We start from the raw sequence: 72,089 nt of genomic DNA, 5'->3' as shown, positions 1-72,089 counted from the left end.
TTGGAAATGTACCTTATAACTTGTGAGGGGTGAAGGGGTGAAGGAAAACTGTGAGAAAAATGAAGGAGGGGGTAACAAGTTTGAAATGTTTTTTATTCACTACCTTACAATTACTGTAACCTCACTGTACATCAATTTGATAATAAAATTGAAAAAATAAGCTGCGTAAAATGTAATTTTACTGTATTGGCACAGTAAATATTATTCTTTATGTAGCAATATTTTAAAAATCAATTCTATTTGACATCTAATTCAAATTGATTACCTCTTTTTTACCAGAGGGTCATCAACGTGATTGTTATCCAACTAGAAAATATTTTCATAATATACTTGCCGAATTTTTCAAAAAAGAATAAATTTATTACTTTCTTATTCTAAAACAGAAAAACAGTTTAATGCTACGGAAACCCATAACTTTTAAAATTAAATAATTTGTTAAGAGGACAGAGTATATATTTTCTTCAAAATTCATATGACAAATAACTACTCATAATTACTCATTTTTAAATTCTCAACATTCCATACGTTAGAGATTCAAAACAGTACTTTTTTGCATGTTATAAAATTCTGCAATAGATGCAGTTTCCAATGGAGTGTACAGATTGAGAAGTCAATAGAAAAATAGCCACATTCTGGTAGAGGATAAAACGATGAAGCATCTGTAATAATTCGTCAAGAGTAAGCATTTTTTTATCAGAGTAATCTGTTATTTCTATGACTATCAATCTCCAACATTTATGCCATGAAGTCATCCTAGCCCAACATTAAGGGGCACCCTAAAATTCCTTAATTCATATCATGAATAGCTTATCTCTATTGTGAAAAATACTACACCTCTGCTAATGTGAAGCCCTCCGTGTTCTGGAAAGAATATCACAATAACCTGAGATTCATAATTTTTCCTCCACTGGTATTCTTGAGATCAGATCACTTGCAAATATTATTTATATTTATACTTTTTTAATTATCATAGATATTCAGGAAGCTAAGATTGGAAAATTATGGTTCAAAGCCCACCCTGGCAGGAAGGTTTCTTAGAATCTTATCTCCAATATACTTCTCCACAAAAGCCAGACACAAGTGGCACTGAGGTTGAAGTGGTAGGGCATGAGCCTTGAGCATAAACAGACTCAGAGACACTGTCCAGGCCAAGAGTTCAAGCTCTAGGCAAACCAATAAAACAAAAACAATGTTGAGTACAAACCCAACCTAGCATTTTTCTCAATGTATACAGAGGCACGTAAATAAGGAAATGGCTTCCTGTGTTACTTAGAGGTTGAAAAAAGAAGATGTCACACAACTACTCTCTTCATATCATTTTAAACCAAACCCTCAAAAATTGTTTTTTCTTTTTTTTTTTTCAGGTAAGGGGTAGGTTTATTCAGTAGGCCTGCTGGGACCAGGCAAGGTTGGCACTCCACGTGGCTGGGAATTAGAAAGAGCTGGAAAAGAGAGGAAAGAGCTAGAGCAGAGAGAACTAGAAAAGAACAGAGAGAGAGAGGTAAGAACAGAGAGAGAGAGAGCTAGAATAGAATAGAGAGAGAGAGAGCTAGAAATGAACAGAGAGCAGAGAGCTAGAAACGAACAGAGAGAGCACCTGGGCCTGTGGTAGGCCTTATCTAGGGTATGGGTGGGGAAAGGTGTGGCCACATCAAATTCAGATGTGACCTCTGCTAGGTGTCCCAGTTGCCTAGGTAACGCAGGTACTGGGTGGAGACTTTGCTGCGAGGAGGGTGGAGTCTGCTAGCCATCCAGGAGTGGACCTTACATTCCAGCCTTTTAATAATCTTGAAATAGGGCAAGGATTCTCTCTGGCTACTTCCTGCTGACAAGGGACATCGACAATAGGGGCAAAAGGCTGGAATTTGGTCGCCTCCCAGAAGGCAGTGAGCAGTAGCTGTCCCTTGGTGGATTGAGTCCTTGGGTGAAGTCTGGAGAAGTCTCATGAGCATTGAGCGGCTGGAAAAAAAATACTAAACGGCAAATAAATGGCAAGAGGAAGGACTTGGGGCTGAAAATGTTGGTAGAAATGTCCCTAGCTACTTCTGACATCTGGCGACTAAGTAGAGAAGTCAGGTGACAAAAGGCAAGAATATAAATTCCTGTTCAGTTAATAGGTAGACAGGTATAACCATTGGCTGGGTAGGCTTCTTACTTCAACTGACCTCCCAGCTCTGCTTAATTTTGAAAGGGCAGGCACAAAGTAGCTGATGTGATATTATCTCCTCTTTGTCCTCTCCATGTTTCCTTGTTCCCCAGACTGGCTGAGTCTAGGTGCTTGTTGCTCGGATGGCTTCTCCCAGTTGGTATTAAAGATTTGAACTCCATGCCTGGGCAGAGTCCCTGAGCACTTCTGCTCAAGGCTAGTGCTCTACCACGTTGAGTTACAATAACACTTCCAGTGTTCAAGGAGGTTTGAACTCAAGGCCTGGGCACTGTCCCTGAGCACTTCTGCTCAAGGCTAGCAATGAACCACTTTGAGTTATAGTATCACTTGCAGAGTTTAGCTGGGAGATGGAGTCTTAGGGATTTTTCAGCCCGAGCTGGCTTTGAACTGAAATCTTTGCCACAAAAAACCTTTATTATTTCCAATTAAAGCAACAAGGAGATCAAGTAGAATAAGTAGAGCTTACCTGCTCCTATCAAGAACTGACCAACAAATATTCTGCAATGACAAAACTCATTAGACGTGATCAGAATTTTAGCCTAGATATGCCCAGTATTTTAGAACCATGTAGTCAGCAGTAGAATACACAACACAAAACAAAAAAGGCAAATCTCAAAACCTAAAATTTTGACAACATTTAGACATCTTTGCTAACAAAGCACATCAGATGGTTGGGGCTCAGTTACCAGGGCCAGAGTAGAGAAGTGGTGTGGACATGGATGTGAAGGCCAGCAATGGTATCGATGCGCTGTTTCCGCCGCAGACAGACTGGTTCGCAAAAGGCCGTCAGAACTGTGGGTATTCCTCAGAGCAAAAAAGGAAAAAGCAAACAAAAAAAGAAAAAAGAGGGAAAAAAAAACAGAAAGAAATCCCAGCTATCCTGACTTTAAGCTCTTTATCCGAGTCACGGCACCATTTATGTTAGGTTTTTTATAAAGAGGTAACCGAGGAAGGACAGCACCAGCATGCTCGTGGTATTCAGGTAAGGGGGTAGGTTTATTCAGTAGGCCTGCTGGGACCAGGCAAGGTTGGCTCTCCACGTGGTTGGGAATGAGAGAGAGCTTGAAAAGAGAGGAAAGAGCTAGAGCAGAGAGAGCTAGAAAAGGACAGAGAGAGAGAGAGGTAAGAACAGAGAGAGGGAGCTAGAATAGAACAGAGAGAGAGAGAGATAGAAATGAGAGAGCAGAGAGCTAGAAACAAACAGAGAGGAAATTGCTGTTTTTTTAAATTTATAAATTAATATCATCCATTTGTTAGCAACTCTGTCTAGATTATTCACATTAACATGGTATACATGAACTGTGGGAATTATCTATTAACTATGTTCTAATTATAACTCTCTTGAAAGAATATTCTAGGAAAATAGAATGCAAGAATCATTTGTGAATTTGTCCATTAATCCCTCTACTTAAAAAGAACTTTTTAGTATCCTATAGAATATAAAATTACAAACAAAACAAAAATACATATTTTAAATCTAAATTCTAATTTAACAAAGCCTACAAAGTACTACATTAGATGAACTTTGCTATTTCTCCAGGCTTAAGCTTTTGTAATCCTTCAACATTTCTTTGGAATCCAACAGAATGGTGCTTACTTAGATTTGCAAATTTTTGGATGGAAATAATGAGCCATTCTGCATCTAGAATGTTCTGTAATAAGAGAGCATTTAAAACACAAATGAGGATATGTATAAGTTGCATTTCAATAGGAAACTTGACTTCTCAAAACATAATGAGAAAATTAGCCCAAAATTCCAACTGTGTATTCCTTTTTTGTTATTTGGTTTGTTTTATTGAGACAAAGTTGTTCTACCTGGTCCATGGAAGGTATTGCAATGTAATTCCATTCTCTAATCTCCTGACGAAGTGCTAGAATTCCAGGCTTGTATCACATTGCCCTGCCATAGTTTGTTTATTTACTCTAGAAACATACTCGCAATTCTGAACTTCTCCTAAGATCTTATCCACTAAACTGACTGCTCAGACTCTTTATGTACTATTTTCAAAGATGTTCTAACAATTCACGCAAGATATGAACATTTTTATATGCACCTACAGGGTTCCCTGATTCATTCCTCCATGGATCCTATCCTGTTAATAATGTTGTTTGACTCCCTTACTGTCACTGATTCCTAGCTATGTAATATTCTCAACTCTTTGGGGGAAAGTTCACTGGAGGGCTTTCTAATATTAAAAATTATCACTTAATTCTAGTCTTACTCAGGACATATTTTGTATTGTTTTCTAACTTTTCTACATATTCTGAGAGTTGTTTCATTTGTGTATTTTTGTGTGCACATATAAGTCCCTTTGTGTGTATGTGTATGTTTGTATGTATGTATGCTAAAATCTCATGCTCTTATTCAGCAATCTTGCTCATGACTAGTATTCCAGCTTTTGGCTGTTTAATTTCAGTTAGTGTCTCAAAGCCTGTTCTGCCCAGGCTGGATGCAAATTGAACTTCTCAGACTGCTTTACCGTTTTAGGTTTTATTTTTCCAGGAGTATCAACTTTTAAACTACAAACACTTTTGTGAGTGTTAAGTATAACCTGTAGCCCAGATTTTTAACTCAAGAATTAATATAAAGATAGATGAACATATACATTACATATCTTGAGTATACAATGTTAGAAATGTGGTCCTAAGCTGGGTGTGGTGAGATCTGAGGATTGGGGTTTAAAGCCAGCCCAGGTAGGAAAGTCCTGGAGACTCTTTTCTCCAATAACTACCAGAAAACTGGGAGTGGCACTGTGGCTTAAGTGGAAGAGCAGTAGCCTTGAGCAGAAGGACAGTGCCCAATCCCAGATTTCAAGTACCACGACCAACAACTACAAAAAAGAACATAAGAAAAGGAAAAAAAAAAGAAATGTGATCTTAGCCACCAGATTCATTGCTAGTATAATTCCTATTTTTTCCAGTTAAGTCCATTCTCTCATACGTGACTTGCATTGGAAACAATAATTCTTCCATTCTCCTTTTTACAAAATTACGTGTTTATAAAGCATGATTTAGAAAGGATTTGGCTTCATCTTCCACATAGAAGTAATGCTTTCTCTATATCACTCCCATAAATCTACCTACTGGACTTGGCTTTATTGTTTCAATGTTGTCTTATTTGTAGAGTGTTCTATATTTTACTGAAGCCTTTTAAATAAACACAGAACTTCTCTTTCCTATTATTCCTATTGTTTCTCTTACTGTTCACTCGTGTACAATTGGGAAATTAATGCACACCACATACACTCACAAAAAATGATTTGAGAACTTTCTCCCATTTAAAATTCACCATAATTTACAGAGCACTTAAGAACTTTGAACAAAATGTACTCATGAAAAAAGTATTCATAAGCAATTTAAATTTCATATTTTCTCCTTACTAAATTGTCTCTGAAACACGTGTTACCTCATGTCCAAAAGTGTCCTTGTGCTATTTCAATGAAGCCAGAAAACATTCATTTTTTTTCTGGAGCAGCACCATAGATTGTTACTGGAAGTAAGCGGAAGTAACTGTTACTAGATGTGGAAATTGATCTCAGGAGATTAATTGAGCATAGAGGAATGACAAAGTTCAAGTTAACTTTTGCTTTCCTTTTTACTGTACAAGAAAAGAATTCAAGGCTTGAAGGAAACTTTCTTCCTGACAATTTTGAGTGTGTTCTTTATATAAAACTTGTCTGTAAACTTGTAGTTGAGAGTATTACTAAAGGAAACAATATGCCATTTGAAGGCCAGCATAACAAAAGGAAATAACTTTGTTTTAAATGTGTTCTACTGCAAATAAACAAAGATATGGAGGTTTTGAAGTGTCTTGTGGATGGATGTTTCACTCCTGAGATGATTCTCTTGTTGCAGGAGTCAGTTATCAATTCCTTTAGTCTGGTCCTGAGTTTTTCATAGCAATAAAGATTTCAAAAAACAGGATCCAGAGAGTATGATCAGCAAAACCAGCCTCTTATCGGACCACTACTCCTTTAAGGAGAGTCCCAAAGAAATACCCCGGAATTGTGTTGTTTGCTTGTTTGTTTACTTTGTGCTAGTTCTGGGGCTTGAACTTAGAGGCTGGAACCTGTCCCTGAACAGTTGTCTTTCTTTCCGACCTGCACCCAAAGCTAGTACACAACTGCTTGAGCCAAAACTCCATTTCTGGTTTTTTGGTGTTTAATTTCAGATAAGAGTTTGACAGACTCTCCTGCCTGGTTGGCTTTGAACTAAGACAGTAAGAAAGCTAAATGACAACAACTGTTTGGACTTCTCTTTTGAACCAAAAAATATTAGATGAAGTTACGATAAAGCTAATCTTTGACCATTTTTAAAGAAGAGAATATGTTCATCAAAGAAGCCATAACTTAAATAACTCAGCAAAAGTAGGTGCACTGAATCCTTTGGGAAGATTACTGTTGACTTAATCATTCCTTTGGGGGAAACTTAAAGCCATACTTGCACTTTTTTTTGATTGTGGGGATTGAACACTGATCCTGGGCACTGTCTCTCAACTCTTCAGCTCAACTTGAATGCTGTACCACTTTAGCTACAGCACCACTTCTGGGGTTCTGGTGGCTAATTGAAGATAAGAGTTTCATGGACTTTCCTGACCAGGCTGGATTTGAATCACAATCCTCTGGTTTTAGCTAGGATTACAGGCAAGAGCCACCAGCACCTGGCTCATATTTGCATTTATGTGCACTTAATGACACTATGTAGACAAAGAATGGAAATTTGAACCAAATGATGACATTGCAGGTTTTCAGAAAAATTGAGGTAGCAATAAATATCTCCTCCTTTTCCATTTTGTTACATTAATGACTCATGGGCTATGGGACCCTTACATTAGCATCCTGTGACATCTGTGTAGGTGTATTTAGTATTAGGAAATGTTCATAGAGAAATATAGAAAGACAGATTTTCAGAAAGCAAAGGATATCAGGTATGAAAGAACAGCATAGAAGGAGACACATTTATCTAGCCTAAGAGATTTAGAATGCTAAAACAATGAGGAATAAGCCTAGTTGATAAATAGTTCTTCAATAACCAAAAATGGTTCCCTAGAACTGTTTCTGCTATACCTTAGCTACTATCATTTTTTTAGTTCCATCTGGAGTTATTCCTTCTCTTCTGTCACGACTGTTAATTAGCCTCTGACTTTTTGGTGCTATGATTGGCCAAAATGATTTCCAAATCTCACTTAGACTACCCTTCTCATTGTGATTAGCAGTGACAACTCTCAAAATCCTGGAATATGTGAATTTCCAGAATTAATCTACACCTGACATCTAAGCACATTCCTGGCATTAATTGCCCTGACCTAATGAACAAAACTTTTTTCAACACAGTATCCTAATATAAGTAAAGTACATGAATTAGGGACTATTGTCAAGTATCAATATGGAAGGAACAATTATATATTCCAAGTTTGGGTTCTTTATTTTGCATTTACTAACTAAATGTTCATTTGTGGTTGTTGTTGCTCTTGTTGTTTGGGCAGTCCTGAGGCTGAAACTCAGCACTTGGGAATTATTCCTCAGGTTTTTTTTTTTTGTTTTTTGTTTTTTTTTTGCTCAATTCTAACCCTCTACCACTTGAGGCACAGGACCACTTCCAGTGTTTCTTTTTCTGTTTATGTGTTACTGAGGAATTAAACCCAGGGTTTCATGAATGCTAGGCAATCACTTTACCATGAAGCCACATTCCCAGAACACTAAATAACTCTCTTAAGATGGCATTAAATTTTCATTCCATAACTATGTATCATAATTTTAGCCAGAAATTTTTGCTAGAAAAGGGCATTGATCACAGTACTGAATCCAGTAAGGCTAGATAGACAATGAATAACTGTCACAGACTAGACAGGGCACAGAGGGACTTACCTCATGGAGCTGGTACAACAGACTGAGCGAGACAGCTCCTGACCCACAGCCCACCTCCAGAATGAGAGGGCCACCTTGGTTCCAACCACATTAGGGACGCTGGGCAAACTCCTCCAGCACCCATTCAATCAGTTCCTGAGAGAGAGAGAGAGAGAGAGAGAGAGAGAGAGAGAGAGAGAGAGAGAGAGAGAGAGAGAGAGAGAGAGAGAGAGAGAGAGAGAGAGAGAGAGAGAGAGAGAGAGAGAGAGAGAGAGAGAGAGAGAGAGAGAGAGAGAGAGAGAGAGAGAGAGAGAGAGAGAGAGAGAGAGAGAGAGAGAGAGAGAGAGAGAGAGAGAGAGAGAGAGAGACGAAAGAAGGTCAGAATTACACTTAAGCCAGGAACCTGTTGCTCAGGCCTGTAATCCTAAGTACAGTGGAGGCAGAGATCTGAGGATTGTGGTTTATAGCCAGCCCTGGCAGTAACACATGTGAGATTCTTATTTCCAAAGAACCACTAGAAAACTGGAAGTGGTCCTGTGACTCAAATGGTAGAGTGCTAGCTTTGAGTTGAGGAGCTCAGGGTGCTGCCCCAGGCCCAGAGTTCAAGCCCCACGACTGAAAAGAAGTGGACTTCCCACCACAAGAAGTAGACTGAATAACACCCATTATCCTAGGGAGCATGGCAGAGAAGTCAGGCCAAGCTTCCTGTCAGCTGGTAGTCATAAGTAGGTCACCCAGCTTCTCTGTGCCTCAGTTTCCCCAGCTTCAAAACTGAACAAAGTGAAGGATCCCATTCCTCATGGGGATTGGGTATTAAAGAAAGAGTATCCTGTTTTGTTTTATAATCCCATACCTGTAACAACATTAATAACACAAAACCATCTGAGATCTTTCCGGGTATTTTCTGTCATATACTCACAGAACTGCCAAGAACCGTATCTGACGGCCCCTCCCTATGTGTCTGGCCCTGCTCTAGAGATCACTATGTATTAATCCCTTGTTTTCTCAAAACTGTCCCATGAGGAGATTGAAGTCCAATGGTTGAGGCCCAACCCAGAGCTTCACCTGTGGTCAAAAATGGGCTGCTGTGGACTGAGTTTGTGACAATCCATCTAAACCAATGACTGAGCGTGGCACTACATGTCTACCTTCCAACTACAGAGGACCGACCCTGGTGGCTCATGCCTGTCACATACAAGAGGACTGTGATCCACCCCAGGCTGAGCATATATTAAGTCTCAATCTCAGAAATGCCCAAGACAGAAAACCTGGTAGATGACCTGACTGGCAAGCCTAAAGCCTTGAGGTCAAACCCTAATATACCAAAAAGAAACAGAGTCACAGTGCCAGAGGCTCATGCCAATAATCTTAGGTACTTAGGAGGTTGAGATCTGAAGATCACAGCTCAAGATTTAAAATAGGTCTCGCCTCGCCCATCAGAGGTCATGATGAGAAGACCCAGAGTCTGACATATGCTGTTGCGCTCCATACTAGCAGGACTCATATCTTTACTAAGTGTTGGACATGCTCTCTGTCCTCCAGGGAAGCCATCCCCTGCAGCTGCACTCCTAGGTCCTCTGAAGGTCCCACTCCCACCAACCAGGCCCAAGGTAGTACACAGTTCCAGGGCACACAGATCCCTTGTTCTTGTAATTCAACAGTGCTGAGTCCCGTTCAAGCATCTCACCCTTCCAGGCTCCCAGACCTCAGCTATGAAGCCCATACATGCCCGAAAGATAGCAGGTAGAAGTTACCAAAGCATTCAGTCTCCTTGTTACCACTCACTTCTACACACACACACACACACACACACACACACACACACACACACACACACACACACACACAGACTGGTGACAGAAGACTCATCCATGCAGCACCTGCAATTTGCCAACTGATCACTCACCTGAGCACAGTCAGGCTGTACAAGGAGAAAGATGATCTCTCTCTCTGTCTCTCTGTCTCTCTCTGTCTCTCTGTCTTCAGGTGAAAGGATGATCAAGCACAGAAGACAAGGGTTCACACAGAAAGGAGGGTCTATCTTCTGCATCCAAAGCCTCCCATCCCCAGAAAAAGGGAAAAGACCACAGAAGGCAGGTGTGGACATGCTGCTCCCCACCAGGTTCCCACCAGGGAAAGGAAGGGTGCAGATGTGCGGCTGTGTGTCTCCCACTGCTCCAGGTCAGGGGCTCTGTGGCGTCCACTCCTCACCCAACCCGGCATCTCCCCATTTCCTGGGACACTAGACACTAGATATGGGGATGGGATCCTCGGGTCAACACCCAACCCCACTCCTGGGGCACATTTATGTCAGGGCGTGGGCCAGACTGTGGGGCACAGAGGAGGCGCAGGTCCTGGTCAGGAAGGGGGGTGATATGGGGTCACAGGGAGCGGGCCTGTGTGGCCACCACTCACATGTGCTGCTGGCAAAATCTGTTGGCAGCTGCTCCAGGTGGGGCAGTGGTATGGTTGACATCAGGCCCAGAGCAGAGGACAAGGGTGCCAGGACCAGGTCAGGGCAACAAGCTGGCTAGAGGTGCACCATTACACCATTGTCTGAGGAATCCAAGAGGCAACATGGGTTTTAGCCAGCAGCACCAGGTTTGAAATGCTGTGCCACAGGGAAGGGGAGGAGGGGGCCGGAGCGCAGGCGGGCACATGTTGGGCCTGAGCAAGGCATCTCCTCCTAGCCTCGAGTCTCTTGCTCATCACTCAGCTACCTCTACCTCAACTGCTGGTAGTGGTGTCAACCAACAGACGGAATCCCAGCGCTACTGGGTAGTATGGAATGTGGGCATGGCCACCAATCTTGTATCCCATTGGTCAGAAAGAACCATGAAAGAATGAGGGTGTGGCTGGAATCCTGTGATGCAGGCAGAATGGGTGGAGTCAAGATGATGGCAGCCCCTTTCACAGGTTCAATCCACTTGGGGACAAGAAGTTTACTTGCTTTAGCCAGATGGCTGGACAAATTGTTGTGTTTGTCTGTTTGTTCCCAGTCCCAGACCTTGAACTCAGGATCTGGGCACAGTCTGTGAGCTGCTTTTGATCCAGGCTAGCCCTCTACCAATGGAGCTACATGGCTTTACTTCTGGTTTTGTTGGCACAATTTGGACAGGAGTCTCAAGGACTTTCCTGCCTAGGGTGACTTTGACCATGATCCTCCTATCACAGCCTTGTAAGTATCAAGGAGGACTGCTGAGAGCATTTTTATATCATTAACATTTGACAACTGAAACCTGTTAGGAACTTTAGCACTTTTGAAAAAAAAATGGCCTTTGTGTCATCACAGTTCATTTGCGTATGTCATTGTGATTTCATTCTCATATCCACACTATAAACTCATGGCAATTAAGATCTGACTTGCCACTGTGACATCACAAACCCTTTGTGACATCATCACCAATATGACATCAGACTGTGGTTATGACACCTTCAGCTCATGGTGATATCACCAAGCTACACTGACATCATGGCATTATGACATTGCATTGCCATTTTGCTGTCAGAGACACATGGAGAATGTATATCCTATGATTTCATTCTATTTTAAATGTGGCATATCCGTTGATATCAGAAACATATTGTGACCTCATAACCATTGTATCATTATAAACCCTGTGTGGCGTCATAACCAGTATGATATCACATTGTTGTTATGATATCTTTAGCTTATGGTGACATCACAAAATGACAATAACATTATAGCATTTGCCATTATGTCATTGTGACACCATAGTCACATTATGAATGCCTAATCTCTGATTTCATTGTATTTGAAATGTGGCATGTGGGTGGATATCAGAAACTCATTGTGATGTCATAACCTTTGTGACATTAATATCCCTTTGTGACAGCAATTTGGCAATGTGACATCACAATGGCAATGTGATGCTACAAAGGCACCATGATATCACAATGGTGATGAACTCACAATGGGTTTCTGATATCAACCAACATGCCACATTAGATATAGAATCAAATAACATAAAGGGCAAACACAACATGTCTGTGATATCAGAATGACAATATAATGTTACAGTGCTATGATGTCATTGTAGTTTTACATGTCAAAATGAGCTGATGTTGTCATAATGGCAACATGATGTCACAATTATGATGATGTCAGAAAGATTTTTTTTGTATTTTAATGGTATGTCTGATGTCAGTTGTCATTAGTTCCCCATGAGGATATGGATACAAAAAATGTTCTGTGATGTCATAGAGGCCATGTGTGTTTTCAAAGGTGGTAAGAGGTCATAATAGCTTTGGAAAGCACACTGTGATTCATAATATCACAATGGAAATGAGATGTCCCATTGGGTTTTTGATGAGGTCACAATGGTTTTGTGATGTCACAGTTTATAATATCAGAATGATATATCCAATTTCAATTACTCTTAATTCAATATGAGGATACCAGGTGATAGAAGAAGCTTCATAGTATGAGGTAATACTATGTGAAAACCCAATGGGACACTGATTTCCCCATGACAATGTGATATCTCAACATCATGTTATAATAATGTTTTGATGTCACAATTGGTGACACCATACTGATGAGGAGGTCTCAATAGATTTGAGATGTCCCAAGGAGTTGGTGATGTCACAATGGCATGTGGGACCTTAGTTGTCATACACCATGAGTACATGGGTTTGGGAAGGGATTCTGTTGTCCCCAAAGTATATGTAGTCAAAAAGGTGAAGAACTAACAGTTCTGAGATGTCATAAAGTGACACAATTTTTATGATGTCCAGTGGTGTAATATCATGATGTTACACTGGATTTTAGATATCTCATGTCATATCTGAAATATGAAGTTAAACACAGATTTTCAACTCACAAAGGGTCTAAAATATCACAATGACATGTCACAAATGTTGTGAGGACAGGAGAAGTATTTGATGTCACAGTGGGTTAGTGATATAACAAAGGTAATGTGGTATGACAAAGAGAATTTGATGTCACAAAGGTAATGAGTTCCCAATGGTTTCCTGATATCAACCCACATGGCACATTTGAAATAGATTGAAATCAAAGAATGGCATTCACAATGGGTCTATGACATCAAAGTGACAATGTGATGACAAGGCAGCAATGTTTGATAAGATATGTACTCATTACCTTACTCATGTAACTCTAATCCCTCTGTACAATATATTTAAAATAAAAAACATACAGAAGAAAAGAAAAGAAACAAATGGTATAGTGTCATTGGGGTTTGGTGTTATCACAATGAGATGATGGTGTCATGATGACAATGTGATTTCACAGCTGTAATTATTGCACAAAGTATTTGTGATGATACAATGCTATGTGTGATCAAAATTTTCAATATGAAAATATGGGTACACAAAGGGTCTGTGAGGCTACAGAGGTCATGTGTTTTTTTTAATGTGCTAAGACTTCACAATTGCTCTGTGATGTCACAATGTGATTGTGAAGGCACAACAATAATGTGATGTAACAATGAGTTCGTGATGTCACAGTGGTGATGATATCACAATGAGTTTTTGATGTCACTATGAGTTTGTATTATTACAAAGACATGTCCAATTTCAATTTCTACTAGTTCACAATGAGGATACAATTTCAAAGTAAGAATCCTAAGATCCAAAGACCATGAGTTTTTAGTCATAACGTGTGATATGCTGCCCTTAGGATATTTTAGGCCTTTAGTAAGCTTATATTCTGTTTTCAAACTCATAATAATTCAGGTATGATAAATGATATCAGAAATTGGCTCTGAAATTATGAATATTGTGACATCCCATTGATAGACATCCAGACCATGGTGTCACATTGTGAACTCACAAATCTGTTAGGATTTCATCACATTTGTGCCAACACATGACTTTGGTGACTACACAGTCCCTTTGTGAACTCATATCCTCATTGTGAATTAATGATATTTGAGAATCGACATGTCATTGTGACATTTCCAACCAATTGTGACAGAACAAACCTATTAGAGTAGAAACACATTGTGATCTATTAGCCATTGTGGTAGCACAATCTCTTTGTGACCGTACATTTCCATAGTAATTTCACTAATCCACTGTGAAATTCCAATTCTCTCATACTCAATCCAGGTATGAAATGTGATACCCGAATCCAGTGTGACATTTAGATCATGGTGACATCACACTGATAGATGATATGAGCATTTGTCACATTCTGATAACACTCACATTAGGACTTCATCACTTTAGAGACAACGCATGCCTTTGGAGACATCACAGTCCCTTTGTAATCACATATACTCATTATGAGTTGACAATTGAGATCACATATTTGTCATTTTGATGTCACCAACCCATTGGGACATCACCTCTTATAAACTCATTACTAGTGTGGCATCACCAATTGTGGTATCAAAACATTTTTAAGTAATCATATTGCAACATCACATTGCCATAGTGATATCACTGTTTCATTGTGTTTTCAATAAGCTAGTATGTCTTCATAGCATTTTAGAAAATTCAGGGCCTTTTATATTTGTCTTCTTCTGTGAACTCTTATCCTCATTGTGAAATAGTAGCAACTGAAATTGGGCATGTGATTGTGAGATGTGACTTCACAGAACATTGATTTCATCACCAGTGTGACATCACAAACCCATTGTGAGCTTTCATAGATATTTGACATCACTATCACATTGTAAAATCCCAAACTTATTAGGACCTCTTAGCACCTTTGAAAAACACATGGCCTTTTTGACATCACAGTCCCTTTGTGTAATTATACCCTCATTATGAACTGACAATTGATATCAGACATGCCATTTTAACATCATGAACACTTTGTGACAGCACCAGTGTGACATAACATTCTCATTATAACAGCATCAACTATTTTGACATCAGAAAACTATGACAAGGGGGCTGGGAAGGTGGCTCAGTGGTAGAGCGCTTGCCTTGCATGCTCAAGGCCCTGGGTTCGATTCCTCAGCACCACATAAGCAAAAAGAAAAAAGCCAGAAGTGGCGCTGTGGCTCAAGTGGTAGAGTGCTAGCCTTGAGCTGAAGAGCTGAGGGACAGCGCCCCGGCCCAGAGTTCAGGCCCCACGACTGGACCCAAAAAAAAAAAAAAAGAAAAAAGAAAACTATGACAAGGTAGTATTATGAGATCACATTGTCATTGTGATGTTATAAACAGATTGTGAATGCCTGTTTTTATTCTTTTTTGTTGTTGTAGTTGGTCATGGGACTTGAACTCTGGGCTTGGGTGCTGTCCCTACTCTACAGCTCTAGGCGAGCACACTATCACTCGAGGCACAGCACCACTTCTCATTTTCTAATGGTTTTTATTGAAGATAAGAGGCTCAGGGACTTTCCAGCATTAGGTGACTTTGAACTGCAATCCTCAGATCTCAGCCTCCTGAGTAGCTGGGATTACAGGCATGAGCCACCCGTGCCAGGCTTTGTCATTCTATTTAAAATTTGACATGTGTTTTGATATCAGAAACATAATGTGACCTCATAACCGTTGTAACATCATAAATCAGCAGATTGTCATTATGACACCATCAGCTCATTGTGACATCACCAAATGACAATGGCATCATAGCATGATAAATCACAGTGACATCGTTATGTCATAGACATAACAGTGTGATGGCTTATTCTGTGAATTCATTCTATTTCAGAAACCCATTTGACCATATAACCATTGTGATATCACAATACTTTGTGACATCACATTGCCATTGTGACATCATTAACTTGCTGTGCCATTAGAAACCAGTCCTGTCCTTATAATTTTTGTGACATTGTCATATGTTAGACCCTTTGTGAGCTCATAATCTGTTTTCAATCTCATATTTCTGATAGGACATGTGATATCAGAAATCCCCTGTGACTTCATACTGCCAGATATCATGGCTATTTTGTCACATTGTGACATCACAAACCTGTGAGAACGGCATCACATTTGTGACAGCACATGCCTTTGGAGACATTACAGTCCCTTTTTGAACTCATATATTCATTTCCAAATAATGACCATTGAGATCGGCCATCTGACATCATGAACCCATTGTGACATCACAAACTTATTGTGACCTCATCACGAGAATGGCATCAAGAAATAATTCTAGTATCAAAGCATTATTTTGATATTGTATTGTCATTGTGATATCACTGTCCCATTGTGTTTTTACAAACCTATATGGCCACATCACATCATAGAAAATTCGTGGCATTTGAGACTTAAAGCTCTTTCTGTGAACTCGTCTACTTATGACATCTAAGACAAGGAGACAAACCATGTAGTCACATTTAATATAATAAAACAATTTACAATAGCAAGATGACTGTGATTACCTTATGCTGGCCTGGAGAGCCAGGTCCAAAAGCAGCCTTGACCACCAAACCTGAGACCTCCAATGGGCAGTCCCACCCTTTCTTAATTGGTCTGCATACCACGGGCCAAAAAATTATGATCTCCGAATCTCCAAACCTCAATGGGCAAGGCTTTTTACTTTTTCATTCCTCCCTCCTTCACTACAGACCTGTCCTTCCTTCCTGGTCGTTCCCTTTTTCCCTTCCACCATTTTCTTATTCTCTTTAGGTCTCTCCAGTCTCCACAGGCCTGCTCTACTCTGACCCAGTGACCACTTGCCGAACTTCTGCTCTCCTTCATCTTCCTCTCTTCTCAGGTTTTTTCCTTCCTGTTGTCTCATCACTTTCTTCCATCCAGGTAGCTCCTATTTTTATCCCCACTTCCAATGCTCTGAAAATGCAACCTATATATAGCTTGTACCCCTCCTCACTCTAACGGGTCTCCTGCCTAACAATTTTTAATCGTCTCTTCCCAATCTGCCCAATGCTCAATCACTTCTTGACAGCTCACCATGTGAGGCCTGACACCTCCACCTTTGGCGGCATTTCCCACATTCTCCTGTGGGCCAGGCCAAGAATTTACAATGATTATAGGCTCCCACAGATAATTCTGGCAACACTGGTTATTACAGTATCCTAATAATGAATTAGAAGAAATTGAAGTTGTATATGTCATTGTTATATTAAAACTTGATGAGATATCACTAATGCATTGTGACCTCATCACTGCGGTGACATCACAAACTCATTGTGATATCACATTGCCATTGTGCCACCATGATCATATTGTGACATCCCAAACCTATTATGACCTCAGAAGCTTTGAAAGCATGGCCTTTGTGTCATCACAGGTCCTTTGGGTACCCATATCCTCATTTTGAGCTGAGATCAGACATGCCATTTTAACATCGCAAAACTTTTGTGACATCATCACCAGTGTAACATTACATTGTCATTATGACACCATCAGACCATTGTGACATCATAAAACAACAATGACTTCATAGCATTATGACATCACATACTCATTGTGATGTCACAGATACATTGGAATGCCTATTCTGTGACTTAATTCTATTGCTAATGTGGCAGGTGGGTTGATATCAGAAATAGATTGTGACAACCTAACCATTATGACATCACAATACCTTGATGACACCACATTGCCATTATGATATCACTAACCCACCGTGACATCACAAAACTCTCCTATCCTCATAAATGTTTTGACATGCTGCCAGTGTGATCTCTGGCCTCCCTGAGCTAATAATTGTTTAATTCATAATATATCAGGTATGACATGTGATATCAGAAATCAAGTGTGACATCACAACTACTGTGAAAACACATTGCCAGATGTCATGAACATTGAGTCATATTGTGACATCATAAACCTGTTAAGACTCATTACACTTGTGCCAACATATGCCTTCGGATACATCATTATCCCTTGTGAACTTATATATTCATTGTCAATTAGAGACCTAGCATGAGATTGTGACATCACCATCCCATTTTGAAATCACAAATCTATATGACCTCATCACCTATATGGCATTACCAACTATTTGTGACTTCAAAACAATACTATCTCATGTAATGGTAACTTTATATTGCCAATGGGATATCTCTGTCCCAACGCATTTCCACCAATCTATTATGTACTCATAATATTTTACAAAATTCATGGCGTTTCTGACTTCTAGCTCCTTATGTGAACAACTATCTTCATTGTGATCTAGTAATATCACCATGTAATGGTGATATTACAAATTCATAGTGACATCGCTATCGAAGTGTTTCCTTATCGCCACTGTGACATCACAAACCCATTGTGACATCATAGTTCCACAGTGATATCATGATCACCTTGTGATATACCAAACCTGTTGTGACCTCTTAGCACCTTTGAAAAAGCACATAGTGTTTGTGACATCACAGTCCCTTTGGGTAATTATATCCTCATTGTGAGCAAAGGACAACTGATATCAAACAGGCCGTTTTACCATTACAAATGCTTTGTGACATCATCTCCAGAGTGAGATCACATAGTTGTTAGGATAACATCAGCCCATTGTGACATCCCAAAATGACAATGACATCATAGCATTATGACATCACATTTTCATTGTGAGGTCATAGAGACAATGTGCTTGCCTATTCTGTGATTTCATTCTATCTCAAATGTGGCATATAGTTTGATTTCAGAAACACATTGTGACCACATCACCATTGTGACAATACAATCCCTTTGCGACCTCATATTGACATTGTGATATCATTAATGCAATGTAACATCACAAACCTGCCTTGTCCTCATAAGTTTTGTAACAAGCGACGACCTTGACCTGGGATGGATGCCCAGAGCTAAATTCAGACTCAACCATGAAACCTCAGAACTCCAAACAGAAGCCCAGCCATTTGTTAACTGGTCTGCAAACAACCATCCCCCAAAATAATGATCTCCAAAACTCCACAATTCAAAGGACAAGGCTTTTTCTGTGCTCTTCATCCTCCTTCTCTCCAGACTTGTCCTAAATTTCAGGTCTTTTCATTTTCTCCTTCCACCATTCCCTTCTTCTCTTCAGGCTGCTCTACTCTTGACAGTCCTGCCCTCCCATATCCAGGTGGCCAGCTGCCATCCTTCACCTCCTGCTCTCCCTCAATTTCCTCTACTCCCAGGTCTTTACCTTCCTACTGGCTCATTACTTCTTTCCTTGCAGGCCTTTCCCCTTTTTCTCTCCCCTTCTGTTGCTCTGAACCTGCAGCCTATATATAGGCTGGGCCCTTCCCCCACTGCGATGTTTTCTGCATAACAGTTTTCAATCATCACTTCCCAAATGTTCATGCCCAATGACTTCTTGGTAGCTCACCATGTTGGGCTTGACATCCTATCTCCTTTAGCAGCATGTCCTGCCCCCTCCAGTGGCATGAAGCCACCCCCTCTGGTGGTGGAGACCAAGAGGCCATGATGACTATATGTTCCCTTGGATTATAAGGGCACTGCTGGTTTTTACTGTATCCTCATGGTGGTCTAGTAGCAATTGAAATTGGACAAATAATTGTGATATTAAAAGTAGTGGCATAACTAATCCATTATGATCTCATCACCAGTGTGACATCACAAACCCATTGTGACATCACATTGCTGGTTTGACACCAGGATCACATTGTGTCATCGCAAATCTATTATGACCTCTTATATCCTATGATAAAATACATAGCTTTGTGACATCACATTCCCTTTGTGTACTCAAATCCCCACTGTGAAATATTGACAATTGAGAATCAGACAAGACATTTTAACATCAAAAACAGTTTGTGAGTTCACAATTATGACATCACTTTGGGAAATCACAAAACTAAAATGATATGATAGATTTAGATCTTCACATTTTCCCTGTGACATCATAGACACATTATGAATGCCTTTTCTGTGATTTCATACTATTTAAAATGCGGCCTGTAGGTTGATATCATAAAGAAATCATAAACTCATAACCATTGTGACATTACAATCCCTTTTTACATCACGTTGCCATTGTAATATCACAATAACCACATATCACAATATCACATAACACCCCGTGACATCACAAACCTATCCTGTCATCATAACTTTTGTGATATGCTGCAATTGTAATTCTAAGGCCGTTTTGTCCCCATAATCTCTTGTTGACCTCATTAAATTTCACTTATGACATTTTTAAAATTAATTTTAATATTTATTTTTTGTGAACATATTGTACAGAGGGGTTACAAATACATGGGCAAGATAATGAAAAAAACATTTAAATACTTATCTAAGGGTTCATTTTCCAAACATCACATTATCTGACCTTTTCTGCTTGACTGATACATATACTAGATATTGCAAATAAGGGAAACCATGGACCTTTGTTTTTTGGGCTTGGCTTACTTCATTTAATTTAATTTTTTCCAAGCCTTTCCATTTCCTAACAAATGGGGAAATGTCATTCTTTCTGATGGAGGCATAGAATTCCATTGTGTATATATACCACATTTTCTTTATGCATTCATATACTGAGGGGCATCAGGGTTGGTTCCAGATCTTAGCTATGGTAAATAATGCTGCAATAAACATAGTTGTGCTGCTAGCTTTAGTGTGGTCTTGTTTGAAAACATTTGGGTAAATGCCCAAAAGTGGGATTGCTGGGTCATAGGGCAGCTCTACGTGAAGTCTTTTCAGGAAACTCCATACTGCTTACCAAAGAGGTTGAACAAGTTTACACTCCCACCAACAATGAAGTAAGGTTCCCTCCTGTCCACATCACCTCCAGCATCTGTTGTTGTTAGAGTTCTTGATTATAGACATTCTAGGTAGGGTGAGGTGGTACCTCAAGGTTGTTTTGGTTTGCATTTCTTTTAGGGCTAGCGAGGTTGAGCAATTCTTCATGTGTCTGTTGGATATCCTTCTTTCTTCTTCACAGAAGTTTCTCTTCAAGTCTTTAGCCCACTTATTTATTGGGCAGTTGTTTCTTTGAGGATTTGTTGTTGGGGGATTTAATTTTTTGAGCTCCAAGTATATTTTAGATATGAGACCCTAGTTCGTTGTATGGCTAGTGAAGATCTTTTCCCATTCTGTGGGCTTTCTATTGATATTGCTAGCTATGTCCTTTGCCATGCAGAAGCTCTGCAACTTCATGCAATCCCATTTGTCCAACCTTTCTTTGATTTGTTGTGTTTCTGGGTCTCTATTAAGAAAATTTTGTCCTCAGCCAATGAGGCCTAGGGTTTCTCCTATTCCATCCTGTAAAGTTTTCAGATTGTCTGCTTTGACTCCGAGATCTTTGATCCTTTTGGAGTTAATTCTGGTGCGGGGTGATATATAAGGATATAGTTTTAGTTTTCTATAAGTAGTTAACCAATTTTGCCAGAACCATTTACTGAAGAGGCTGTCTTTCTTCCATTGTATTATTTTAGATCCCTTATTGAAGATTAGTTGGCTATAGGTCTGTAGGTTCATTTCTGGATTTTCAATTCTATTCCACTGGTGCTGAGGTCTGTTCTTATGCCAGTACCAAGCTGTTGTGATTACTATGGCTTTATAGTAGAGTTTGAAATTTGGTATTGATATTCCTCCAGCAGTTTTTTCTGTTGAGGATCGTTTTGCTATTCGGGGTCTTTTATTGTTCCATATGAATTTTTGGATTGCCTCTTCTATTTCCTTGAAGAATGACGGTGGAATTTTGATAGGTCTCACGTTGAATTTGTAGATAGCCTTGGGAAGTATTGCCATTTTCACGATGTTAATCTTTCCAATCCAGGAGCACGGGAGGTTTTGCCATTTTCTAAGTTCTGTTTTGATTTCCTTCTTCAAGATTTTAAAGTTTTCATAGAGGTCCTTAACTTCTTTGGTATTTTATTTTTTGAGGGGCTATTACAAATGGAGTTACTTTCCTAATTTCAGCCACACTTTTCTCATTGTTAGTATACAGAAAAGCCATAGATTTTGAGGGTTTATTTTATACCCTGCTACTTTGCCAAAGTTTTGAATCAGCTTGAGTAATTTGGGAGTGGAGTCTATTGGATTCTTTAAATACAAGATCATATCATCTGCAAAGAGGGAGAGTTATATTTCTTCTTTCCCTATTTGGATCCCCTTTATGTTTGCATATTGTCTTATTGCTGTAGCAAGGTATTCTAATACTAGATTGAAGAGAAGTGGAGAGAGTGGACATCCTTGTCTTGTTCCTGAGTTAAGAGGAAATGGTTTTCGGTTTTCACCATTAAGTATAATGCTGGCTGTATGTTTGTCATATACAGCCTTTATTGTATTGAGAAATGTTCCATGGATTGCTAATTTTTCCAAAACCTTCATCATAAAGGGGTGTTGGATCTTGTCGAATGCTTTTTCTACATCTATTGAGATAACCATGTGGTTCTTATTCTTGCTCCCCTTGATGTGATGAATAATATTAATTGATTTGCATATATTGGATCAGCTTTGCATTCCTGAAATGAATCCTGTTTGATTGTGGTGTATGATTTTTTGGATGAATTGTTGAAGTCGATTGGCCAAAATTTTGTGTAGAAGTTTTGCATCAGTGTTCATCAAAGAAATGGGTCTATAGTTCTCTTTCTTGGATGAGTCCCTGCTTGGTTTTGGGATGAGGGTTATGATGGCTTCATAGAATGTGTTCGGTAGTGAACTTTCTCTTTCAATTTCATTGAAGAGTTGGAGGAGTATTGGTGTGCGTTCTGCTTTGAAGGCCTTGTAAAATTCCGCTGTAAAACCATCTCGTCCTGGACTTTTCTTAGCTGGGAGGCCTCTTATTGCTCTTTCTATTTCAATGGTTGATATGGGCCTGTTAAGATGGTTTAACTCATCTTGGTTTAGTTTTGGCATGTCAATATTTGCTAGGAAAAGTCCATTTCTGTCAAGTTCTCAAACTTTTGAGCATAAAGTTTTGAGAAGTATTCCCTTATAATGTTCTGAATCTTGGTTGTTTCCGTGGTGATGTTTCCATTCTCATCTCTGAGTTTATTTATTTGGATGTGTTCTCTTCTTTTTCTGATAAGATTTGCTAGGTGTCTGTCAATTTTGTTAATTTTCTCGATGAACCAACTCTTTGTTTTGTTGATTCTTTGTATAGTTTTTTTGGATTCTAATTCATTTAATTCTGATTTAATTTTAATTATTTCTTTCCATCTACTGGTTTGGGGTTTATCTTACTGCTCTTTTCCAAGGAGGTTTAGATGTGTCATTAAATTGTTGGTTTCAGATCTCTCCAATTTGTTGATGTAGGAGCTCAGAGGTATTAACTTGCCTCTGAGTACTACCTTTGCTATGTCTCAGTGGAGCTGGTAATTTGTGTGTTCATTTTTGTTGAATAGTATGAGCATTTGAATTTCCTTTCTAATCTCTTCCATGACCCACTCGTGATTCAGCAGTGTGTTGTTAATAGATTCCATGAATGCCTTTAGTGATCTTTTTGTATTCTTTTTCTGCTCTCTCAATTCCTGTATTACTCTTTGATTAGCTTCCTCCCATTCGTGGGATTCCTGTAGTTCTCTTTGAGTGTTCTCAGCCTGCTCACGCCATTCCTCCCTTTCTCTTTGAGTATTCTCAAGCTGCTCACGCAAATCCTGTGTTAGTTTTTGGGTAGCTTCCTCACACTTATGATATTTCTGTATAAACTTTTGGATTGCCTCCTCTCTCTCCTTATCATGCTCATACAGAGTCTTTTTTAAGTTTTCAATCTTTTCATTTATCATGTTTGCCAACAGTGTTTGTAGAGCTATTTGGGAACTCTCCTCTGGATTATTAATTATCTGTTCTGTTCCCTGATTATCAAGATTGGGAATTGAGATACACGGACTTGCCATTTTTCTTGTGTTTTTCCGGCTTACTCTGCCCATTTGAGATGAAAATAGCACCAGTTTTGTGCTAGAACACTATCTTAAGGCAAGCATCAACCAAAGTCTGAATTTGCACAGTCAATAGTCTACAGATACAATCTAGTTCAACAGATACAATCTAGTTCAACAGATACATTTATTCAATATCAAACAACTATATGTTAATGGGCTACGAACCGTGAAGAAGAATTTGGAAAACCAGAAATTATTAGGGTTAGGGAGCGATGTGGGTAAAAAATAGGAATAGATTGATGTGGGAAATCACAGGGAGTGTTAACTAAGTCCTAATCTCAAAGCAGGAAATAGGTTGGGTAGGATGAAAGTAGAGAGAGAGAAAAAAATGAAGAAAGGGAAATGGAAAAGAAAAGAGACCATAAAAAATAGAAAAATAAAATTAATAAAATTATGCAGGAATTCGACAAGAATGTATTTAAGGAAGAATGTGAATATAATGAGAGAAGGGGAGGGATATAAAGGAGATGTGAAAACTTAAAAATAAAATGCTTAATATATTATATAGTTATAAAGAAGTATTACTGCTATTAAGGAATTTATGTCTCAGAGGTATTGAATTGAATAATAAATTTGTGGATTAAGTGTGTACACAATGGAGGGTAGGGTCTAATAGTCAACTACAGGTTTATCTGAGGATGTGCAGAACAATAGGTACATTCCATAAAGAAGAACGAAAGAGAGGAAAAGATGAAAAGGATAAGAAAGGAAGAAAAAAAGATGAGAAGTTCAGTAGAGCTAAACAACAAAAAAAAAGATAAGTAAAAAAGAAAAAAAAGAGAAAGAAATCAAAAAAGAAGGAAAAATGCACACACGTATCCCTAAAATAAAAATTGTAAGAGGGAAAAAAAATTTACTGGAAAATATTTTTTTTTCAATCAAGGCAAAAATTAATGATTAAAAAAAGTTTTAGAAATGAAATTTTTTTTTATATAAGGTACCAAAAAAAAAAAAAAAAGAAGAAGAAGAAGAAAAAAAAATTCTTTGATTTTTTGCGGAGGGGTGGGAAAAATCCTGTATCTCCCTTGTGTCCGTAACCAGCCTCTTGTTGGAGTCTCTTGTCTGCTTTTGGTCCTTTGGCTTGGTTGGTTTCTTAAGTCAGTTTATTCTAACAGGCAGAAAAATGCTCTGCTTTACCCAGGATTTTGTGATCCTCCTCCCAGGCTAGTTCAATGGGAGTCAGATATGCTTTGAGTATCACAAAAGAGGGAGATGCAATGATGAGGCTAGTTTCTGGGTATAGTTGAAGCCTTTCAACAAGCAGTAGCTTTTCCTGGTGGCTAGTTTGTGAAAGACTCACAAAGCCCAGCCTGGAGACATTCTCAGGGTTTCTGTTTACTGAATTTCAATTGATTGTCGAGGCCTCTCTAGGGAGGGCCAGCCTCTGGCTCTGATTACCCAGTGAAGAATGCCACTACTAGGGCTGGCGCCCAACCTGGGTGACTTTTCCCTGGGTGGAGCTGAGTCTGGCAGGTCACAACGCCGTTAAGTTCTTGTGACCTGCTAAATGATTCATTTTATTCCAAGGCTTGAGTTGGAGCTCTTTGTCAGTATCCAAGATGGAGATCTCCAATGGGGGGGGGAGGGGTGGCATTCCCTCCTCTGCTCCCTGAGAAGGAGTGAGGACATCAGGCTTCTACTCACGCTGAGTCTTGGTTCATGGGTCGTCTCTGGTCTGTGAACTGCAGGATGAAGATGTGTCCTCCTTGTCGGTTCTTGCTGGTTTTGAGTAGAATCCGCTCACCCGCTGCGTCTGGCTCCTTCGTCCCGGACTCTGTGTGGCTCAGGTATGGCGCCTGCAGTCTCAGCTGCCACTGCTGCCGCCGCTGCGGCGGCTGCTCACAAGAGCTCAGATCTGTCTCTTTGCCTGGATTTTCCCTCTCTGGCCTGACTCTCTGTCCTGTGATGGCACACTTGGTGTGATTATCTGGCTTAGGACTGTTCACTGGAACTCTAAAACTGCTTTCTATGCGAGAGCTTGTTTAGACTCCAGCTTCTCCACCATCGTCCCAGGTCTGACTTTCTTATATTCAAGTACAGTGATCTTCTCCTTCATCAACATTGCTGCAGATTTACCGAGATCCTGAGTTCAAATTTAAAGCTTGGAAGATTAAACATCACGAATTGCAAGCCAGTGAGTTAATTTTTTATTTTACTTTTCTCAGTATGGGCTTGAAGTCAGTTTGTGGCAACTCTGCCTCAACTTATATCACCCTAGGCTGGGGTGCAGCTACTAGACCTACAGCTCCTTCTGGGATCCTAGACCCTCAGGTCTTGCAGGGAAAGCAATGCACAGAAAAAATGTGGCCTTTTTATGTTTTCTTCCTTTGCACGGTGACCCTCATGGGTCTGAATGACACTGTTGCAAAGGGTACTTCACCTTGCATTGCTGAAGGCTGCCAGACTATCTGGGAACCCATAGGCCCACGTGGCAACATAGGCCCTGATTTCGAATCCCCCTCCTAACACCAACCAATGGCAGGAGATACTAAGAAAATTGTTCCCAACCATAGGAAGAAAAATGGAATGTTATCAATGTCAATGTTCAATGAGTTGATCATGAATGATGCTACTATAAATTTAGGCAGCATCATTTCAGGAGGCTAATAGATTTTTATTTAGTATTTATGAAGAATAAAAAGAATATTATTACTTACAGGAATGCAATAATTTCAGGACACTGATTGATTTCATTAATAGTATAAGGATGAAAACAATAACATTATTGACATGGACGCATTATTAATACCCAGGAATTGGTAGGAATCTAGTCTATATAACTGAGTAATATATAGACATCTTTAACACTCTATATAAATACATATTAATATATATATATATATAAATACATATAAATACTTCCATCTGCAGTTCAATCTGTTCTTATTTTGCTAACACCTGGGGCTTGATCTCAGGTCCTGGTTATAGCCTTTCAGCTTAATTTGTCCCAGTATGGCATGCTGACACTCACCCATTCATGAATTGGGCCTACTAGGCTTGTAGGCTGTGAGTTCAGTTGCCAGCACTCCCTAAAAATGAATTGTGGAGTAAGAAGTTGATGGCGATGCATGTTTTCCTTTTCTGTGAAAGTCCTGAGTGTCAGGTATGAAGTGGAATACATATGCAGACCTATATCTTATGTAATCAATGTTTTATATGCCATAATAGTCAAAATAAATGGTCAATACATGAATAAAACAAATAAAATAACTGCACTGAATGCAATATGGAGTCAACGTATGTATGTAAATATGAATCATATATGTAAATTGTACATGAATAAGATGTTTTCTAGTGGTGGGGATCTATTTCAGGCCTAAAGAACCGACTTGTATTTCTTGACTTCAAGGAGGCCAGCTTCCCCTTCCCACACAGTGCAACAGAGTTACCAAGACCATAGGTTCCAATCCCAGTCCATGCAGAAAAATGGCACCTTTATATTATGTAATAGTATAGTAATTCTTAGGTATTTCTTTATGCCTCCATTTTATGAATGTGATTGTTTAAATGCTTCATAAAGCATTAACTAACATCGATCAGTGTCCTATAAAATAATTATATATAAATTTATCCTACAATCATTCAAGGACTGCTCTTTCAATCATGACATACATCATATTCTATTGGTAATCATATGGACAGGAATAAGTTTCTTAGGATCTCCTTCCATTTTGAGGTGGCTGGACCAGGATTCCAACTGTGGGCTATAGCTCCCACCACTTAAACCCGAGGATAGGGAACTTATCAGTCTGTCCAAGAACACCAGTAAGACCAATGATTAGGCAGGCACCAGTGGCCCTCAACAGTCTTCCTTGATACTTACAAGGCTGTGATGGGTGGCTCATGGTCGAAGTCACCCTAAGCAGGAAAGTCCAACTTCAGTGCCAACAAAGCCAGAATCCCTGTGGCTCCAGTGTGGAAGGCCAGCCTTGAGCAAAAGCAGCTCACAGACTTTGCCCATATCCTCAGTTCATGGTCTGGGACTGGGAACAAACAGCCATACACAATGATCTGTGCAGCCATGCAGCTAAAGCAGGTCACGCTCTTGTCTCCAACTGAATTGGACATTGTTCCCTGGGAAAAGAGCTGGGGGAGCTGCTATCTTCTTGACTCCGCACATGCTGTTTGCATCACAGGATTCTGGCCACACCCCCATTCTTTCATTGTTCTTTCTGACCAATGAGATACAAGAATGGCGGCCACGCCCACATTCCATGCTGCCTGGTAGCACCAGGATTCCCTCTGTTAGTTTATAACACTACCAGCAGTTGAGGAAGGTATAGATGGTTGAGTGGTGAGAAGACACTCAAGGCGACTGGAATATAGAAGGAAATTGAGATGCCTGCCTAGTCCCCAGCCCCCTCCCCGCCTTCCCAAGGTTCAGAATTTCAAACCAGGCAATGGCACCCTGCCAGGCTGTGTAAAGCCCCAACTTGGTCAATGGCCTTGGTTCTCTGAGGACATGTGTCTGCAATGCCACTGCCATTCCCGCTTGCCCCACCTGGAGCAGCCTCAAGCAACTTCTCCCAGGAGCACATGTGAGTGGCTGCCCCCAAACCACCCCTACCCTGGGTCAGACACCCCTCTGAGGGCACCAAGACCCACTACTTGTTTCCTCTCCCTGGCTCTGAGAAGCCACCTTTCTGATTTGGGCATTTCTGAAACAGAGCCTCTATATGCTCTGGCTGGGCTGGATTGATGTCCTCCTATCTGTGACAGGTATGCTCCACCGGGCCCGGTCATCTGTAGTTGGGGTGGTAGACATGTAGCAACATGCACAGTCATCGATTTAGATGGATTATCTCAAACATTTAGTCCACAGCAGCCGAGTTTTTTTTAATTGTGAAAATACTATCCAGAGGGGTTAAAATTACATGGGCAAGATATGAGAACATATTTTATCAAGCATTGTAGCCTCCTCCTTTGTTTTCCCTTCCCATCCCATCCTCCCCCTCCCCCTACCAGAGTTGTCAAGTTCATTTTCTACATACCACTTCTACGTCTCATTGTTGCAATGGGTCCAATTTTAATCCCTATTTCAACGATTTGTTTTTTCCCTTCCCCTCCATAAATTATAACAACATCAAATACAGTGAAAGCATGGATTATACGGTGGGGGAGGGATATAAAAAGCAACAAATAAATAAATCTTATGAATGTACTAGAAACAGTCGTATGAAAGAAAAAAATTGAATAGATATCTTAGGGTTCTTTTCACTAACATGTATTTATCTGAACTTTTATGCTTGACTCAGATATATACTAGTTATTGCAAATAAGGGAAAACATGGGACCTATGTTTCTGTGGTTCTGGCTTACTTCACTTAATATAATTTTTTCCAAGTCTTTCCATTTCCTAACAAATAGAGCAATGTCATTCATTCTGATGGAGGCATAGAATTCCATTGTGTATATATAACCCAATTTTTTGATCCATTCATCTACTGAAGGGCATCTGGGTTGCTTCCATATCTTAGCTATGGTAAAAAAAGGCTGCAATAAACATAGTTGTGCTGGATGCTTTAGTGTGGTCTTCTTTGTAAACCTTTGGGTAAGTGCCCAAAAGTGGGATTGCTGGATCATAGGGGAGCTCTATGTTGAGTGCTTTGAGGAACCTCCATAGAGCTTTCAAAAGAGGTTGAACAAATTTACACTCTCACCAACAATGAAGTAAGGTTCCCTTCTGTCCACATCCCCTCCAGAATCTGTTATCAGAGTTCTTCAGTATAGCCATTCTAACTGGGGTGTGGTGGTATCTCGATGTTGTTTTGATTTGCATTTCTTTTATGGCTAGAGAGGTTGAGCATTTCTTCATTTGTCTATTGGCCATCCTTCTTTCCTCTTCAGAGAAGTTTCTCTGTAAGGCTTTAGCCTTATTTATTGGGCAGTTGTTTCTTTGAGGATTTGTTGTTGGGGGATTCAATTTTTTGAGTTCCAAGTATATTTTAGATATGAGACCCTTGTCTCTAGTATGGCTAGTGAAGAGTTTCTCCTAATCCATGGGCTTTCTATTGATCTTGCTAGCTATGTCCTTTGCCATGCAGAAGCTCTGCAACTTCGTGCAATCCCATTTGTCCAACCTTTCTTTGATTTCTTGTGTTTTTGGGTCTCTATTAAAAAAAATTCAACCTGGGCCAAGGAGACCTAGGATTTCTCCTATTCCATCCTGCAGTGTTTTCAGAGTGTCTGCTTTGACTACGAGGTTTTTGATCCATTTGGAGTTGATTCTGGTGCAGGGTGATATATACGGATCTAGCTTTAGTTTTCTATAAGTAGTTAACCAATTTTGCCAGCACCCTTTACTGAAGAGGCTGTCTTTCTTCCAGTCTATTATTTTAGCTCCCTTATTGAAGGGTAGTTGGCTATATGTCTGTAGGTTCATTTCTGGGTTTTCAATTCTATTCCATTGGTCCTGAGGTCTGTTCTTATGCCATTACCAAGCTGTTTTGATTACAATTGCTTTGTAGTAGAGTTTGAAATTTGGTATGATATTCCTCCAGCACAGTTTTTTCTGTTGAGGATCGCTTTGCTATTCGCGGTCTTTTATTATCCTCTATGAATTATTGAATTGCCTCTTCTATTTCCTTGAAGAATGAGGTTGGAATATTGATAGGTATCGCACTGAATTTGTAGAGAGCCTTGGGAAGGATTGCAATTTTCACAATGTTTATCTTTCCAATCCATGAGCATGGGATTTTTTGCCACTTTTTAAGATCTCTTTTAATTTCCTTTTTCAGGTTTTTAAAATTTTCATCATAGAGTTCCTTCACTTCTTTGGTTAATTCCCAGGTATTTTATTTTTTGTGGGGATATTACAAATGTAGATGCTTTCCTAATTTCAGCCACACTTTTCTCATTGTTGGTATACAGAAAAGCCATTGATTTTGAGGGGTTAATTTTATACCCTGATACTTTGCCAAAGATTTGAATCAGCTTGAGTAATTTGGGAGTGGAGTCTCTTGGATTCTTTAAATACAATATCATGACATCTGCAAAGAGGGAGAGTTTCACTTCTTCTTTCCCTATTTGGATCCCCTTTAGGTTTGCATCTTGTCTTATTCCTGTAGCTAGGCATTCTAATACTAGATTGAAGAGAAGTGGCGAGACTGGACCTTCTTGTCTCGTTCCTGAGTTAAGAGGAAATGGCTTTAGTTTTTCACCATTAAGTATAATGCTGGCTGTAGGTTTGTCATATATAGTCTTTATTGCATTGAGGAAAGTTCCATGGATTCCTAATTTTTCCAGAACCATCATCATAAAGGGGCGTTGGATCTTGTCAAATGCTTTTCCTGCATCTATTGAGATAACCAGGTGGTTGTTATCTTTGCTCCTGTTGATGTGTTGAATTATATTAACTGATTTGGGTATATTGATCCAGCTTTGCATCCCTGAAATGAATCCTGTTTGATCAGTGTGTAGAATTTTTTGGATGAATTGTTGAATTTGATTGGCCAACATTTTGTTGAAAAGTTTTGCATCAATGTTCATCAAATAAATGGGTCTATAGTTATCTTTCTGTGATGTGTCCCTGCCTGGTTTGGGCATGAGGGTTATTATGGCTTCATAGAATGAGTTCAGCAGTGAACTTTCTCTTTCAATTTCATTGAAGATTTGGAGGAGTATTGGTGTGAGCTGTGTTTTCAAGGGCTTATAGAATTATGCTGTAAAGCCACCTGATCCTGGGCTTTTCTTAGATGGAAGGTTTGTTATTGATGTTTCTATTTCAATGCTTGATATGGGCCTGTTAAGATGGTGTAACTCATCTTGGTTTAGTTTTGGCATGTCAATATTTGCTAGGAAAAGGTCCATTTCTGCCAAGTTCTCAAACTTATTAGCATAAAGTTTTGAGAAGTATTCCCTTATAATGTTCTGAATCTTGGTTGTTTCTGTGGTGATGTTTCCATTCTCATCTCTGAGTTTATTTGGGTGTGTTCTCTTCTTTTTCTTATAAGATTTGCTAAGACTCTGTCAATTTTGTTAATTTTTTGGAAGTAACAAATCTTTGTTTTGTTGATTCTTTCTATGATTTTTTTTGGATTCTAATTCATTTAATTCTGATTTAATTTTAATTATTTCTTACCATCTACTGGATTGGGGATCATCTTGCTGCTCTTTTTCAAGGAGACTCAGATGTCTCATTAAATGGATGGTTTCAGATCTCTCCAATTCGTTGATGTATAAACTCACAGCTATAAACTTGCCTGTGAGTACTGCCTTTGGTGTGTCCCAAAGGAGCTGGTAATTTGTGTGTCCATCAACATTTGAATTTCTTTTCTAATCTCTTCAATGACCCACTCGTGATTCAGCAGTGTGTTGTTACATTGTGTTACAGGATTTTCTCTGGTGGCTTTTCCTTTTATGTTTTAATTTTTTTCCCTTGTGGCCTGAGAGAATGCAAGGTATTACTTCAATGTTTCTGAAAAGAGATAAAATTATGAGAGGAAGAAAAAAATTAATAGAAAAAAATTAAAGTAAAAAATTAAAAATTAATAAAAAACTTTTAGTAAAAAATTTGTAAAAGGTACAAAAAAAGAGTTCTTTGATTTTTTTTTTGTGGGGGATGGGAAGATCCTGTATCTCCCTTGTGTTCTTAACCTGTCTCTTGTTGGAGACTCTGGTCTATTTGTGCTTGATTTTCCTGTGGTTTAATGGTTTCTTAAGTCAGTTTGAGCAGGCAGAAAAATCACAGCAGACGATTCTTGACCACAGGTGAAGGTCTGGGTAGGTTCGTAACAATCAGACCTCATTCTCCTCACAGGACAGTTGTGAGGAAACAAGGGATTTATACAGAGGGATCTCTGGAGCATGGCTAGGAACAGAGGGAGTAGTCTTCAGATAAGGTTCTCGGCAATTCTCTGAGGAAATGACAGGAAGATAGCCAGAAAGGGCTCAGGTGGGGCCTGTTATTAATTGTGCAACAGATGTGGGATTATGAAACAAAACATGGCTCTCTCTCATCATTACCCTATCCCCATGAGGAAGAGGATCCTTCACTGTGTTGAGTTTTGCAACTGGAGATACCAAGGCAGAGAGAAGCCAGGTAACCTACTTATGACTTCAACTTCAGAGGAAGCTCTGCCTGACTTTGCTAAAATGCTCCCTAGGACAATGGGTGCTATTCAGTCCGCTTCTTGTGGTATGAAGTCCACTTCTTGTCAGTCGTGGGGCTAGAACTCTAGGCATGGGCGATGTTCCCAAAAGCCTCAGCAAAAGGCTAGTGTTCAACCACTTGAGCCCACAACACTACTTTTGATTTTCTGGTGGTTCTTTGGAGATGAAAGTCTCACAGACGTTCCTGCCTGGGCTGGTTATGAACCATGATCCTCATAACTCAGCGTCCTGTGTAGTTAGGATTAGAATTCTGAGCCACTGGCACCAGACTTAATTGTAATTCTGACTTTTTTCTCTCTCTCTTTCACAAGAACTGGTCAAATGGGTGCTGGAGGAGGGGGCCCAGCATCGCCATGTGGCTGGAACCCAAGTTTGGCTGTGGGTCAGGAGCTGTCTCCTCAGCTTGTTGAAACAGCTCCATGAGATAAGCCCTTCTGTTACCTGGATAGACGGTAACAGTTATTCATTGTCCATCCAGCCTTACTAGACTTATTGTATTGTATTGCTTTCTACATCATTTTCTAGCACCTGGCCAAAAATATGATATATAGTTACAGAATGAAAATGAAATGCCATCTTAAGAAAGTTATTTAGGGCTCCGGGAATGTGGCTTCATGGTACGGTGTTTGCCTAGCATCCATGAAACCCTGGGTTCAATTCCTATGTAACACACACACACACACAAAACCCTGGAAGTGGTGCTGTGCCTCAAATGATAGAGAGCTAGCATTGAGCAAGAAAAAAAAAAGGTCAGGAAAATTCCCTACCCCTGAGTTTATGCCCCTCTACTGGCAAAAAGAACAAAAACAAATCAAATCAAAAGAAAACAAAAACATTCAGTTAGTAAATGCAAAATAAATAACCCACACTTGGAATATATAATTTCTCCTTCCATACTGACCCCTGACAACAGTTCCTAATTCATGTACTTTACTTATATGCGGATACTGTGTTGAAAAAAGTCTTGTTCATTAAGTCACAGCAATTAATGCCAGAGATGTGCTTAGATGTCAGGTAACGTTTAATTCTGGAAATTCAACCACTCCAGGATTTGTGTCGTAACTGCTAATCACAAAGGGAATGGTAGGCTATGTGTGATTTTGAAATCTTTTTGGACAGTTATGGCACCAAAAATGCAGAGGTTAATTAATAGTTGGGAAAGAAAATAAGGAATAATTCCAGATAGAAGGAATAAATGATAGTAATTAAGGTATACCAGAAAATGTTCTTGAGAACCATTTTTGGTTATTGTGGAACTAGTTGTCAGCTAGGCTGTTCCTCATTGCCTTTAACATTCTACATCTCTTAGGCTAGCTCTTAATCTCTGTGTGATAAATGTATCTCCTTCTAAGCTATTCTTTCATACCTTATCTCCTTTGCTTTCTAAAAATCTTATTCTTTCTATATTTCTCTATGAACATTTCCTGATACTAAATACACCTATACAGATGGCAGAGGATGCTCATGTAAGGGTCCCATAGCTCATCAGTCATTAATGTAACAAAATGGAAAGGAGGACATATTTATTGCTACTTCAATTTTTCTGAAATGCTGCAATATCATTTGGTTAAAATTTCCATTCTTTGTCTACACAGTGTCATTCAGTGCACATAAATGCAAATATGAGCCAGGTGCTGGTGGTTTACTCCTGTAATCCTAGCTACTCAGGAGGTTGAGACCAGAGGATTGTGGTTCAAAGCCAGCCTGGTCAGGAAAGTCCACGAGACCCTAACCTTCAATTAACCACCAGAAACCCAGAGGTGGTGCTCTAGCTTAGCACCCAGGATCAGAGTTCAAGCCCCACAACCAACAAAAAAGGTGAAATATGACTTTAAGTTTCCCCAAAAGGAATGGCAAGTTCAATAATCCTCCCAAACAAAAAAATTCCAAAATGATTCAGTGCACCAACTTTTGCTGAGTAATGTTATGGATTCTTTTCTGGGCATATGCTCTAAAAACAAATCATTTAACTAGGGATACAGGTGGACCCATTTCAACAATGAGATGTACAAGTCGTTATGTCGAAAAACGAACTTTACAACGTTGGTGTGGGGGAGGATCCGGTATGGGGAGGGGGGAATATGGGAAGGGATGGGAAAGGGAAACAAAGAGGAGGCAACAATGATTGATAAGAAATGTACTCGTTATCTTGCCCATGTAATTGTAACTCCTCTGTACCTTATGCTCACAATAATAAAGAAAGAAAAAAATTGTAAAATATTAGCTTTACAATAAACTTCATCTAATATTTCTCGTTTGAAAAGAGAAGTCTATACAGTTGATGTCACTTAGCTTTCTTACTATCTTAGTTTAAAGCCAAACCTGGCAGGAGCATCTGTCAAACTCTTATTTGTAATTACACAGCAAAAAGCCAGAATTGGAGTTTTGGTACAAGCAGTAGAGTACTAGCTCTGGGGGTAGGTGAGCAGGAAAGAAAACTGTTCAGGGACAGGGTTCAGCCTCTGGGTTCAAGCCCCAGAACCAACACAAGCTAAACACAAAAGCAAACAAAAAAACAGATATTTCATTGGACCCTCCTTAAAGGAGTATTGGTCTGAGAAATGGCTCCTTTTGCTGATCATAGGCACTGGATGCTTTTTTGGAATCCTTATTGCTCTGGAGAACTCAGGACCAAACTAAAGTAATTGATAACTGACTTCTGCAACAAAAGAATCATCTCGGGGTGAAATATCCATCCAAAAAACACTATAAAACATCCATGTCTTTGTTTCATTGCAGTAGAATTTTTTTGGGGGGTCCAGTCTTGGGCCTGAACTCTGGGCCTGGGCACTTTACCTCAGCTCTTCAACTCAAGGCTAGCGCTCTACTACTTGAGCCACAGCACCACTTCTGGCTTATTTTTGCTTATGTGGTGCTGAGGAACCTAACCCAGGGCCTCAGGCATGCAAGGCAAGTGCACTACCACAGAGCCAACTTCCCAGTCCCTGAAGAAGAACATATTTAAAACAACGTTATTTCTTTTTGTTCTATGCTGGCCAGCAAATGGCACATTATATCTTTTTGTAATACTCTCAACTAGAAGTTTACAGAAAAATTATATATAAGTCAAAACACACTAGAAAAAGTCAGGGACAGAGTTTCCTTCAAGCCTTCGGATTCTCTTCTTTTACAGTATAAAGGAAAGCACAAGTTAACTTGAACTTTGTCAATACTCTATGTTCCATTCCTCTACTGGGATCAGTTTCCATATCCAGTAACAGTTACTTCCAGGAACAATCTATGGTGCTGCTTGAGGTATAATGAATGATTTCCGGCTTCACCGAAATTACACAAGAACACATTGGACCTGATGTAACACGTATTTCAGAGACAACTTAGTAAAGAGAAAATATGAAATTTATATTTCTTATAAATACATTATTCATGAGTATATTGAATTCAAAATTTGTAAATTCTCTGTAAATTAAGGCGAATTTTAAAGAGGAAGAAGGGTCCTAGATCATTTTTTTGTGAGTATATATGCTGCACATTATTTCCCAAGTGTACATGAATTTGTTAACTCGTGTTAACTATAGCAATAATAAGAGAAAGGGAAATTCTGTGTTTAAGTATAAGGGTTCAATACACTATAGAAGACTCTACAAATAAGACCACATTGAAATAATAAAGCCAAGTCCAGTATGTAGATTTATGAGAGTGATATAGAGAAAGCATTACTCCTACGTGGAACCCGAAGTATGAGGCCACTCCCTTCCTAATCACGCTTGCTAATGACACAACTTTGTAGAAATTAGAATGGAAGAATAATTCTGTTTCCAATGCAAGTCAGATATAAGAGCATGGATTTAATAAGGAAAAAATTCCATCTTGAGAGAGCAGGGATTATACTAGCCATCAACTGATGGATAAGATCACATTTTTTCTTTCCTTTACTTATATATTTTTTGTTGGTGGTGGTCTTGGCACTTGAATTCTGGGCCTGGGCACTGTCCCTCTGCTATTCTGCTCAAGGCTAATGCTCTACCACTTTAGCCACAGTGCGGCTTCCAGTTTTCTTGCAGTAAATTGGAGAAAAGAGTCTCCTGGACTTTCCTACCTGGGCTGCCTTTGAACCCCAATCCTCAGATCTCACCACCACCCAGCTTAGGATCACATTTCTAACAGTGTACATTCAACATATGTAATGTGTATGTTCATCTATCATTATATGAATTCTTGAGTTAAAAATCTGGGCTACAGCTTAGACTTTACACTCACAAAAATGTTTGTAGCTTAAAAGTTGTTTCTACTGGATAAATTAAACCTAAGTATGTAAAGGAGTCTGGGAAGTTCAGATTGCATCCAGCCTGGGCAGAACAGTGTTTGAGACACTATCTATAATTAACCAGCCAAAAGCTAGATTGGAAGAATGGCTCAGGTGATGGAATAACAGTCATGAGCAAGAATGATGAATAAGAGCTTGAGGCTTTTGCATACATACATATAAACATAAACACACTTATATGTGCACACACATATACACAAATGAAGCAACTCTCAGAATATGTAGAAAAGTTAGAAAACAATAGAAAGTATGTCCTGAGTGAGACTAGAATCATGTGGTAATTTTTAAAATTAGAAAATCCTAAAGTGAACTTTCTTCAAAAAAGTTTGAGAATATTACATAAGTAGGGACCAGAGATAGTAAGAGAGTCAAGTAATCAATATTAAAGGGATAGGATCCATGGAGGAATGAATCAGAGACCAGGCAGGTGCATTTGAAAATGTTCATACCCTGTGTCAAATGTTAGAACATCTTTGAAAATAGTGCATGAACAGTCTGAGAAGTCTAGTGGATAATATCACTGGATAAGTTCAGAATTGATAGTCTGTATCTAGATTAAATAAACCAAGAAGGGGCTGGGAAGGTGGCTCAGTGGTAGAGTGCTTGCCTTGCATGCATGAAGCCCTGGGTTTGATTCCTCAGCATCACATAAGCAAAAAGAAAAAAGCCAGAAGTGGCTCTGTGGCTCAAGTGTTAGAGCACTAGCCTTGAGCTGAAGAGCTGAGGGACAGCATCCAGGCCCAAAGTTCAGGACCCATTACCGGACCCAAAAATAAATAAATAAACAAACAAACAGATAAAGAAATAAACCAAGAAACTATGGTGGGGCAATGTGATACAAGCCTTGAATTCTTGCACTCAAACTGACAGGAGATTAGAGACTGGAATTACTACTGATAACTTCGCTGGACCAGGTAGTATAATTTTGTCTTAATAAAACAAACCAAACAAGAAAGGAATACACAGTTGGAAATTTGGGCTAATTTTTTCATTATGTTTTGAGAAGCCAAGTTTTCTATTGAAATACAACTGGTATATAATCCTCAGTTGTGTTTTATTTTATTTTTTATTTTTTTAACTCTTTTTTAATTTTTTTTTTTTTTTGGTTCAGGTTTTGGGGCCTGAACTCTGGGCCTGGGCACTGTCCCTCATCTCTTCAGGTCAAGGCTAGTGCTCTACCACTTGAGCCACAGCGCCACTTTCAGCTTTTTTTCCTTTTTGCTTATGTTGTGCTGAGGAATTGAACCCAGGGCCTCATGCATTTGAGGCAAGTGCTCTACCACTAAGCCACCTTCCCAGCCCCTCCTCAGTTGTGTTTTAAATGCGCTCTTCATTACAGAACATTCCTAGATGCAAAGTGGTTCATGATTCCCATCCAAAATTTGAAAAAGTACGTAATCATCATTCTGTTAGATTCCAAGGAGAGGATGAAGGATTCCAAAGCTTAAGCCTGGAGGAATAGCAAAGATCACCTAATGTAGGTCTTTATAGATCTTGCTAAATTGGAGTTTAGACTTCAAAAAATACTTTGGTTTCATTTGTAATTTCATATTCTATAGGATACTACAAAATTCTTTTTAGGTAGAGGGTTTAATTGACAAATTTTCAGATGTTTCTTGCATTCTATTTACCTAGCATATTGTTTCAAGCGAGTTATAATTAGAACTCAGTTAATAGATAATTCTAACTGTTAATGTAGAAAATGATAATGTGAATAATTTAGACAGAGTTGCCAAGAAATTGATGATATTAATTTATAAATTTAGAAAAAGCAATTTTTGAGGCTTTAATATAACATGGTATGAATAGAATAATTGTGTGACCTCTTCTTTCTTCTACCTGTATGTAACACAGGAAGCAATTTCCTTAATTACGTGCCTCTGTATACAGTGAGAAAAATGCTAGGATTTGGGTTTGTTTTTATTTTTGTTTTTGTTTTATTGCTTTGTCATAGGGCTTGAACTCTGGACCTGGACACTGTCTCTGAGCCTGTTAAGCTCAAGGCTTGTGCCCTACCACTTCAACCTCAGTACCACTTGTGTCTGGCTTTTGCTGAGAAGTTTATTGGAGATAAAAATCTAGGGAACCTTCCTGCCTGGGTGGGCTTTCAACTGTAATCTTCCAATCTTAGCATCCTGAATATCTATGATAGTAAAAAAAGTATAAATATAAATAATATTTGCAAGAATACCAGTGGAGGAAAAATGATGCAACCCAGTACTTTGTGGTGTTCTTTCCAGAACACGGAGGGCATCACATTAGCAAGGTGTAATATTTTTCCCAATAGAGATAAGCTATTTGTGATGTGAATTAAGGGAATTTTGAGGTGCACCCTACAAGTTGGAAACTGTTGGTCTAGGATGACTTTAGGTCATAAATTTTGGGATTGATGGTCATAGAAATAATAGCTTAATCTGATAAACAATTGCTTACTCTTGAAGAATTAATTATAACCGGTGCTTTATACTTTTATCCTATACCAGAATGTGGCTATTTTTCTGTTCACTTCTCAATCTGTAACACCCCATTGGAAAATGCATCTATTGCAGAATTACATAAAATGCAAACAGGTACTATTTTGAATCTCTCAGGTATGGAATGTTGAGAATTTGAAAGTGAGTAGTTATTAGTCATAGGAATTTTGAAGAACACACATATTCTGTCCTCTTAACAACTTATTTACTTTTAAAAGTTATGGGTTTCCATAGAATTAAATGGTTTTCGGTTTTAGTATGAGAAAGTACTAATTTATTCTTTTCTGAAAATATTGGCAAGTATATTGTGAATAAATTATCTAGTTGGATAACATTCAAGTTGATGGCCCTCTGATAAAGAAGGGGTAATTAATTCAAATTATATGGCAATAGTACTGAATTTTTAAAAAGTTACTACATAAAGAATAATATTTACTATACCAATACAGTGAAATTTTATTTCATGCAGGCTATTTTTTAAATTTAATTTTAATGTGAAAGTGATGTGCAGTGGGTTAGCAATGGTAAGGCAGTGAATACATAACTTTTCAAACTTGTTATGCCCTCTCTCATTTTTTCTCACGTTTTTCCTTCATACCCAAACCCCTCACACGTTGTAATGTACATTTCCAACATATTGTCTCCTGAGTATTGCTATTGCATTGGTTTGCTTTTTGTCCTTTATCTCGCCATTTTGTTGTTTCTCTTCCCTTCCCTAATTAAGGTAAATGTATACACAATACACAGGGTACCAAATTCAAACACAGTAGGAGTTATACCATAGGGGAAAAACCCAAGGAAAATAGAAATCACATAGTACATTAAAAACAACAACTGCAAATAAATATCTCTTTCCATATCTTGGAGTTCATTTTGCTCAGCATCAGCTTATACCTTCATATATATGCGTAACAAAACCACTGGAAAATAATAGTTTCATGGATACTATATCATGAAAACAACATGTTAACTGCTTTTGATGATAAACGTGGAATTAGGATTGGTAAATTTGAGATTCTGATAAAGGAATTCCAAAAGAGTTTTAAAATTATGGCAGGTAAATTTTAATTGTTCTAACTTTTAACTTAGCCTATTAAGAAAATTTAAAATTTCCTGGGAAAATAGGCTTTCATGCAAAGAAATCCATGGAGACTTAGCTAAGAGGGAGCAATGTGGGTAAGGTGGCTCATTTTCACAGTAAACAAACAAACCTCTCAAACCTTGTTGTAAATCCTGTATAGGTTCCCATGAGAATTGTCCTTACCCAGGAAATATACTCTTACTGTGTGAAAAAAGGTTGTATTGGAATTTAAATTCAAAGTTTTTTTTTTTAAATAAGACATCAAAATTTGAGAATTGACCTTTGATTACTAAACAGTAATTCTCTTAAAAAGATTATTTGGGTCAAAATATTTAGGGAGAAAGTGTCCTGCACAATGAAAGAACGTATTGAGTTTACACTTCTCTGTTTTAATACTTTCCACAATGTCTTTGCACGTGAAGCACTGAAACACAGAAAAAAATCTGATTGGATACTTCAATGATTTCACATTTCTAAGTAGCTCAAAAATATAATATCCTTATTAACATGAGATAGTGAAAACTTCTCTTATTACATAAGCCCAAAAGTTTGGGGATCAGAAAAGAATCGAGCAAATAGAAAAGGTAAGAAAACACGTCATTAGAAGCCCTAGCTAAGCGTTTTGGTTTCAGCACTGGAGGGGGCCAAAACTATTTTATATAGTGATATAGATTGTGTTAATCTTTTTGCTACCTAAAGTGATTTTACAGAGCTTATTTGGCTCAGTATAATGCAGAACAAATTGAATCAAGACATGAAAATAAATTCCACCTCCAAATAAAAGAGTTTTCAAAGAGAAACCATGAAGATGTAGCAGTGGGGGAAGCCTTATAGTGCTTCAGCTTCACTAGAATTGAAGCCAAGAACCTGTGATTAATTGGAAATCAGGCAAGAGCTAAGAAGAGGACATAGAAGTAGGACATAGAAGTATTGTCCTTTGTAACAGACAATATCATCCAAGGAATTGGTGATTTAACTCTATTCTTCTCCATACATCTTGTTGAGCAAATACAAGACCAAGAGGAAAATAACCTATTGAAATAATTTTGCAAAGAATAACTTCACTGTTCCTGATATTGTATCTAAAGAGATTCTTAAGAAAGAAGATAAAAGTTTTAAGAGAGAAGATAAAAGTGGAGTATTCTTAGGTTTCCTCTAAGCATCTTGTTAGCAAAATATCTTTGAGGTTAGAAGTGATTGAACCAAAAAGTGGTGGAATACTTATTTTTGTGGGCACTTTAGACACAAGAAGATTTCAAGGTTAAAAAAAAAAGAAAAAAATTATAGCTAAATATTTGTGATTATATTTTCTTGGACTGGATTTTTGTAGACAAAGTTTTGCATTAGCGTTGGTCCTCATTAACACAGTTGTTGGATTTTCGTGGCAACCAAATGAAAAGGGGAAGTTTAATGGACTCGCTTGAAAAAGTAAACAGCATGATAGAAAATAATGGCAAATAATATTTAATGAATTATTTTGAACAATTACTTTGTGAGAACAAAGAAGAAAAGATATAATTCAAAATCACTTGACTTTATTAAAAGTATGAAAATGGAGTAGTGAGGAGATTGAGAGAAAACAGAGAGGACTGTTTTCTCTCCAGTGGAGAAATAGGTTCTTGATCTTGTTTCTTCCATTCTGTCTTCACAAGCTATCAAGTGTGACTCAGGACTGGAGTATCCAGTTCAGACAAAGAGCACTAGCAGAAGAAAATATTTGCAGAAGATATAGGTGATTTATAACCTTAGACAATCTTTCTAAATCTGGTCAAAATTCTCCCCTACCCCAAAATGCCCTCTTTGAACAGATTGTTTGCTTTTCCAAAGACTGCCCTTCATTAACTGCTTAAAATTTTGAGAGGTCATGTTCATACTCTCTAGAGATTGCTGTTTGGTTGTCATTATTGTGTGTTTTTGTTTGTTGTTTTTTTAACTGAATTTCAAAAGGTTGTGCAAGTGTTTTACAATTAAATATGTCCATCTAATTGTCTAATTCTCCTGGATCAGAGTCACTCCTTCTATCAATGTCAACCAACTCTTTTTCCAAGATTGAGTTCAGATTTAGCACTTCCTTCATTACATATGTACATTGAGTATTCTAGCTGTACTTGCCCCTTGTTCCATTTTTCATTCATTCTATTTCTTTACTATTGTTCCTCTCTGGTTTCAATTTCCTGATAGTCATTCTGTTAAACTGCCTGTTAATACTTTGAAACATTTATATACATTCCATGGATTTTCTCTCCCACATATACTTGAACTGATTTCAGCTTATATTTCCATAATTCATTCATCTGCAATAACAATTTGCAAGACTGGATATGTGAAGCACTTAGACATGATTTTATTCTAGTTCATTTGGAAGATTAATCTTTAGTCAACAAGAAAATTTAAAAATGGCTTAGAATTTATTTATAACTACCAGTTTTTATAAATTGCTTTGTAAAATGGTGTATGATTATTTTATTTTACATAGGATAATTTTTTCTACTACCTATAAGTTTTGGAAAAAGAAGAAAACTAAAATTTACTACTTAGAGGAATATGACACAAATAAAAGACAGATTTTATTTTGTCACATCTCTCATCAGTACCGATATTCAAAACTTAAAGTCATATTTCTTACTATGTTAGACAGATAGGGAAAATATAAAACAACACATGATAAGGCAACTATTAGTGACTTTTTAAAATGTACCTTCTTATGTGATAAAATTTACTTTATTAGCTAATATTTGGGTTTGAAATATGGGAGGCTGATATATTTAACACATTTCTGGAAGGCACCTACTGAACAACACAAATGGTGGGGAGTACTATTTCTACACTTGGATGAATGGTTGAACTTGTTTGCTATTGGTGCTGAGTACGTAAATCAACTCTATTGTAACTAGCTCCCTACACTTGAAATCCTTGTAATATCACTATCATCTACTTGTCAAGTGCTATTTTGGCAAATGTGATTTTAAGTAGTTTATTTGAAAGTGAATATACTTTCAGGAGATTAAATATAGGTTATCTTTGGTTTGAGAATGACAACATTTTTTTATACTACAGAACCTCATTTTACTGAAGTACCAGTGTTTTGAAGCACTAAGGATCTTCTCAATTAATGTTTTTCTAAATTATATTTGACCTCTAAATCAGGTATTCCTAGCCTTGGTAGGCCACTTATGGATTTATCATTACAAAAACTATTTTTTGGCTTCACTAAAATCTTTCATTAATCATTAGGAGAGGGGTATTAAAAATAATCTTGTTCATTTGTAATTTTGTTGACTCATATGGGCTGATCATCTGTAAATTGAAAGTTTGAATTATAGTACTTTCTCTCAGATTTTGTGATCTCATCTTTCATTTTAACTTGCCTTGCAGTTCACAATTGAATTCTGCTAAATCTTGTAAGCAACTGGGGTCCTGAAATATTATAGGAAATGAGAAATTGAGATGTCTTCAATTATTTTCTGTTGGCATGTTGCATGGGCCTATGTGAGAAGTCTTGCCCTTGTTATCTGATGATACAGATAACTAGGAACTGGTATCCTCGGATCCGTGGATACTTCAGAAGCATAATAGCTTTTAGACATCATATCAGCAAAATTTGGGTATAATCAGTAAGAATGCTTCAGAAATATGGAGAAAAACACTTTGGGACCAGCGAGTTAAAACAATAAACAGAGCATCAGAGTAAAATCCATTATAGATTAGCAGAAAACAATACTGTTATTTTACCATGTGAATTCAGAAGATAACGAACACATAGAACGTATCACAAGTTTATACCGAAGATATTGCATTGATACTTTTTATATTCTAATATATATCCTAAATCTAATTATTTATATTCCATTCTATTTATCGGAATAAGTTTCAATATATTTGTCAAATTATCAATTCTAGTAATATTTACTGTGTGAAATTTAAAATCAGCACATACTTTATATTTATAAATATAAAATTTATAAGTATATATAATATAAAAATTGTTTTGCATTGTTGTGTTGTGGTTAGGGAATCAAAGGCAACTCTGTTTCAAAGTATTCTTCCATTATCTCTACCTCAGTGTTTGGTAGAGTTAGACTTAAAGCTTTACCATTTGTAGATTTACAGCCTAGAGGCAAGAGGAAACAATGTGATTAAAACATTACCAATTTAAGGCCTAATATCGAGGAGAAACATATGGACTTTTCCAGGAGCTATGGAAATATTTGGTGATAGAGAGTCAGTAGTGTAAGTTCCTGCCTGGTTGGATGATAGACAGGCCAGGACAGTAGGTAATCATGAAAATGAAAATTATTTCACCTTCTTGGCTTTAGCTACTTTTGAAATGATAAGTATAATAAACAATTATATTTTGATAAAATACCTTCTATTCTGAACAATTCTGTCTGAACTGTTCATCTCTCTATGATCCCTTGTAACTAAGATTAGTTTTGTTCCAGTAAGACAATCTATGCTGTCAGGGTAAGATATTCTGGTTGGTCTGTTCCTACAAGGAAGAAGGGTAAAGGTTCAGGTAGACATTTGTCCCAGCAAGACCTTATTTGGGAAATTTTATGCTGCAGAAGTTTAGAAGTAGCTCTCAAGCAAGGCTTACTTTGAATCCATTAGCTCTACAAAGCTAACTCAGTTGATAAATAAGTACTTGAAAAGCCATCACCTTTGGACTTAGCTTTAAAGGCTTCAAAGTATGATCAAATTTAAAATGAAAACGACAAAATAGTCATTGACAAAAAAATTGTAAATATGAGCAATCGGCCAAATGATATAAGCTTTTCCACTATACACAGAATTTTAGAGAAATAAGATCAATCACATTTTAAGGAACAATAAGTGTTCCTTGTTACAAATAGGCAACCATGGATATATGCCTGTGTAAAGATTGCATCATTAAGTACTTAAATTTATAGGGTACTTCATGCTTCAGCAGCAGGTCTACCCAAATTACAATAATACAGAGATTAACATGGCACTTGCACAAGGAGTATATGAAAATTTGTGAAGTATTCTATGTTTTTCATTCTTCTGATGCAAGAAATATAAAAACAGTTATTAAAAAGTTGATTATAAAAATACAAGTGTAACAATACATGTAATTCATAGAATTAAAGGTTAGTTTGACATCAGTGTATTAAATCTTCACCTTAGAAAGGCCTTTACATAGCATAACCTTTACAAAACTGAAATTACATAACATTGTCATGTTATCCCAAAGAAATAAAATAATATAAGGACCTAGGAAAAAAAGGAATCTTAAACTTCTTCTATATGGAATGCAATCTGAAAGGACACATTTATTAATGAAACTATACATTATATAAAAATGTAGAATTCAAAGTATTATATCTAGGAGCGAATGAAATAGATTATGGATATTGTACAAACATAGATATACTTTTTTCACAAAAGCACCATTTCAACAGATAAGTTAAAATTATTTCTGATTAAAAAAATCACAAACTCTGCAGAAATCATTATAGATGTATACAAAAAACTCTTGAATGCATTTTGACATCAGAGTCAGGCAATTCACTTGGAAGAATACCATGGAATCCATGAATTTTTAAAGTAAGATATTGCTGTTGCTTTTTATTGTGAAAAAATTCGTAGGGCCACAAAGGATGGACTGGCATTTTTGAAATTTAAGAAACTTAACCAAACCATTACGACTCATGCGAAAAATTTGTACAACCTTCCACAACTTCAAAGAGGTAGTGATACATACTTATCCTTTTGGCAATATTAAATGCAGTTTCTTCCAAGCTGTTCTTCAAACCTGGTTTGATATAATGGTTCAACAGAGTATCTTTTCGATTTCTATTCCCAGCAGCAACATGCAAGGAGGACAAGAGGCCTTTAATTTGGGGATTGGCATCTGCCACTCTGGTATTATTCCACATATAAGCACTGTGCTGGGGTGTCAGCCATTCAGAGTTATTGCATGAATATCTGCCTTGAGCTACCAACTCATGGACAATGTCTAAATGTCCACTCTAGGCTTCCATATGAAGAGGGGTATACTCATCCTCATCCCTAGTATTCATCTGGGTGGCCTTTTTGGAAAGTAGTCTTCACACCATAGTAAGCAGATTAATTTCGGCATCCCAAAGAAGAAATTTGCTTGGATCCTACTTCATTTTTTTCTTGAAATTGATACCATTCCTCACTTTTTCATCTTGTTCCTTGTCTGAACATGAGCACCCTTGGTGTCTTCATGTGCAGCTTATTCTAGGAATGAGAAAATAGGATACAATGCCTTCTTTGTAAATGATTTGGGAAATATCATGTTATAGTGTAAGAGAACTCACTATTCAACATATGGGCTTTAAGAGCTTTCTAGTAGCTTTCTAATGTTGGTATCCAACATTAGAAAAAATGTATAATGCAGTAGTAAAATAGAAGTCCTTGGTATGACTACCTAAATTTTTGCTTTTTTAAAGACACTTGTTTTCATCTAAAAATAGGCCTGTCTATTGCCTTCAAGTGATTTTGATGATTGAAGATGCTTAATGAGAAGTCAAAATGTATTAGTAGTCCTTTACTACCAATTAAATTTCACTTTTTCTTCTTGGAAAATATAATGATCAAAGCAATAGTTCAGAATCAGCAAGCAATAGTTGAGAATCATGCTTCAAGTGCAAGTGAATCACCAGTAAGTAATCCTCGATTCCATTTTCCACAAAGTTTTGTCACAGATACAATCTGCCTGCCTTCTGTAGCTGTTTTCCTAGCCTGGACCTATTCCTTCATTGTACAGGAAAAGTGTGATTCAACTGATTTCAGTCAGATCTGTTAGTAGAATTATCAAGTATTTAGATTCTTTTTTTAAATTAGTTGTGGGGCCTGAACTCGGCCTGGGCACTCTCCTTTAGCTCTTCAAATCAAGGCAAGAGCTGTACAACTTGAGCCACAGAACCACTTCTGGATTTTTCTGTTTATGTGGTGCTGTTCTGGGAAATGACAGAGCAGAAAGTGAAATGATGAAACTAAAAATATAAAAGCAAAATAAATTAGGATAATTATGGAGCAACCATATTGTCTATGAGAACCATGAAAGAGAAAGAGGAAAAGAGATACATATGTGAAATGACATAGCTAGCCACAAAATCCATGCATCTAATCAATTTACAGAGCAAACAATTTTTTTATTTTTTAAAAGAGATGGAAATAGAATTTATGTATTTACTTGAAATTAGTAAATACATTTTTAGTCGCCTACGTAATGAGACATAGCTTTGACTAAATTACAGGCAAGAATCTTAATCCTTGGGCTGGGAAGGTGGCTTAGTGGTAGAGTGCTTGTCTTGCAGCTTACTACAGTGTGGAGAGTACTTTCCAAAAAGGCCACTTATATGAATACTAGGGATGAGGATGAGTATACCCCTCTTCATCGCGAAGCCTAGAGTGGACACCTAGACATTGCCCATGAGTTGGTATCTCAAGGCAGATATTCATGCAATAACTGTGAATGGCTGGACACCGCTGCACAGTGCTTATATGTGGAACATATTGCAACAGCACACACACACACACACATGCACGCACATATACACACACAACATCAGATTTCTTCTTAAGTATTTTTTGTGTATGGTCTTAAGAAGAAATTTACATTACTAATTTGAATTTCTGACAGGACAATATCATCACTGTACATCTTGCTTCTATGTTCTCAGTTTTAAATTACTATCTTAGTATGTGCATTACATATGTACAGGAAAAATTAAGAGCCACACGGGTGACTCAGGTCTTTAATCCTACCTAATCAGAAAGACGAAATCTGATGACTGTGCTTTGAAACCAGACAAAAAAGTCCATTAGATTCTGGTTTGAAAGTAACCAGCAAAAGCTAGAAATGGAGCTGTAGTATAAGCAGTAAAATGCTAGCATTGAGAAAACTAAAACAAAAACATAACAAATTCTGGGACAGAGCCAAGCCTTGAGTTCAAGCTCCAGTATTGGCACCAAACTAATGAATGATGAATAAATGAATGAACTAAAAATAAATTAAGTGGTCACATGTGGAGAGACAGGTAAAATGTAACAACCGTGGTGATTAGAATATGTATTATTTTGTAATAAGTCAAATTATCATTTTTCCTAATCACTAATATTTTAATTGAACTTTTATGTACAATAAACCCTGAATTTGGCATTCATGTATATGTGTGTGTACATGTGCGCACATGTGTGTGTGTGTGTGTGTGTGTGTGTGTGTGTGTGCGGTTGCAATGTTGCTTGCCAATGTGGACAGAGTGAGGCTGAATAGAGCTATGTTGCAATATTGTTATTTATCACTCTTCTGTCCTGTCATTTCAGTGGAACCACCCTTCTGTACATTTTATTTGTCAAATAATAACATCATCATAATCAAAGCATTTACACCATTAAGTTAGATAAAAGAGATCACTTTCAACTCTTAGTATATGCTAGGAAAGAAGATACACATATAATTAGGTAGTAAGTTATTGCTGTAAGATGACTGTCAGTACAAAATATGTATTTCACCTCTTAAATGAGATATAATTTTAAGATATACTCATAATTTTGACCAACTTGACCAAATAGGTATTACTGTCTGGTTATTCCTGTGGAACTCAAGGTGGATAAACTCTTTCCGGATTTCTGCTGAAAATAACTTTCTTTGTAAGATTGTATCTATTCACACTAAGATAATAAACCCCTTATTTTTTAGGTTTGAATATCCCATCATATTGACTGAAAATCAGTATTGTGGATATGTTTATTAGATATACATTGCAAAAACAAACAAAAAGCATGTGTCACCTCCAGATTGTGGATGCATTTGAAGTTGTATTATACATACGAAGGTTTCTTCATTAATAGTATTTTTGTGGGAGTAACTATCACAACTTTAACAAATAAGGCTTTTTGAATATCCTTTCCAATGTAAATAATATCCCAGAGCGAGTCTTGCAATTTCGGAAAAACCTTTGAATATTTTAGTGTTATTTCAGTTCATTGACTATACAGCTAAAGACATTTCTGAAATAAACATTGTTAAAATCTGAAAATATAAGTGGGTATATAGGCTTTTTATGCATCATTTTATGAAAAGCCAGTTTCTATGAAAATAAAAGATATAGAATAAAAGAATGGAAGTGAATTGGGTGAGCTAATTATTAGTATAAATTTATTTTCTATTAGCAAAGTCCTTTGAATGTATATGATGAAGTTAAATTATGGCCTTCGTGACACTATGCTTCAGTTATTTTTAGAATCTTTGTAGTTATAAGAGTGAATTTGTAGTATAAATAAATGTCTTTGAAAATTATTAGGATTAATCTTGTGTTTTGTTTCCTACTTCCAAGAAAATGAGTTATTTTCAAGTGTTAACAGTTTACAATTGAATCTTTAGTATCGTGAGAAATTTTGAACAAATATAGTAGTATTGATATATTTTTTTCGGGGGTGGGGGAGTCTGGTAGTGGGGCCTGAACTCTGGGCCTGGGCGCTCTCCCTCAGCTCTTCAGTTCAAGGCTAGCGGTCTTCCACTTGAGCCACAGCACCACTTGCGGTTTTTTTTTCTTTTTGCTTATGTGGTGCTGAGGAATCGAACCCAGGGCTTCATGCATGCAAGGCAAGCGCTCTACCACTGAGCCACCTTCCCAGCCCTTAATGTCTTTTTAAACCAATTGTATTCACAAGTTGGAGAGGCTTTAATTCATGCTTAGGCCTTGTTGTCTATGATTTTTTATCCTCTCATTGTTAATATTAATAATAGGTCAGACTGCATTTTTGGGTACATGAAAGGTAAATTATTTATCTGGGGTCAAAGGTGATTTTTATATCAGTGTTGCTTTAACAGCATTTTAAAGTAGTACCTTTGTCTCAAAATGTAGGGTATAAAAAGCAATCAAAATACTTCTAATGGTAAACAACTTAGTTGAGCTACAATGTGGAAATGATTGGTCCATAAGACCTGCAGTCTGTTTCCATCAGGAATTGGGGAGTTCATTCTTTCAGTAAGACAGTGTTAAACAGAGTTAGGGTCCCCAGGCAGTGCAGTGTTGAGTGAAGGGATAGAATATCATTTCTGCTATTTTGACCTAGAAATCAAGAATGTTATACTTTAGCAGGTCCTTTCACCAGGGAGGTATGCATTGATTCTGAACTTTGAGTTTTCATATTACAGTTCCCTATTTTCTAACAAAGATAAACTGAAATATTATGAGTGTACACAATAATTCTGGGAATTTTTCCTAGAATATTAGTCATAAAATAGAATGAGGTTAATTGATACAGTCGGGGATGGACCTCAGGCTAACACTTACCATGTGTGCAATGTTGTACTAGTAATTACAACTCTGAAGACTTCAATATGATCATCTGAGAATTAAACATGTAAGTAGTTCCACTTTTTGGAATTATTCTGAGGATTAAATTAGATACCATCGGTAAAGTACTTTGAAAAATAATCAATTAGCATTTGGCACATTCTGCCTGTTATTTTATCATGTGGTGAATTCTAACATTTTACTGTGATTTTTATTGTGTCTCTTTCTGATGTGCAATGTGATGTATTGATATTGCATTGATCATTTTTCTGTCACTATGAGGAAAATACCTGCAAAGAAAATTTCTGAGGAGGAAACTATTATATTGACTCATGGTTTAAGAGAACACAGTTTAAGATTAGATGTCTCCATTGTTTTTAATTATATTTTTATTATCTTAACTAGTTTTACAAGGGAATTTCCATTCAATAAATCATGATTTACGTGTAATGGATCTTTATATAACTTTTCCCTACACATTTTTCTTTTTTATTTCTTTTTTATTTTATTTTATTTTATTGGTGAACATAGTGTACAGAGGAGTTACAATTACATGGGCAAGATAATGAGTACATTTCTTATCAAGAATTGCAGCCTCCTCTTTGTTTACCCTTCACATCCGTTCCCAGCCTCTGCCCGCCCCCTCATCCAATACTCCCCCCCACCAAAGTTGATTGAAATTAATAGCAATTATCCATTTTATTAAAGTAGAGATGGTTTTCCCAAACTGATTCTCACAATTCATCTTCCATTCAACAAGTAGTAACGTGTAACAATTCCCTTTGTTTTTCTCCTTATAAAATTTGTTTCCATTTTATTTTATAATGAAGGATGATTTCATAAATCTACTGTAGATGCAAAATATGTCAATATATTTCTAACTGTATGCATTGATCTATACATACACCTATATTACACAGGTTACAATGATAATTTATAACTTCTGTAACTATACAATTTACTGAATTATTAAAAACGTCGACAGCTCATGCCTGGAATCCTGGTTACACAGGAGGATAAGATCTGAAGATCATGGTTTGAAGCCATCGTGGGCAGGAAAGTCCATGAGCCTTTTATCTCCAAACAACCAACAGAAAATCAGAATTGGAACTGTGGCTCAAAGTATTAGAGTGGTAACCTTGAGAGAAAAAGCTCAAGGACATCACCCAGGCTCTTAGTTCAAGAACTACAATCTATCCAAAAAATCTAATTTACACCTCTATAAGTAGAGTATTTCCATCATCCAAATGTACATCCATGCTCATTTGCAAGGTAACTCTGTTTTGTCTCAAGTACCACTAAACATTACCACTAAAGTAGCATTGGAAAGTGGGTTCATTCTATCTCTCTAATGGATTTTTCTCCACTCAAATACTCAAGTACTACAATTGTTCTAATTATTTAAATCATAACTTTTTTACCCCTAATACTATAGTTTGATTGAGTGTTTTGTGCCCCTTAAATGGATGTTCTTACCACTTTTTCATGCCCCCAGCCCTCCCTAAGTTATCCTGATTATTTTTCATCTAGAAACTGGCTTCTTACTAGTGTATGAACTTGGTCTCAGGGCACTTGATGTTATTCTTCCTGGAATTTAGAATAACAGGTGCATGGCATTGTGTACAGAACTTTATGTTCAGTCTGGCCTTTAGCCACTATCCTCTAAACAGTGCACTCCCATGTAGTCACGAATTTCATAAGCTTGTCATAGCTGATTTTTTTTAAATCTTTCATTTCCTGCAGGTTTTTGAGTACTGAATTAATTTTTGTTTTCTTGGGTTGTTTTGTTTCATTTGAATCTATGTGTTGAGTTGTTCCTCACTTTTCCTTTTGTTTCTTTCCCTCAAGTTCTTACCTAAAGTGCTAAGAAACCAATTCTTCTTTTTCAAGATAGTCAGTGTGAACATTATTTATTCAAAAGCAATTTCAGTATCTATGAATGGTATACACATGCTAAGCGCAGACTTTGGCATACACAGAGAGATCATGAAATATATGAAGAAAATAAAACTACAGATGAATGCCAGGAGGAGAATAAGCTATTATTAATTGTTTGACAGAGGTTTCTCTTCTAGTGAAAGAAATATATTGCTTGATGCAGGATTTCAAAAAATCATATTGCTAGGAGGAACCTAAACAATCATCTAATACTATAGACTTGAGAGTGATGAATTGACTTCCTGAATAATTTACTTTTGGGACAAATAAAAGCAGGCTTCCAAAAAGAGAGTAGATTTTAGAGAAACATGATGAATTTTATGTAAATAGGTCCTTAGCTGATTTTGTTAATTTGTGAACTAATACAGGGAAATAAAGTACAGCAAGGTAAAAAAATAAATAAGTTCACATTGAAATATTAATTTGTGTTTGTATATGTGTGCATGCATGTACGAGTACGCACACGAACATGTGCATATGCTCATGCATGCATTCATCATTCTTGAGGCTTGACAGTCCCTGGGAACTATTCCTCAGCTTCTGTGCCCAAGGATAGTGGTCTACTACTTCAGCCACTGCTACAATTCTGCTGTGTTTTTTTTTTTTTTTGAGATAATCGCTTGTATTTTCATGATGGAACAGTGGTCTTCAGATCTCAGACTCCTGAGTAGCTAGCTAAGCTTATTCAGCCTCTGAGTAGCTAGTTAAAATTCTACCTATCCTCTGTGCTTCACTACTCTTTTATTCTTTTCGTGAGGTATTCACAAGCCTAAGTCATATATATGTCCACTTGCTTTAAAAATATTCTTACTGCTTGGCACCAGGGTATCACATGTGTACTCTTACCTACTTAGGAGCCTTGAGGACAGAACCCAGGCCAAAATTTAGTGGACTTATTTCTCAATCTATAGCTGGGTGAATTGGATCATTTCCACCATCCTGCACTATCTAGAAACTAAGATTGGAAGGACTGAGGATCCAGGCCAAGCAAGATAGCAAGCTAGAAATTTTGGTGTGCATCTCTGATGCCATTGATGATGGGAAGGCTAAAAGGACAGATCAGATGCATGTTTTTGTGGAAAGGGAACCACTATCCTAAAATTAACCACAGCTATGATGCCGGCCTGCAAGAACAATATACCCCAAGTTGAAATCCCAACATTTTCCATAACCAAAATAAGTATATACATTAACATCCAAAAACTTAATAAATATGTTCTTTGTTCTAATATCAGCTTTGTCTGATTATCATATGATATGACAGAATAATTTCTTCATTAAACTTATGATAATTTAAAAAGACCTAGAAAATTCTTTCTCGCTTATTAAGTGCAAATGAATGGCAAATTGCCTCATTTCTTACATATTTGACTACCACTATAAATTTGTCATATGATTATTATTAATAGTAATATATTCTGATTTATTACATTACTTTGTAACAGTTTTTAAACTTTTTGCTTTTCTGCTGAAGTTGAAGCATTTAAATAGTATCATCAAAGTATATTCCTTGGATATTTAGGGGAGTTTTTTACAATGTTTTTAACCAATAGCTTCTAAGAATTCTTAATTGGTATATTATTTGGTTTATTTTTAATTTCAAATTAATTTTATTGTAATGGTAATGTACACAGGGGTTACAGTTACATAAATGAGGTAATGAGTACATTTCTTCAGGAAGGAACATTGTTATATATTCCAACGATATTTTTGTACACTCAAAACAAGAACTATTGATGCTTTTGCTGTTGCCATTGATCAATGGGTACTTTTGCTTTTTTTGTTCAAGCATTTTTTATTATAAAATTGATTTACAGAGCGTTTACACTTAATTAAGTCAACTAAAGAGTATACTTCATTTTCTTTTCTTTTTTTGGGGGGGGGGTCAAGTTGTGGGGCCTGAAGTCTGGGCCTGAGCCCTGTCCCTCAGCTCTTCAGCTCAAGGATAGCGCTTGAGCCACTTGAGCCACAGCACCACTTCCGGCTTTTTTCTTTTTGCTTTTGTGGTGCTGAGGAATCGAACCTAGGGCCTCATGCTTGCAAGGCAAGTGATCTACAACTGAGCTACCTTCCCAGCCCCTACTTCATTTTATTTTCTAAATTTCAAATTTTGAGCTTAAATGTTTCCTTTTGTTTCTTTAGAGTAATTCTTTTTTCAAAGTTTAAATCAGTTAATTTAATTTTGCATGATTTTTACACATGTAAATTATTCAGACACATATATTTTGCTTTTATGATATTTAACATGTGGCTATTTAAAAATTAATTTCTTAATTTTATATGGTTAGTGAATCTAAATACATTTATTTTCTTATAGTATAAAAATATTTGTCCAGGTAACAAATACTTACAGTATTTTCAAGAAGCACATACTTTACTAAGAAAGGCTTCATTACTTGGTCACTTTTTGGAAGTACTTTTATTTGAATTAAAAAAAAAAAACTTTGAGCTCGGCATGGTGATTTGTGAAATCCATTTTCTAGCTATGGTGGGAAGTGTAAATAGAGTTTGTAATTCGGGAGAGACTGGGAAACTATGAGACCTTAGTATAAAACTATTCAGAGTGAAATTATTATGGATATAGCCATCCCTAGCGTTATATACAACACCTCGCTATCATATTCTAAATCTTGAGTTAAAACACCAGTAATATCAAACATTTGTTAAAATAAAAGGACACATGTTTCAAAATGTTTATTATTTAAAACTTATGGGCTGGGAAGGTGGCTCAGTGGTAGAGCGCTTGCCTTGCATGCATGAGGCCCTGGGTTCGATTCCCCAGCACCACATCACCAAAAAAAAAAAAAAAAAAAAGAAAAAAAAAACACAAAACTTATTTGCAAAAGTTCTCATGTCTTCTATTAATTTTCAATTTACTTAATCTATTAAAATCCAAGTATATTGTGACTATTTACTTTCTACTAAACTTTTAAATACTACGAGCAATATTATTATTTCATATATTAACATACTTTTACAGTTTGTGATAATTTCCTCCGTTTAATATGATAATATCAATATTGCAAATGTGTGTATGTGGTGTGTGTGTGTGTGTGTGTGTTTATGTGGTTTGTGTGTGTGTGTGTGTGCTTTGTGTGTACTTTGTAATGCTTGGGAGTTCACACCATTGCTTCACATATGCAAAGCCAATGGTTTACTACTGAGCTATACTGTCTAGTTATAATCCAAATAGTGTTTTAAACCATGACTTTCATTCCTAGTATGCTTTTTCAAAATTATATATGATAACATGTGATCCATATTCTATCCACGCTAGCAATTTTTATTGTAATTTAGAATATTTCCACTTCCAAACTCTTGTGTTTGTTATTGATAAAGTTTTACTTTGCTTCTTTCTCTCTTCATTCCTTTTCCCTTTAGAGTTTAACTATTCTCTCTCTTATTTCTTTGAAAATTATCATATTCCTATTAAAACATGCATATACAACGCTTTAATTTCTATTTTAATTTTTCCCATTTCCACTGATTTTAGTACAAGCTATTAGATGGATTAAAAAGAAACTTCTCTCAGGACACTTTATTTTTCTCCTTCTCTTCTCTGAAGTCTTTCTGGTTTTTGAAACACAATAGCAATCACATATAGCTCCTATGTGGCCCATCATTCTTTCTCCTCTCACTTTCCTCTGTTGTACAGCTCAATGTATCATTCAGCTTTGTTATGCTACACTGTTATCTAAATCTTAACTAATTCCTGAGTTAATTTTAGTTGTTTCAAGTAGTCTCTGAACACATTTTTCTACATATAATATCTGGGGTCTTGTGTTTTTTGAAGGTACAAAATATGAGTGACTATCAAACATCTAGATATCTCTGTGGAATATGGGTCCACCTGCTCAATAAACTCCTATGTAAATTCAAGTAATACAGGTCAGTCAGAACAATCTTGTAAAATGGTGTAGCTTCAGCCTTCATACTAGCTTTGAAAACCTATGAAGGTACAATTCACTTCCAAAGCACTAAAATGTATACAATAAAAGGAGATAATATATTGCAAGTGAATTACATGTGATCCTAAGCAGATTGCCAGTGTCTCACACCTGTAATCCTAGCTAATCAGGAGACTGAGATCTGAAGATTGCAGTTCAAATCCAGCATGAGTAGGAAAGTTTCTGAGGCACTTATCTCTAATTAACCACCAGAAAACTGGAAGTGGTGCTGTGGCTCAAGAGGTACAGCACAAGCTTTGAGCTGAAGAGTAGAGGGACAGTGCCCAGGCATGGAGTTCAAGCCCCACTACCATCAAAAGAAAAAGAAAAGAAAAAGAAAGAAAAAGAAATATGATCTTAGCCACCAGTTCATTGCTAGAATAATTTCTGCTCTCTCAACATGGCCTTTTTTTTCCCCATTTAAGTCCATGGTCTTATATATGACTTGCTTGGAACCAGAATTATTCTTCCATTCTAGTTTTTACAAATTTGCATGATTAGCTACCATGATTTAGAGCTAGTAGAAGAAAGAGAGTGGCCTCATCCTTCATGTTCCATTTAGGAGTAATGCTTTCTCTATGTCACTCCCATAGGTCTAAATACTGGCCTTGGCTTTATTGTTTCAAAGTTGTCTTATTTGCAGAGTCTTCTATAGTTTATTGAACCATTATACTTAAACACAGAACTTCTCTTTCTCCTATTCCTATTGTTTCTCTTTCTGTTAATTTATGTACACTTGGGCAATAATGCACAAAACAAACACTGACAAAAAAATATTTCTGAGAACCTACTTCCCACTTAAAATTGGTCTTAATTTACAGAGCATTTAGGAAATTTGAACTTAATGTACTCCAGGATAATTCATGTTTTTTTTTTAATTGTGAAAATGGTAGACAGAGGGATTAGAGTTTCATAAGTAAGTTAGTGAGTACATTATCTAACGAACATTGTTACCTCCTCTTTTGTTTTTCCCTGCCATCCCTTTTCTCCCCACCTCCCCAACTCTCCCCTTTCATCCCCAACTAGTAAAGTTCATTTTCAACATAGTGTCTTGTTCATCTCATTGTAACAATGGGTCATACTGTGTACTTCTTTCAGCATTTTATTTCCCTTCTCCTCCCCACATTAGAAATTTGTATATGCAAGTTGGAGCTCACCGACCTCAAATACATTGGAAACGGGTTATACCATGGAGGAAGAAAATAGAAGAGAAACAAAAAAATCACATAATACATGGTAGATCGGTAGTTGGGGTGGCTTTGCTAGGGCATGTTAGCTTGGTGAGGAGAGGAAGAAGTCTCGAGTCACACTCAAACAGATAATGAGAAATGAGACAACCAATGGCTGAAGAATTTCAAGAACAAAGGCAGGGACTTATAGGTAACCTCTAGGGGCAGTGAGGGCAGCAAGGCTGGGCATGTGGTTGTCATGCCTCTCTCGATGCCCTTGGAAGTGAGGGCCAGCTCTGCTGTGGGCTAAGCCTGGCTCTTGCCTTGAAGCAGGCACCAGGCAGGAATTGTCAGCACAGCTTCAGCCTGCCCCAAGGAGGTGGCCTGTTGTGGGTGCTGTAGCCTGGGCAGCTGCTAGGAGGCTATACTCAGCAGAGCAGAGGAAACATGGCTGGTAGGCTCCGCTCCAGCCCAGCCAAGCTCAGGGCCACTTGGGAAGTTCCAGCTCTGGATCAGGACCAGGAACTGCTCCTCAGACAATAGGGCCTCTGGGGACCTGTGCAGTGGCCGCCACGTGTGGGTTGTGAACCTCCTTAGAATGGCCAAGGAGTCTCAATGGAGAGGTGCATTTGCTTCTGTGCCTCTCCCATCTTCTGGATTCCTGCTCTCCTCCTGCCTCCTGCCATGTGCAACTACAGGAGTCAATTTGTCCAATCCACTGAGAGGCAATCCCGGAGATGTTCACAGGACTTTCCAGCTGCTTCACCATGCATGCAGGGCTCACAGGGTGCCATCCTCCAGGCCAAGTTTACCACCATTTCAGCTTGGCCGCCCCTGTCTAAGGACCACAAACTGCATTCTTACACATAAATCCAGGGTTACACAAGGCCATCCTGCAGTCTAAGGCATCCTTTCCTTCCTCCTGCTCAGGTGTGGAGCAGCTGTGGAGCCAACTGCAACATCATGATTGATTATCTGAAAAGAAGAGGAAAAAAGCTTCATTGTTCCAGATACAGCTGCCCCTGGGGTTCTCTGTGTACACTAGCCTTGTGCTTAGCTAAAGATCCCCAAGACCACCGTGGAGCCAGTTGTCACGTGACCACATTAGGGTCATTTATTGCAAGGTCGAGCCTGGACTCACAACTGTCACCATTGCAGTGGGTCAGAGTTGAGATCCCCGACCCTTCTGTTAACTGGGTGATCTTATAACAATCTTATTGGCTAGCGAGTGCAGGCTAAGCAATGAGCAATGATTTGTGGAGGAGAAGGGGAAAAAAAACAAATCATTTAAATAGGGATACAGGTGGACCCATTGCAACAATGAGATGTACAAATTCTTATGGAGAAAAACTAACTCTACAACTTTGGTGAGGGGAATGGGGGAGGAGGATTCGAAGGGGGAGCAGGGGGACAATGGGAAGGGATGGGAGGGGGAAACAAAGGAGGAGGCTACAATGCTTGATAAGAAATGTACTCCTTATCTTGCCCATGTATCTGTAGCTCCATTGTACAGTATTTTCACAATAAAAAGTAAAAAAAAATAAAAAAGTAAAAATAATCTGAAGCTTTAGGTATTTCCTGTCATCCGCTGAAGGCTATTGTTAGGGGAGTTATGGGCAGAACTTTATTGTGACATTTCACGGTTTTTCCAGGAACCTGAGTTCTAAATTTCAGTAAATGTCTACTTACAATGGGTACTTTCAGTAAAGGCCTTCACAATGGATAGTTTCGGAGTATTCGGTGTCTAAGTCCAGAATGCCTGTGCTTTGGCAAAGATCTCTCACTCGGTGTGTGTGTGTGTGTGTGTGTGTGTGTGTGTGTGTGTGTGTGTGTGTGTGTGTGTGTGTCTGTGTGTGTGTGTGTGTGTCTGTGTGTGTGTCTGTGTGTGTAGTGTGAGAGAGTCAGACACAGCTGAGGTTTGGGGTAAAATTCTCCTTCCCTTCAGCATTGAGTTTTGGTATCTATTGTTTGTCCCACCTCCCCAATTTTGAGTTCTAAAGTTGTCCTTCTAAATACTTTTATCCTTTGATCTTCTTGATATTCAGATTCCTAAGGTCTGCTTGTGAACTTCAACATTTGCTTCATGAAGGTGATGCCTTTCTTCCATCTTTTATGAAGCCATTTGATCTCTTTAAATGCAGTTTATGCTGTGTTAGTGGTTTTACTTAGCCCAGACTGTGGTGGCCCAGGCTCTGACTGTTAATTCTGAGATTAGTTTAGGCCAATATGAGATACTATACTTTCATTATATCAATGAAAGGAGTTCAGCATCTTTATTGAAACAATTTCCTGGCTGTAAATACAAACAAAAACATCCAGTGATATAAATGTACAATCTGTTGGTTTTAGTTAATTGTGCACCACTGTAATGAAAAAAAATCTTTTTACTAACTGAAATGAGTATTTGTAATGGGAAAAAATCAAATGTTATAAATCTTAAAAATTGATCAATTACCAAAGAAAAAGAAAGACACTAATCAGGAATGAAGTACAAATGTAAGTGTTTAATAAATAAATGAAATTTTTGAGATTCATATCCACATAGCAAATAAGAAGGAAAATAAAGAGGAAAGTCACTGAGATCCTATCTTACACACCAGAATAGCTACCACCACTCAAATAAATAAACTGCTGGAGAGGTAAATAAATCAGGAACTATATTTGGTTTTGTGGCATTGTAAACTAGTGTAACCCATAGGGATATCTTAATGGAAGTTTACACAATACCAAAAAGACAGATATTTTGATGACCTTTACTGCAATTGGATACATATTGAAGGAATATAAATCAACATGAACATACATGTTCATGGCAGCAATATTCTATAGCAACCAAGCTGTGTAATCAACCTAGATGCACCAGAAAGAGGGAATGAAGAAAATGTGCTATTCATAGCTATAAACATGTTCTGGTATATGAGAAGTGAATGTTTGTACTGTATCATTGCTAAATATTTTGAATATATACCTAATCATCCTACTTTCACTAAGTTTTGTGGCATTGTGTTTTTGCTTTAATGACGAACATCCATATTGATTTTCAGACCAATTGCAATAGGTTGAAGATTTCCTATAATATGTAGATATTAGATCAAAATTTAAATATATCAGTGAACACATAGAGGACCATCATATATAGTTTATAATTTGAAGCAATTTTAAGAAGGCAACAGTTGGGTGAAAAGACGATGTTAGAAGCTTAAAAAATACACAGACATGGAAAAATACCAAAAAAATGTGCAACTAATTACTGCTAATAGTAAAATATTTTTCTCAAGTATTAACAATGAAACTATTAAAATAATACTTAATAATATCAAATAAATATGCCCCTGAAGAAAATGTACCATAGATATATGTTTCCCCATAATTTGTTTTACTTTATAACAAATGGATTAGAAGATGCTAACACATTCAAGAGTCATTGATTGAATGCAGCAAAGGAAAGTAACAGAGAAGTAGAGAAAGTAACAGAGAAGTAGAGAGTAAGAACAACCTGGGGTATGGATAAAGATCCTCAGTAGAACTTTGTAAGGAAAGAATATGCTCTGTTTTCCTGATCAAAATAGAGCTAGGACAGCTAACTTTTGACAGAACACTTGTAATGTAGAGTAGTGGAGTTAGTAATTTAGATAGTAATTTATTACATTTATTCCCTAATCTATGATGTGATTCCCTAATGATGTGAGTTATCCTAGATTTTCTTTTTTTGGGGAGGGGCGTGTCCGGTCCTGGGGCCTGAACTCTGGCCTGGGCACTGTCCCTCATCTCTTCAGCTCAAAGCTAGCGCTCTACCACTTGAGCCACAGAGCCACTTCCCGGTTTTTCTTTTTGCTTATGTGGTGCTGAGGAATGGAACCCAGGGCCTCAGGCATGCAAGGCAAGCGCTCTACCACTGAGCAACCTTCCCAGCCCCCTGATTCTAGATTTTCTGAGCCCTTTTTTTCAGACAAAATCTCTAAATTCCTCACCCTGCCAATGGTTCTTCTGATTCTCTCATTTCTCCTTGTTTCTGAACTAAACTCCTGTCACAGTTTGGTTCATGAGAAAGAGCTGGAGAAATATGAGGATGGCTTGGAGTCTGAGCTAACATCCACTCCAGCTTGGAGGATCTGGTAAAGGACTTTCACCTGGGTCTCAGAATCAGATATTAATTGACCTCTTTGGAAATGGAGAAACTCACTCACTCAGGAAGAATCTGTCATTCCTTGATTTCTCTGAAGAGATTAGATACTAGGGCACAATTCAAAGAATGAGCTTTCCCATTGTCACAAGGAACATGTTGAAAACTAAAAGTGGCCTCAGGTCCCAATGGGCCAGTCAGAAGCCAAGAGATCACAATTTCCTCCTCATCAGGGACCTTCCGGTAGGAATAGAGTCTGAGCAAAGTCTGACATAAACTGAGACTGGGCCTAAGGTGGAAACAAAAGAATGACCCTCACTTTGATTACAAGGGATTTATGTAGTGAGACATGACAACTTCCTTCATATAAGAAAATTAAAGTTATCTCGCTGCCACTTTGCAGGAGGTCAGTTTCCCCAAAGGAGAAGTTGTTAAATGTTGTGACTGCCAGTTTGCTCTGTAGGCTGTTGTCTCTCTCACCCCTTCTCATGTCAGGAATGCATTGCTTCTTTCAGACATTCAACTACCTGTACTGACTCCTATGCAGGAATACTGTAGGCTGTTCTTTGGCTAACCTCTTGCATTTAAAGTAGATTAGGCCCAGGCTCTGCTCATGCCAAGAGGTAGATGCAAGAGGTGAGTATAAGCTCAGATTTGTACAGAACCACGATCATATTGAAAAAAAAATAAATTAAATAAATAGTTGAGTAATTTAGGGTTTATAGCCACAAAATTTAGGTAATTATTAGTAATACATCTAGAATCATGGATTAGGAAGAGAACTGTGAAGTAGGTTCAGGATACAATGGAAAAGACACACCATAGCCATAAGAGGAGATGAGAGTATGAAGGAACTATTGGCATAGGTCCATTTATTATCTTAGGAGTGACCTTGGATAGGAGGCTTTTAGAATAATATCTAAAAGAGAGGGACTTGCTGGGCACTGGTTGCTCACACCTGTAATCCTAGCTACCTGGGAGGCTGAGATCTGAGTATTATGATTCAAAGCAATCCCAGGCAGAAAAAGCCAGAAGTGGTGCTGTGGTTCAAGTGGTAGAGCACGAGCCTTGAGCTCAGGGACAATGCCTAGGGTTCAATTCTTCAGTGCCACATAAGCAAAAAAAAGCCAGAAGTGCTGTTATGGCTTGAGTGGTAGGGAACTAGCCTTGAATTGAAGAGGTCATCAGTGCTCAGGCCCAGAGTTCAGGCTCCTTGTCCGGCCTAAATAAAAACAAAAAAATAAAACAAAAAAAACTTCCAAACTTATCTTTTCTCATAATTGAAGAGAGGCTCATTTTACAGAAATTCTCCTTATCTAGCTCAAGGTCATCAAAACTTCAGTAGACTTTTCCTGTTGAGATGTAATGCACCTATCTTTACTGAACCTAATCATGGCTGGGAAAGTATGGACATAGATACGTTTGTTGTATTTTTCCTAATGAATATATAACATTCAGTTATTATATATAATATAGAATATATTATACATTGTATAAATATATTAAATAGATTATAACATGTATTACATATTAACAGACTTCCTCATTTTAGATGTAGGAACAGGCAACATATTGAAAGAAAAATGTTTGAATTTCTGAGTTATTTCTCTACCACAGGAAAATAGCAGGTTTCATTCTTATTACCCAAAGAGCAACATAGGAAAGCGTGGCCCATGGATGTGGTTCTCTGGATTTTGGAAATTGTGATCATATATATATATATATAAAATGAAAAATATTGAATATGTAAAACTATAACAACAGATAAATAAGTGAATACCCATGTGCACACACTCCCAGTCACTTTCATGTATAAGACTTTCTTTTCTATGCTCCTATTCACCTACACAGAGAGTACATGAGTTGCCCTTGAATTGTCCTGGAAGTTCTTTATTGGGATACTGTAACTTCACATCCTTTGTTCCCTAAGTAGTCAGATGCTATGTATTCAATAACAAAACTGTTACAAGCAAAAGTATCCACCCTGACACATAGAGGAACTTGGATTTCAGAAATGCCACAAATAAGTGGGAGGTACAGCAGTACTTTTCAAAATTGAATACACTACATATTTATTAGAAAGCTTGTAAGAAAAAAACTTCAGCGTAGGATGATACACTTGAAGAAAAGTACAGTTTAAATTACATATAGCCGGGGACTGCAATAGACACTAATTAAGAATTTAAAAAAATAAATTACATATGACATCAAATTACAAAGTTCCAGGGCATTTCCCTACTCTTGAAAACTAGAGTAATACATATTAAAAATAAATAAATGAAAAGACAAATATTTTATACCAAATTTCAAAACATACTATATGTTATACAAAAGAAATGCTATACGCATGCGTTTTACAGTCTAGTAAAATCATATGGCATGAAGAATCTTATTAACTGATTCATAAAATCAATACAATGCAGTTAAAACATCCGATATCTCAAGTGTTAACTTAGCAGAATACTTTCAATCTATGGTGTCTATTTTGCATATTATCCAGCCCTATCCATCCCACAATGGCAGAAGGCTTTTCCTGAGAAAGTCCAGAGACCCGTCTACTGTGAGTGCTCAATGTAAACCTGTTCCAATTCTCTTTTATTTGGGCATGTGTTAGACTGACTATCCGTTAACTTGCCAAAGGCACAATTTGGACAGGCTTCCAGTAGTGATATTTTAGCTCTCAGAAAAAAGGGAAATTGAAGACAGGGGGAAAATCTACCAGATCCCTGAAAGATTTCTATCATTGTGCTAAACCTGTAGCTTTCTACTGACAGTTGAACAAACTGCAGTAATTGCCACTCCAACCACATGTCCAAAAAGAGGCTTTCCATATATTGGCCTATTTTCACTTTGGTAAATCAAGACACACTATTGTGGCCCCGTTTACCTTAAACTATCAGCTATGGTTGGCCCAAAGGATAGTTGAACTTACGAATTTCTTAAATTTTAGGTCATCACACAATCACTTCATAACCCTTAAACATTAAAAATACCTACCCATATAAGTCTGCATTACATACTTATTACGGTTTTAATTCATTTTTCATGTGTTACATATTTATGTATCACGGGGCTTAGCTCTGTAATATTCCTTCTCATGTTTTTTACCACTGAGTACAGTAATTATTTCTGTATTTTTTCTCCATCTCTGTTTACTTTAATTCAAGTCCTTAATAGCATCCTGTCCATTGACAACTCCTAACTACTGATTTTAACAAACTCAAAATATCCCAAAGTGAACTTTGATCTCTATCTACAAACCAATCCCTCATTACTATCTGATTAAGTGATACCTCTTCCAGCTGTCTTCTCAAAATACCTTGGAGTCATTTCAGACTTACATACTTTTTCACACCTCATATTTAATCTATGACCAGGTTTCAACAAATTAACTAACTGTATATTTTAGGAAGCATATATATGTGTATATATACACACACACACACATACACACACACACACACACACACACACACACACACACACACACACACACACACACACACACACACACACACACACACATATATATATATATATATATATATATATATATATATATATATGGTATATGAGTGCTAGTACTATGACTAAAATTTGTGGCCTAGGTTCTTTTATTTTTTTTGGGGGGGGGGTCCGGTCGTGGGGCCTGAACTCTGGGCATGGGTGCTGTCCTTCAGCTCTTCAGCTCAAGGATAGTGCTCTACCACTTGAGCCACAGCACCACTTTCAACTTTTTTCTTTTTGCTTATGTGGTGCTGAGGAATTGAACCCAGGACCTCATGCATTTAAGGCAAGCGCTCTATCACTGAGCCACCTTCCCAGCCCCTTACTTTTCTTTTTGGTTCAGTCTTTATTTGGTATAAAGATCACCTACAATGTCATTACCCACACCCTTTTAATTTAAAAATATGTATATTCTGTAGCAATGTTATTCTCATTATAACCATAATTAGGAAGATAATGTGGGTTCATCTGCTCCATACATCTTGAAAGGTAATGAATGTGAAACTTACAGAATATCCTCAGATATGCCTGGTGGAAACCTGGATTTGAATTATGGTTCTACAGCTGATCCGTATTGTGTACTTGGGAAATTTGTTTGGCCTTGTTGCCTACTTCTGTTTTTAATAAAATACTTAATTCATTTCCTAACTGGAAGAACTATCATGAGCACTAAAATTACCCTAATGCAGGTGCAGTGCTTGGAATGGTGTCTTCACATTGTGTAGTAGGTCCCAAAGAAGTCAGCTTCCATCAACATTGTCAGAACATCCTTCCTGAAGGACTTAAGAAATATGTACCCAACTGATGTTAATATCTGTGAAAACTTATATTTACAAAAAAAGGTCTTGTCTTCATATGAAACAATTAAAGTAATGTTGGGGCTGTCCTGTGGCTTTTAGTCTGAAGGAGTTTTGCCTAAATTTTATTCTTACTCTATTAGTAGTAGCAGTAGCATTCTTTAGTGCTACCCTTCATTTTTCTAGTTCTGTGTTCCGTTTGGAATACTATTGTAACTTAGTTTATAATCTTTCTTATTAGAATAAATAAATTACAACTGCTGAAGTTTTAAATAAATAGACAATTTTAGGTGTGCATTACATTTTATGTGCTTAATACTTTCCTGAAATTATTCCTTTTAAATTATATATCCAAAACAAACAATTTTTTAAGATTTCTTATATGATTTATAGATTTATTTTATGATTCTTATATGATTTCTTAGAGATCCATAAATAAAACATCTCAGAACAGGAAAAAAGTAGGTAAGAAGTTATAAAAATACTGTTGTGGTGTCTTAATGGCTAAGTGTATAGAACATGTAACAAAACAGTTGGAAGATTCATTTGCTCTTTTTTCTATTCTCTCACCCTTCATTGTAGAAACTTTCTCACTATGAATTGCCAAGTGGTCTGGATATTTCAAGCCTCATCTCAGTGACAGAAGTGATGGGATTAGGGACATGTGCTCCTATGACTGGCTTTTAGGAAGTTCACAATAAAGCAATACCAGTACATATAAAGAAACTTTTGTGAGTGATGTGCATTGACTTCCTCAATTGCCAAAATTAAATTCATATGTCAAAACATCAAATTACTTACAGCACAGAGTAGAAGCTAAGTCAGTAAAATGTATAGGAAGATTTTCCACTGAGAAAATTGCATGGGGTGATCATCACTCTTCCATTGAAAATGTACAGCCCATCATTCTACTTTAAACTCTAGAATATTTCTGATCTGAAGACAATTATAACACACCAATGTGCTATGAGTGCTGAGCAGTTTATGTGTGTATTACTGTAATATATGTAAAATCTTTGGAGGTATGTAGTGGCCTGACCTTCAAACTTCATTTTGTGTTGTTAAGTTTCATGGAAAAATGTTCACAATTATGCAATTCACACTCATCTAAGACTGAATCGGGCAACTGAGATAAGACATTTGGGTCATCACTCCAGTGACAAGGTTTGTGACCTATGAAATAAATAACATTATTTCACAATGTATATGTGTTTCTGAAAATTTACGCAATACCAAATACCAAATGAACAAAAGGGACAATTGTCCATCTCTTATATATATCCGAAGTAAAGATACACCTGAATTATACTTTCTTGTTAGAGGATCACAGAATGACTGGTGATGTTTGGTTTCTTTCCAGGTGCTCCTATACATTTGTGAATCTTCTCTGAGGAAGTGTTTTCCATAGTTTGTTTTGAGGTGTCCCAAATATCAGTACTGTCACTAACCACAACCATGGAACAGCAAAGATGTTGGGATACCTGGCCAAAGAACTGAGAAATCACAGGAAGTGATAGGAAAGAAGACACCAGAGGACCCAAAGCCTCATTGCCAGCTTCTGGATTCCCAAATCCTGTTTAAAATGCTTTATATTCATTCTACTACAGGGGTGGGGTAATGAGTGGCTACAGGTATGTCCACAAACTGAGGCATCAATCTAGTTTGTGGTTACAACTATTAACTGAGGTATTGTTTGTATACATAGTGATAATTGAATCCCTTATTTTTAAGGAGCAGAAGGGAGCAATAATCATTACAACCATAGCACAGACATACATCTTGTTTCCAAAGTCTTAAACTTTTAGTGTCCAACAGCTCTAACTTAAATACTTTTGAGGTAATAAATCATACCCCTGTCTTCCCTTAACTGTTTGGCCTTTCCAGAGCACAGCTCTCAGCCTTTTGATTGTTGTTTGAGATGGCTTCCCAATATATCCCTTTCCAGGTATAACAGTTTGACTCTAGAATCCCTCACAAGTACTATTACAGATGGGTTATTTTGAAAGGGATATTTTTTCTAGGGTAGGTTCAATTTTTTAAATTGTATTTTATTTAAAGGTACTGCACAGAGTGTTTACAGTTACATGAGTAAGGTACTTTCCTTGATGAATATTGTTACCCACTCCATTGTTGTTCTCCTATCCTTTCCCACCCCCAACCATACCCCCCACCCCAAAGTTGTAAAGTTCATTGCTGGTATATTGTCTTGTGAATATCATTGTTGCAATGGGTCACTTCTTTCATCATTATGTTATTTCCCTTTCTTTCTCCAAATCAGATAATGTATATACAAGATGGAAGGTACCAGAATCAAGACAGAGATGTCCAGAGATAAATCAAAGACAAATGAAATAAAATAAGATCAATTTACACTTCTTTACTGACATCAAGGTTGATATCTGAAAAAAAAAAAGTAATTGTTGTTTCCATGTCTTGGAGTCCATTTCAATTAGCATCATTTTGTATGGTCAACTGTACATAGCTCTAGAGCCAGCAATCCCATTCATGGGCATTTGTCGAAATTATCTCTAGATAGCTAATGGATGAAAAATGGAATTGAAAATAGCAAAGGAAAACAAATCAAAATTCAGGTGTTATGATTTTACAATTCTAATATGAAAGAACTGAAGCTTTTGTTTAATGAAGAAGAAAGTTTAGCCTGTAATTTCAATGCAAGGCATCAGTTGTAATGAGTCTAAAGTCTTTTCCTTAAAGATATCCAAGAGTAATATACTCATCCTCTGAAGAGTAAACAAGTAATTATTTTAATTAGCTTTGCTTAATATTAATTTACGTGTAGAAAATAAGTTAAAATATCTTCTCTCAGGCTGGGAAGGTGGCTCAGTTGTAGTGTTTGCATGCAAGAGTCCCTGGGTTCAATTCTTCAGTACCACATAAGCAAAAAGAAAAAACCCGGAAGTGGCAGTGTGGCTCAAGTGGTAGAGCGCTAAACTGGAGCTGAAGAGCTGAAGGACAGCGTCCATGTCCATAGTTCAAGCCCCACGACCGGACTCCAAAAAATAGAACACTAAAACTACCAGCACAAATACGTTTTTGGCAGCATTATTACCATATCTAAGATATGGAACCAGTCCTGATGCCCCTCAGTAGATGAATGGATCAGGAAAATGTGGTATATATACACAATGGAATTTCATGCTTCTATGAGAAAGAATGACATAGCCCCTTTCTTAAGAAAATGGAAAGACTTGGAAAAAAATCAATATGTGAAGGAAGCCATACTCAAAGAAACATAGGCTCTATGGTTTCCCTAATTTTTATTAATTAATATATGCTTAGGATAGTCCTGGCAGATAGGTTCATTTTTTACACTCTTAATATTCGCTGTGTGTGTTTGTGTGTGTGTGTGTGTGTGTGTGTGTGTGTGTGTGTGTGTGTGTGTGTGTGTGTGCGTGTGCCTGTGTGCAGTAATGAAACTGACTCAGAGCCTCAAAATCTTGCTTGTTTTTTTTCACTCATGACTGACTGAATCTGTACTATTTTAACCAAGGTTTCACTATGTGTTTGATTGAACAATTGAACATAAATGTCTCGTGGATTGCTACCCCAGCCATCTGTGAACCATGGTCTTACAATCTCAGCCTCATGAGATGAGATACTGGCATCTAGCTCTATTGCCAAGTGTCATTTCTTCGTTTTGATTTGTTTTGTTTTTGTTGTCTTTGTGCATCAAAAATCAGGACTATTCACATAAAATTGTGTGTTGTTTAAAGATTACCTTAATAATGTAATCCTTTTACATCCCATTATGTGATTTGATTTTTTGAACTCTATTGTTGCAGTCAAGTCACTTATATATAATTTGAATCTTCTTGTCTTGGTTTTATAGTGTGTTAGGTGTTTAAAAACAGAATTTATCAAGGTTTACCTCTACACTACTGAAGCAGGACCTTTATTATTACTCAATGTCCTGTAAATCATAAGTTTATCACTACTTGAGGCACCATATGAGCACAAATAGTTTCCTATAATACCTACACATATTTTAGAGCTCAATGCCATGCAATGCACACTTCTGTCAAATATGCAAGGACATTATTTGTGATTCTCCATGGATTTTCACGGTTCTTTTCTCTATTCTCCAGTGTTAGGTCCTATGATGGTCATGTTGATTTTCTCCACTCTTATATTCATCATTGCATCTTGGGAACTACTGGTATGCATTACTGTACTTCTGTCTATTCTCCTTGTGCTTCGGCTTGTACCCCTCTGACCTCGAAGGGCTAAGAATTGGGGATATTTGCTTTACTCTTTATCTCAGACATCTATCTTTACTTTCTAGAAATACATTCATTGAATTCCTTCGTAAAGTCTAATGTCTTGAAAATTATTACTGCATTTTCATGGCTTTGTTATTTGGCATTAGGGAAGAACATAGATCAGTACTGTAATTTAGGTTAAAGATTATTGCAATCATACTTCAATAGATATTCTTCATTGGATAATGTGTATTTCAAGGTCTGCCTGCCTGCTTCCTTTTCACTGTTTTGTTTATTTTTCAATGTAGTCTTTTCTTCTGGAAAATATTTATGTGCCTAGTGAAGATCAATTCTTACTGTAACTATTCATTAATTTTATTCCAACCTCATTTCACAGATCCCTCTGAGTTTCTTCAGGGTCTGTATAGTGCTTCACATTTTTAAATATGTTTTAACATCGATGTAGCCAATGCTGAAGACACATTCCTTAAGTCACCATTTTGATGACTGAAAAGCAACCATGCTGCAATCTCACATATGGCAATTTTCTGGTTTTAAATTCTTTTAGATTAAAACTGATGCTGCCCAACAAATATTCTGTGTACAATTTTATATTTTCCTAATTATTTTAATATACTTCCCATATTATATAAAGTTAAAACATTATCACTTACATTATCACTTACTAAAACGGTCAGAGTAAAGTTCTATTCATTCACAATTATAAGATAATAGAGTGTCCATTATGACCAAGTGAGATATTTAAAATTTTTTTTTGTAGTCCTTAAAGGTTGTGCTGGGGAATCCAGTCCAGTGCTTCATATTTCTTAGTCTACTGTGGGCCTCTGAGCCTGATGTGACCTGTGGTTTTATTTTCACTCAACAGAATTTTAAAAAAATTCAATAGGAAGGAATTATTACTTGCTTACTTTCTCCAATATCTCTCGCATACATAAAAGTAATATAATTCTATGCTGACTGAAATGGTTTTCCTATTGAATAATTGTTTATTTTTTGTAGCCGCACTCTTTACTAAATCTTGTCCCTTTCCTATCTCCCCTTCCCATAAAACTTGACTGGATCCACTAGAAACCCACTTCCAGTCAGCCTGGTCCTTAAAAAGCCCAACGTTAACTAACCTACACTCTGGTAGTCCTGCTATAAACTTTCAAAGGCCTGACTGCAACCAGAATCCTTCCTGAAAGTCCTCCTCTGCTACAGGGAAATCGTTCTTCCACTCCACCCCTTCCTGGAATCCCTGCTCTGCACCACCAGAAACCAAACATATCCATATCTCCTCCTAATATCCACCTTGCTGCAACAAGAACTCTGCCTACATTGGGCTACACCAGAAAACCTGTCCTAACTAGTCTAGTCCACTGGATCCTA

General features: G+C 37.4%; 1 long non-coding RNA gene and 1 pseudogene across 1 annotated transcript; both read left to right on the top strand.

The window, feature by feature from the left end:
* Positions 1-28,044: 28,044 nt before the first annotated feature.
* Positions 28,045-68,822, top strand: LOC138818363 (uncharacterized). Its single transcript, XR_011369081.1, has 3 exons — positions 28,045-28,288; positions 67,841-68,111; positions 68,759-68,822. It is a non-coding gene; the product is annotated as an uncharacterized lncRNA (long non-coding RNA).
* LOC138818367 (U6 spliceosomal RNA) lies at positions 45,620-45,719 on the top strand (annotated as a pseudogene).
* Positions 68,823-72,089: the final 3,267 nt, after the last annotated feature.

The sequence above is a fragment of the Dipodomys merriami genome, unplaced genomic scaffold, assembly GCF_024711535.1.
Source record: "Dipodomys merriami isolate MVZ:Mamm:240054 unplaced genomic scaffold, mDipMer1.0.p SCAF_742, whole genome shotgun sequence".
Classification (NCBI taxonomy): Eukaryota; Metazoa; Chordata; class Mammalia; order Rodentia; family Heteromyidae; genus Dipodomys; species Dipodomys merriami.
Note: the sequence above shows the minus strand (reverse complement) of the source record. Positions and strands in the feature narration are given on the sequence as shown.